This window comes from Ixodes scapularis, unplaced genomic scaffold (genome assembly GCF_016920785.2).
Source record: "Ixodes scapularis isolate PalLabHiFi unplaced genomic scaffold, ASM1692078v2 PGA_scaffold2__306_contigs__length_199485367, whole genome shotgun sequence".
In the NCBI taxonomy this organism is placed as follows: domain Eukaryota; kingdom Metazoa; phylum Arthropoda; class Arachnida; order Ixodida; family Ixodidae; genus Ixodes; species Ixodes scapularis.
Window position 1 is genome coordinate 153,687,196 of NW_024609857.1, and position 72,089 is coordinate 153,759,284.

The following is a 72,089-nucleotide window of genomic DNA, read 5'->3' on the forward strand; positions in this document are numbered from 1 at the left end:
ACCTCACTACTTGGAGATATCCACATGAGTGGTTACCTTCTGCAACCGTTTCGTCCAAGTTACATCCATATGTCGCATTGATCATTGTGAAGCAGGCAGCATCATTAGGCTGTCTGACGGAAGGAAGGTATAGAGCTGCTTATTGCCTGAAAAAAAAATATTCCCCTCGATATGAGTTCCAAAGTTGTACCCAAAACCTTTTTGCTGAATTAGCTTTCCCGGTTTCATGTTTTATTCCATGGTTTTCCCAGGACTTCAGTGGTCCGAGTCGGCCATCTGTGCCAGATGCCGCGGCCACGTGCACCTCACTATTAGGAGATATCCACATGAGTGGTTACCTTCTGCAACCGTTTCGTCCAAGTTACATGCATATGTCATATTGATCACTGTGAAGCAGACAGCATCATTATGCTTAGATTGTGAAAACCAGCTGAACTTACAGAAAAGGGTGAGGAGAGAAAGGAGAACCTGGCTGCACCTGGACATCTAGCAGCTCATTGTAGAGAATGCATGTGTGAGGCTAAGCTTGAAACGGTAAGCATCCTAGCTCACCACAAAGATCGGTTCGCCCGAGAACTACTTGAGGCCTTAGCCATAGATCAACAAAAAGACAACTGCGTTAGTTCACCATCCATTTCCCTACAAACAAGTGAAAAGAAGTTCCTGCGAGACGAAAATGCCCATGAAGATAGAGGAAGATCAAGAAAAAGGAAAAAAGAAGAAGACGTAAAAAGGACAGCCACCAGACCAGTAGAAGAAGAAGCCGAGGGTTAATAAATAGTTGGTAGTCCAGCTATCGGATGCCTTTTCTCCTTTCTCTCCTCACCCTTTTCTGTAAGTTCAGCTGGTTTTCACAATCTAAGTATGTACAACCAACTAGCTCAGCTCCTTCCCATTGCAAGTTATCATTAGGCTGTCTGACGGAAGGAAGGTAGAGCTGCTTATTGCCTGAAAAAAAATATTCCCCTCGATATGAGTCCCAAAGTTGTACCCAAAACCTTTTAGCTGAATTAGCTTTCCCGGTTTCATGTTTTATTCCAATGTTTTCCCAGGACTTCAGTGGTCCGAATCGGCCATCTGTGCCAGATGCCGCGGCCACATGCACCTCACTACTTGGAGATATCCACATGAGTGGTTCCCTTCTGCAGCCGTTTCGTCCAAGTTGCATGCATAGGTCACATTGATCATTGGGAAGCAGACAGCATCATTAGGCTGTTTGACGTAAGGAAGGTAGAGCTGCTTATTGTCTTAAAGAAATATTCCCCTCGATACAGACATGTACAAATTACCCAAAAAAGGTAGTTAAGTTAAGTTACTGAGTAGTGACGCCAAAAGTAAATTGAGTAGAGTAGAAATTACGCATTTGTAATAGTAATTGAGTAAACTACTAACTACTGTAAAAAGTAGTGAGTTTCTTTGAAGTTACTTTCGAAATTACTTTTTGTATTTTTGTGGTAGCCTGACACGCCTGACAAGAAAATCGTTTTCAACAAAGAGGACGTTTTCCCCGGCGTAGAAGGTCGGAAGGACGCGAAGGATGTGAACAATCACCGTCGCTCGTACAGTTGTAGCTTGAAGCGGGAAGGTGCTCCCATGAACGGATTATCCGTGTCTGCGTTTGTGGGTGGGGGAGTTCGGCTTTGGGCAAGGGAGTATGAGCTGACGACGAGGCGACCATGGTAACAGGCGCCAAGCTGCGAGGTCATTCCAGTGGCCCCTGTTCGTGGAACCCCGAATCGCTTGAGTCAGAGCTCACTAAAGGCAGACAACATGAAAACAACAACAACCTTCGGTGTGTCCCCGACTTTCACGGTTGCAGTTGGAGGCGCGGCGCTTGCGTGCATTACCGGTTTAGGTCAATACCCGACGAAGGCGTGTTAAGTATCTGTTCCTGCGTTCGTGCACGCGAGTGTTACGTTTTGGCTGCTTGTCGCCACCTTGGCCCAAGGACGCCTGTGGGAACGGAATGTGGGGGGGCCCTTTGCTCGTCACTTCAGCTGCCGGCGTCTTACTTATTTCTGCGCTCAAACTTTTTGTGGTGAGCAAAATTAGCACTAGATTTTGAAAGTAGTTAGTAATTTGAGTCGGGTGCAGGAGAGCTAGTGGACATCGATTTTTTTTCAGTACCCGAGACTACAGTACAAAAAGCAAATATTTTAGTCGAAGGAAAGGCACAGAGAGAGGGACGTTTTAAACTCAGCTACTCTCTTTGCTTCCGTGAATCCTCATACACCCGGAAATCCAAGGCCTACTACAGCCATCACTGAACTTCCACAAAGGGCCTTACACTTACAACAAAAGAAAAGGTCACCAGACATCGAACTCGCCCTTGTATTCCGAACATTGGTTACTTAAAAGAGACACAAAAATTAACCTTCATTCCTTCTCCCCTTGTCCCCCACCTTCAAACTGAACAAGGAATCCAACCTTCACGAAGAAGGACTTGTAAGTTTCAGTACTGACCTTCCAAAAGGCCTACCCTCTTCTTCACTTGCCGGTCTTGCGGACAGCAACATTGAGAAGCAACTGTTGTTAAGTTCGAATAAGGGACTTTGTTAGATTGAAACGTGTGATGTTGTTGTAAAACGCTCGTGCTATGTGGGGTAACAGGATATTTGGCTCGCCTAAATCGCCAAACACAAACATGAATATGGTTAAAAGCTAACATTTTTAAAGGTGAATATATCGACAAATGAAACGGTCGCGCAGTAGTCACCTAGCTTTGTTTGGAGATTTGTGTTTTTCCTTTGTCCCTCTTGTTTCCTTTCTCCAGGGATTAATTTCGTTGTCCTGCTTCCGCTTGTTTTGTTCTCCTGGTGCCCTTCCATCACTGCATTCAAATGCAAATGCTCCCACTGGATGGAATAGATAAAAAGAAAGTAAACCTTCCTCGATATAACTGAGTGTGGTAATTAACAAAATACAAATGTCACGTGAATGTAACGATAAGTTCTATTTTTTTAGCTGTAACGAGAACAGGTACCTTGTTCACATATGGAACTTGTAACAGGAAAGCGTTCCGAAAATCTGAAGGAACGAGGAGCGAGTTTTGGTCCTTCCTTTTTAGGAACGTGTGCAACACTGCCTCCAGCCCCTTTTCACTTCAGCAGAACGAGTGATAAAAAAAGTCGCATATTCTCCAGCAGTTCTTAGCTAAAGTGAAAATAGGTAGGAGGAGCTCTTTCTACAAATTAACACGTTACCGCCTATAGTGACTGCTTGATAGGTGCAGCCAATAGATCTGCTTCCTGATTGCGTGGAATCCCAACAGAGTTATATACCACATTCAAGTTGAAGAGCTTAATTTAATTTACCTCATACACGTTGCGTAAGAAGATTCTATGTAGGAAGTCGTAAAGAAAAGGCGAATAACACATTTTGTGAATTGGCAAAGAGGATAGCATTCCTTAGATTGTTTTCCAGTTTCTGTTCAACGGCTAGTAAGATGCCACAAAGCTTCGCGGAAAAATAGTTGCTACACTGTGAAGCTTCAAAGCTTTCATGATTAAACAGAATATATCGCACAGCCAACAAAGGACTGGTTGAGATAAAAAAATTCATAGTAGAAGAGTGACAGAGGGCTACGTACCAAACTCAGCTTAGTTCGAGACGGTGCCTACGTCATTTTGTTCCGTCTTCTTCCAATAGGGATTCTTCACATTCTCTAGCAATGAGCATAATCAGCTTTTACTAGCCAAATGGAAATGCCTGCTGCGTCATATTATTAACATCCGCCACCACCCCAACTCCCTCCAACCGATCTATGTCAATAAAGACACCAGTGATCGCTCTGGCGTCAGGAAGGAGGGTTCTTTTAAATCATCTATTGAATTTTTTAGTGGTAAATACCGATTGCATCTTAATTCTACACAGATACTTTCAAATAGTCTGAGGTCATCCTGATGTCATATGACATTTTGCGGGACTTCCTGTTTCCTTTACCAATTGGGGCAGATCTTTGGCTGGAGTATTTTCATGGTCTCCTCATCCACTTCACCCCAAAGAGGATCACGTTTTATACGAGAAAATGCTGGAGCGCTGAGCGAACACATCTTGTGGCATTCGCCTACAGTAAGCAGATGCGCGCTATTGGAGGACCTAAATGTTCTTCTTGTTACAGTATTTATTTTGGAACGCAGCATTAAACCATAACGCCTACAGAAGACTAATACTAAATAAGGATGATCGTTTGAAGTTTTTCCAGCAATGTTGGAAAGCAGAAAAACGCTGGAGGGTGACTCCCTCCAACGAAGTGGTAACCTGCAGTAAAACGCATATCAGGCACACGTTAGTAAATGTGAAACCGGTGAATATGATTGAAAACGTCACTGTTAAATTTAAAGCTCCTGGAGCCTAATTTTTCGAGTATAGTTTTTCATGCTGTGTACCTCACAGTATATTTGTTTTTTCAGACCATTAACCAAAACGAGTGGACGCCGTGCTTTCGTGCATTACAAGGTGGCCATCCTACGCAAGGGCAGAAGATACCACTCACCGCCAGACACATACAAAGCGGAGCAGCAAGTCTGGTGCAAATCCATATAAAAATGAGGTAGCTGTTCAAGACCACCGGTCGCGCATCAGACGGCAGCTCTACCTCTGGACATCCCTAGACAGTCAAGCCACGTAGTAAATGCAATGTGCAAGCATTTATTTAACACTCAGCCGAGTGATTTTTTTTTAATCTTTCTTTTTGCCTTAATGGCAGCACGTCCCGTTTGATTTGGCACAATTGTGGGAAACAATGTCATACTAATGTTCACACATCATAAATTCAGGCTTTTTGGGGGATTGACAGGGACAAGCCTGTTAGTTCACCTAAAGTCGGAGCATGTGGAGCGAAAGTTCGGACTGGAGAGCCTATATATACTTGGTTTAAGCTGCACCCATGCCTGATTATATCTAAATGAGAAGCATGCGGGAGTACTTTTGTGTACCTCTACTGTAAGGCACGGGAACAACGTAAAATCTAATGTATAAAGTATTGTTGCCACACCTCACGGTACACCGACCTTATGCTGCTTAAACATTAACGTTTCTTTGGTTTGTTTCGAGATTAGCCTTTTCTTGTATTTGGTTTTCTTTCCTATTGAAGGATGTAAGTTCGGAAGTTTGTTTAAAATGCGAGACAGGTATTTTCATGAGAAAACTCTTGATTGCATTCATTTTTTCCCGTATCAACTGAATTAAATCATTGCCCTTGGAAACAGCTTCCTGGGAATCGTGCATGTCTATTGTATATGCCATTTTCAGGTCGCTTTGTAAGGAACCTCCTGATCACTGTAATGTGTCATACCACTAATAATGCAGTCTAAATACAGTAAACTATTTCATAGTTTGTGTTTTGATGGCTTATTTTATTATATTCTGGTATTCTTCATATACAAGATAGAAACAAAAATTTCGACGTTTTGGCATTCTCTTGGTCACGGGCGAATGCGAGGTGGACGGTGTCTGTATACATTCCAGCCAGTCGTTCCATGTAAAATTGAGGCCGAGATGTACACAAAAACCCCACACCTTAATTAGTATATTTACTGGAACATAAAGGTAAAGCTAATGATCTAAATAAAAAAAATCTTTATTGACCTTTGAGCGATCTGGAACATCCTCCAAGAAATTGACTTTGCTAGAGACGAAGAATTTTTTTGTTCCTTTATTTTCTCTCGATTATTATGTCAAAATGTGATAAAAAAAAACCTTGCTGGCTTTTTGCTTAGTAACACTAGTCATTCCCGGAACTTATCCTTGATTTCAGCTCCTGCCTCAGAATTTTTCCGCTTTCAGATTTTGGTAGAGAATTCATAAAAACCACGCCGCCGTACAGGTGCTTGTGGGTCGATGTTTGACCTGCGAATAACACAGTAACACCACGACATCAAGGATTGTGAAATAACGTTCGGCTAAAATATGTGCCCCAGAAAACGGGTGCCCAGTAATAACAAATAGCTTTTCTTTATGTATATCGTTTGTTCATGAGTATTTTATTCTTACGTCTCATGTTATATAAACACAAAATCAACCCTTAAAAAAGAGCCCGTGCGCCTTCTATTCTAGAAGCTGACAAATCTTGAGTGAACTTTGCCGCCCTCCTAGGCACCATCGAAGTAAGAGACGATGTCTAACTCACGTTGAATGTAAAAAAACTCGAGGCCGATATATTACTTATTCTCATAGTTTATGATTGGGGAGGGAAAGGAAAGCTTGGCGGGATTGTTGTGTTAGCGTTCTGGTATATTCCCGCTGGCGCAGCTGACCAAGTAGGCAGCGCCCGTGGCATAACGGTTATCGCGCTTGTCTTCCACTCAAAGGGCTAGGTTTAGATTCCTGGCAGCGTCTACGCATTTTTGTTGACGCTGTGATGTTCTGGTAAATTCGAGAACCGTCTTGATGATTCGAGGTTAAATTGTTCTCCGCACCGAACCTTCTACGCCGAATATTCCAGAAGCCAACGCGTGTACAAAAAAAGGCTCCGGGTGGCGAGCCGGAGTCCGTTTCACCCCAGCGTTCGACTCTGCTGTCACGCCGACTTCGAGGCCCGCGACGCTCTGCTTTCTTCTGTTCCCTTTTTAATTTTGGGCACAAGTTCGCCCCATTAAACATTTAGTTTCTTCAGTTATTTGTGTCTACTGTTCTATTTGTTTTTGTTCTATTGCCAACCCGTTGTATAATGCCCCACGGGCCCTCAAGGAAAAATAAATGATGATTATCGCCTCATCAATCGTCATTCGTGACAATATTTTTTATTTATATGCACCTTGTGGGTTCGCGGTGTTTGGGTGTGATAAACACGCACATGTGATACAATAGCTTAAAGTTGTTAAAAGGAGACGGAAGCAAGTGCCGTGGAGTGGGACACACTTATTATTTCGCTAATTATTACATTATATTCGAATTTGACATCTATAAAGCGAAACCGTTTATAATTAAACACTTAACTTTCATATATATATATATACAACACGGGCACTTCACACCATCATACGTGGTCTCCGAAGAGGATATAAACAAATATGTGCAGATGAATGAACTGTACTTAATCCAATCCATCAAAGAATGTAAGTTTTCAGGAACCCGCAGAAAGCCAAAAAACGGCGGAGCCAGGATTTGAACTCTGGGCCTCCCAATGTCCGGTCGGGTGTGCTAACCTCTACACCACTCCACCTTGGCTTTCTGGCGTTTCCTATCTGTCTTATTAATGCACCAGAAACGAAATGTATCCAATCGGAGGTGTGCTGGAAAGACACGCCGCCGCGTGGAACGCGGTACGACGCTTAGTGTCACGTGGTACCTGCTCGTTTGTGCTCCAGAAATCCTCCCACTGTTTGTCTCGTCCCGTGTACATGTAGTATTCTTTGTTTATGAGCTTTAGAGACACGGTATCATCATCATCTGCGAGAATCAAGAGCCACGTTATTGAATATACAACACGGGCACTTCACACCATCGTACGTGGTCTCCGAGGAGGATATAAACAAATATGTGCAGATGAATGAACCGTACTTAATCCAATGAATCAAAGAATGCAAGTTTTCAGGAACCCGCCGAAAGCCAAAAAACGGCGTTCTCATTTATAGCTGCCAAGTTAATACTATGTTGTTTTAATTGTAGTCTAGCTTGAGTTTTTACATTTTTTCCGAAGATAAGGCATGTTTCCAATAAGTTTGTTTCTATGATAATCTGATCATATTTGTTAGCCTCCATGTCCAAGCAGCTCAAACTAACGCTTCCTTCCGGATAGAAATGCGTATTACTATAAACAAATATTTGTTGCGTGGATCGGCTACACGAAGAAAATCGAAAGCCTACCTGCTACGAGTTCTTTCAGTTCTTGTTCCAGACTGTCTAGGCATTCTTCCTGGGATCCCTTGACAACGACACAAGCGACGGGAGCCTCCCCGTACTTCGAACTGGGTATGCCGACCACAGCGGCTTCCAGAACCGCCTCGTGCGTGGTCAAGATTTCTTCCAACTCGGCAGGAGTTACAATGTTCCCCATACATTTTATCATCTGCTTGAGCCGATCTACGATGTAGATCTGTCCATTACTGTCATAGTACCCAAGATCCCCTGTGAGGAAGTGCATAGGTTGCAACAATTTTCTAAGTGCAATGAATGATTGTCGTGGCTAAAAGCAGTTACTTGAGAAACGTAATCACCAGTTTCAATGCAGGGACATTCTCAAATATAATTATATTCCTAGCTCCGTCCGACATTTGAATTGTTTCCGTCGTAGCGTTAGTCTTTTTTCTTTATAAATATGTTTCTCGTACTATATAATTTTCTTAATTAGAAATTGCTATTAATGGTTTTCAGATATTTCTTGATATATTGAACATCTACCTTTTCTACTGTGTAGGTCTGCATACCCTGTAACCATCCTGCCTTAACGTTTCAAGTTTTTCTTTTTTTAATTTTATATTGTTCAAAATCTTCGCATGCTTTATTTCACGTTTATTTTGCAAATTAAAAAGAAGGTTAAATTTATAGGTTTAAATGTCAAACAATTATTAGCCTTTGTTCTTAGATTGCTGCAGGAAAAAAATTGTTGAAAAGATGACAAAATTTTTTTTAAGGCACTTAATTCAAAATGATCTATCCTTCACCGTTACTTCACAGGTTATTTGGCAATTACAACTGGACATTCTACAATTGATTTTTGTCGAAATTTCTGAAATGACTGAAATGTTCCAGTCATCGGTCGCATGCATATCGAGTACGAACGAAATGATGCCGGGGAGCAAAAATAAAATAATCATGTCGTAACCTCGAAGTACGATCAAATTTGGTACGACGTTTTTCTTCATCGACAATTATCAAGAAATGGTTGGCTTGACGTTTAAAGTTCCAACGTATTCTGTTTCCTCGTACTGATGAGTTCGTTTCTATTTTCCTAACCATTTCTCACATGTCCCTCTTTGTCACCTTCAACGCCACATCTCTTCACTTTTATAATTATCCAATGTAAAACATTACTACAATAACACATTTATTTGCCGAAAATAATTGCCTAAAAAACTCCGCGTTCTAGATGGGTTCAATTCTATGTGAGGAAATGTGCTCCTTCCATTCACTTGCCCCTCTTGCACAGGAGCAGAAATGCATAGGGCTATGTACTTCCGGTAGTATATCAGTACACATAACTGGGGTACACTGCCCTACGTGTTTCTGCAACGAGGCAGGAGGTGCAGGTTAATCGAGAGAGCCTATTACGCACAAACTCCGCTCGTACTGCAGACATATGGTTCAATTATAATGCCGCCTTGTATATTAGTTGAGGAACAATAGACGAATACTACGTTTTGTACATACTCTGAGCGTATCGAAATAGCATGGTATCTTACACTCAAAAGGTTCAAAAATAGAAAAAAAGATATTTGTAAACGCACTACTCAACTAACATGGGATTATAGGAGGCGACTGATTCACAAATGCTAGACCACCATGCGCACTCGCACTTGGGACACATCACGGCCTAGGTTAGGCCCATTGGATAAATTTAGATTTGAGTATTACAAAGACCTTCCCCAATCTTACCCGTGCGAAGCCAGCCATCACTGCTCAGGACTTCTTGAGTGGCTTCCGGACGACCGTAGTAGCCCTTCATAAGGGTTTTGCTCTGAACCACAAGCTCGCCTTTTTGATAGGGGCCGAGAGGATCTCCGTTGAAGAGGTCGAGGATCTAGGTAGTGATTTTGATTATACTGAATATGCGTTCAGGCGACAACTCATTAGATGTATGAAACAAAATGAACAATGCAGGAGACCCAAATTTGCAAGCAAAGGAGGGACCTCCTGGGCATTACATACGCCAGGTGTTTCCAGTTTGATGTTTGACAAATCTTAGCAGTAACATGGATGCCTCTCTCCACAGATTTTGAAAGAAACAGGTCGTTTTTACCAGATGCGCTGGTAAGGACCAGCAAAATAACATGTCATAATTCGCAAGAAATGAATGTTGTATAATTTATGGTGACTGGAATGTTTAGGTCGTGAATGGTTCATGAGGTGGTTCATGTTTTATGATCATGAGCCACTTCAAACACGGATACGGAAAAGGAAATATACAAGCCAAGTTTTTTTTCTTTGCTTGTGAAGAGCAGATAAACAAGTAAATGTATCAAGTTTACTTGCAATTATAGTATAATGAGAGCACTAATAATACCACTCCACTCGAACCAAACTCATATTTCTCTTGCCATGTAGACGTGTGGCACCATCCGACACCACTCTGTCAGTGCAGATCGCGGTTCGTCGTGGAAGATGACCTTACAAGATAAACAAATAACCTAACGAGAGATCGCATGTCCTTCAGGCTTTTCACATACTTGGCCTTATATCAAAGGCGGAGGCACAGCCAGTTCCTTTATTTTGTGTCGCTGAGCGTTAAAAAAAAGTTTTGAATATGATGAATTTTTGTTTGGCCTCTTGATAAAAGCATGTTCACTCATTCATCACCACAGCACATCAGTGCTGTTAGTCAGCCCTGGAAATACTGCTTATCTTGTTGGCGCAGCGCGGTCTGCGCACAATGATAAAGATGCATCACTGAGAATGGGCTGCATCAATACTAGTTTAAGTTCAAGTGAGCTCTGCATCAACGCCATCTATACTACTGATAGAGTGCTGCGATGTTGCGTCAACCGACTTTAAGCCCTAACCAATAGTTCAACTCAATTAGAAGTGCCTCCGGTAATGAGACTTAAATCTACACTGAAATAACACAACAAAACTTATTTTAAAGGAGCTATATGGAACACGTGTTTCAGAAGATAAATCTTCAATGCTGGTGGGCAGAGCTCACAAGCATAACCGTTCTTCAGAGTAACAAAAACTCCTTCGCACGTAAAGTGTTGGAGGCCTTGGACATTGAAGAAAGCGCAGAAGATTGCGTACCTCATCGATTACGGTTCACAAAAAAGAGCGACACTGGACGCGGCACCGCGAGCCTCTATGGTACTGGCTGTTGCCTTTCTGCGATGTCGCGGCTTTCAAGAGCAAATAAAAATGATAATAATTATTATATCTCCGGATTGCCACACATCGTTGAGTATTAAGCAAAATGTGTTTGTCTCGTGTTTAATGTGCCGTAGGAAGAAAATGCCTAGGTTCGGGGGGAAAGAGGATAAAATGAAAGTCAGTTGTTAGTCGCCGTAGCGATTGTGCAGTCTTTTTCTCTCTGCTCTCGTGTTTCTTTTTTTTTTTTTTTGCTCAGCTGATCTGATTACCAAGGCTATGTTTGACCAGGCTAACGCGGTACTTGTTGAACCTCGCTGCACGAGAATTTGTTGAAGCGCCAACATGCACCTCTTGATGAGTCGCTGTGAGGAAAGAGGCCACGGGAATGACAAAAACAAAGTCGTTGTGTTGGTGTGACGATACAGTTGAATGTGCAGGTTTCTTGGGCATACGCCTTTTAGCCCCAACACTTCGTGTTCCATTAAGTTTGCGATTATCAGATAGTTTATCGGCACCTGTTTCCAGTGATGCAACCTCACACTCGTTAGGATCGCAGTCGCACTTTTCCGAGGTATCACTGAACAAAAGCTCTCATCCTGCAGGACGGGAAACAGCTGCCGAGAAACTAGTCGATAACCGCATACTTCATAAAACACAATGTGTTAGGGCTAAAAGACGTAAACCTAGGCGAACTTTACATTGAACGATATGGGCACATCAAAACTCCTATTGTGTTTTGCTCATTACGTAGGCAAAATTTTTTTCAAAGATACGTAGCAAGAGGTGCATGTTTGCCCTTGAACGGATTCTCGTACAAGAAGGTTCGTCGCGTACCGTGTTGGCTTGATTTAAAATAACGATCGGCAAAGCAAGGGTGCTATAAATCTGGAGTACTAGTCTGAGTGACCATTCTCCAGGTTGCAAATCGATGGACGCTGCGAGCTGGTAGCGCGTTCGGCGTACGTGGTTCTGCGTTCACTTGACTTTTCCGTTGCGGCGTTTTTGCTCACTCCCGGTCCCAGAAAAATCGTAATTGTTTCGTTATTCGCCTTGTCTGATATCTAGGGATTGGAAGAAAAGCGTACTTACTGCATCGCGCGTAAGTGTGGAGCAATCCACGACAACGTGAGCAATGATGGTGTGGAGACGATAGCAGACGACAGATACACAACCTAGCGAAACCGAAACGATACTACCTGTTGACAGTCTCTTGTTCCCAGAGTGCACCTGAACCGCTAGGGCCTCTGCTATTTTGCATACTGCCCATTTCGCCTGCTCTGTACTCTTACACAAGATGGCAACGCCCACAAGACTACCAAGAATGCAGAGTCGATATTCTCTTAACGTCGCTTACTTGGTGGCGCTAGGCCGAAAGATTCAATTACGGAAAGTAGAGAAAAGAACAAAGGAAGGGCGAGACATCTTTTGGTTATGCTTTGCTCGTCTCTGTTTGCATCTGAAAGAAAAGTAATCAAGTAAAGAACTTCTAGACTATCGCGTGTGTGGGAGGAGAGAGAATCCAGTTGCTTTGGTGGCAGCGATGCCCTACGCATTGCCGAACGTTCAGTGTCCACCCAAATGCAGCGCAAAAAGTCGGGATCAGATACCAAAGTTATATCTACCAGAATAAAATCTTGTGTGTACATACCATTAAAATATTTTCAATAGAAAAAAAAACAAAAAAAAACAGCCAACGCAGCCTGCGAATACATGGAATTGAGTATACTCTTATTCGGAGATCGGACCTTAATTTCTCATGGGAATTTTGAAGAAACAAACGCACAGTGTTTTAGCTTTTAAATTCGATAACGATAAGATCTTATTCTTACGAATCAGTTCTCGATCGTTAGTGCAAAAATCAGGCAAATGTTGGGCTTTCGGCTAAGGGTAATATTAGTCTTACGTTGTGAAAACCCAGTTTTGTTTTTGTCTCAGACGCCATACATACGTTTCTTTTTGCCTTGTTTTCATTATTGCGCATCTTCTGACTGTATTTTGGTGCATGGATATAAGGGTGTTCCTATTTGTCTCCAGAAAATAGGAGGATCCACTACTAAAGGCTGTTGGTGCATGGATATAAGGGTGTTCCTATTTGTCTCCGGAAACTAGGAGGATCGATTGCTAAAGGCTGTTTGCCTAACTGTGTCTTTAAAAAAAATGCGTGATAAAAAACGCTTAGGGTATAGTAGAGCGAGAAATTTCTTTTGATCATACATACTTGGACTTTGGTGCCAGCACAAGGAACGCCGACGTTATCCATGCGGATTTTTCCAGCAGGAGTGCAGCTTATAAGAGCAAAGGTTTCAGTCAAACCGTAGAAGTTTACGAACGAGTTCACACCAAAGAACTCGCAAATCTCTGTTCCTAACGATTCGCTGATCATCGTCCCTCCGACTATGATTTTCTTCAGGCTCACTGCTGGATAGTTGTTCGTTCTCGCTTCGTTGACAATCCCTCGTAGCATTTCAGAAGTGGCAAAAATCACGGATATCTGGGAATAAGGCGAGTGTTCAACTATATATTTATGTTGTCATGATGCAGTCCATGGAAATTTGTTTTTTCTTTGTTTGTGAATGCTGCCGGTTATTTTAGAATGACGTAGCGCAGATACGTCGCTCTGACGTAAGCAACGACTTAACGTTTTGCCCAGCAGAATGTGGTCAACGAAATTCGAGAGAAACGTAAAGATAGAAATAGAGAGACTTTGATGTAATATAGATATTATTGTGAAAAGTTATAAAAATTTTAGTTTCACTGTTGAAAAAGACAATTTTATATTCATTATCGTTGCGAACACTGGTGGGGCTAAAAGTGATCCACTGGAAGACCCGAAGCAATCAAGTTCCGCGGGCAAACAAAAAAATGTTAATTTTATTTTAATTGCTTTTGTGTAAGAACTAACTCTGACAGCTTTCGCTCATCTAAATAATTGCGCTATATTTGCTAACTTCTTTTCTCCCGCCTTCAGAGACAATACCGGTGTGAGTGCCTTGGATTTTCCAGTTTCCGCTTCCCCCCCCCCCCCTTCCCGGCAGTGTCAAATGTGCTTGACCTAGGTTTTCTTACTTGATGCGTAGAGAGAGTCTCCAAGAAATCTTTCCACGATAGGGAGTGCTCCGTAATTATCACCCTTACTCCCAGGCACACGCAGATGCTGTCGATCACAAACCCGGAGACGTGAGTGAAGGGATTCCAAGCAAGCATGATGTCATCATCAGCGAAAACCCCTGAAGCCCTGTAACATGGCACAATAACAGCCAACCAAAGGTTGAAAGACGTTCGTAGGTTTAATAATTTATAATATTAATAATAAATTGTTTATTGAGCAAATCTTGTACATAATTTTGACCGAAGGCCCGCATAAGCGAGCGAGCGCTCGTGTGCGAGACCGTGGCAACCCAACAGAGTGCTCAAAATAAATACAACAATGGTGACACAAACATTTTTGCCAAGAACAAGCTATACATTGTTAACACAGGCAAATTGGAAACCAAAAAAGGAACAGTATGTATACACCTAAACATGACGAGACCACCACTCCTTTGATTTCTGTTTTGCGTCTTTTAGAGACTACAAGTCAAACAATTCTTCCGGAAGTTTATTAAAGTAGAATGGAATATAATATTTTCTTAAACGCTTCACGTAATTTCTGTATACCATAAAAATAAAAAAAGTTTTCAGAATGTCTCACATGTTTTTATCTCTTGACACAATACTTGAAATCGTTGGTATATTGATACTTCATTAAAACAACGTATTCACTTAATTCCTCTACCTGCAATATTTGTAGAGAGGACAATTGTGCACCCCTATCAAGTGTTTCAAATTTCGAATGATAGGCAACCCTATCTGCAATTCTATATATTAGTCTATTTAATTTTTTTCTTCCGGTGGGCAAAACAGTTTTCATATTGTGAACAGTGATTCCGTAACGCAAGACGGAGACTCCCAGTGCTTCGTACACTCTTTTCCTATGTGAAATATTATAGAGATTTCTTAGTTTGTACATAAACGCCAATACCATTCGTAGGCGCTTTACTAAAATTTAGACGTCTGCACTTCATCTTAGGCACTCATCAAAAGTTATTCCTAATATCTTGTTTCGATCGCATATACGACCGGAGAGCAGTGTTGCCAACCTATTTTTCGAAAATACCCCGCGCCAGCATCCATAAAACCCTACACTACCCTGCGAATGTTTCTTATTACCCCACATTTTATCCTACGACGCAAATCTTTGTTCAAATAATACTGTTGCATGGGTTATAATGATTCAGGGTAATAGTAATACAGTACAAAGCGACAGGGCACGCATGCACGCGCATACCCGCGTTATTCTAGAACACCATGCTTGTATGTGCGCTGTGTATCATCAGCACAATAGTGATGTAGCGAGCGCACAGACATCCCCAACCAACACGTTTAGCTGGGCTACGTGGGACCAGCACTCGCGGCGACAGACAAGGCGGCTTATTACAAAAGGAAGCCAATCCGAGCGGTATATTAGCTTCTTTGGGTGTACCGCCCAGGTATTCGTCAAACTAAGGTACTATTGCGACCAACTAGGCCATTACACCAGGGGAGGATAGGAAACTGGCGGCTCTTCCGTATTCCGTATTCGTCGATTTCAAAGCTCCGTGGGAGCTTTGAAATGGGTCTCTGTACTCGTCGATCATCGGTGATCGACGCTCTATGGGCGTGGTAAGGAAATAGTTAATTGCAACGCGCCACAGCAGAAGAGCGCCCAGGACAAGTGGTAGTTCCAGGTCCAGCTATGGCTGTCTGCAGCATGGGTACCTTACGTCAGCGCGTCGAAAAGCCCAGTTGAACAGGTGGTCCAACCATTCTGGTGGGCTCGGGATGGTTCCGCCCGCAATGCTACGTGTTTCGCAGGTGTAAGAAGGACCGCCGGATGGACCAGAGCCATCAGAGAAAAATTGGCGGGAACCTGTCCACTGGGAAGATATCTCCTCTGGCTCCAATCTCCCTCTGCACAACTCCCACTCCTCGCGGCTCTCCCACTTGCTCCAGCTCTCCAATACTCTCCAACTCAGAGCCGTATATTGGGCTCTGCTCCGACTTAGAGTGCCTTCATACACACGCGCGGTTTTGCTTGAGTGGTGACATCTCAGCCATTTTTCGACCCAATTGTTTTTTTTAAATCCATTTTGAAGTGCGCGATAATTTGGTGTCACTCAGCTCGAGCGCGTAACTTTGGATAAGGCATAGACGCCATTTTACCGCTCAAGTCACGCACCGAGTGCGCCAGAGAGTCATGCGCTGGCACATTCAGGGCAACCGTGGATATCTTCATCCTGAACAGACAGACATGTAGGCACCCTACTCCAACTTAAAACCCCTCTACTCCAACTTGGTGTGTGGTGCTCTCTCTTAGCACGTCTTGTAACTTGTATACTTTTGTTTTGCATGATGTCGTGGTGTGAGTTGCAAAGCTATGCGAAACTTGCGCGGTATTTATTTTTTTACTGTGTTTTTGCTGGTTTTATTATGCTCGCCGTTGAAGAAGCAACGTCCGAAACTACCATACCTTTGGCAGGGAACTGGCCGGACGGCCCTACAACCCTACAGTGTACCAAAAATGCATAAAATAGCCTACAAGTAGGGTAATTACCCTACGGTTGGTAACACTGCCGCAGAGCAGTCGCAAGAATTACAGTCGGTAGAATGCAGATAGACAGGACGCATAAGGTTCACTCTATTTTTTATGTGTCCGGAAGCACATTTAGTAGGCCTCGGTTTTGTTCATAAATGTTTAATTCCAGGAAAACCAGTCTACTAACTTGTTTATATCACTTTGGAAAATGGAAACTTCATCTTCGTAATTTTTATGGGACAATAAAATTGCAGTGTCTTCCGCATATTGGTATAACTGAGAATTTAGAGACAATTTATCTAAGTCATTTATATAAATGTTAATATCAGAGTACCTAAGATAGACAGACCCCTGCGGTGCGCCGGGAGTAACGGACAAGGGTTCACTTATGCTTCCTCCTCTCCGTACAGGTTTCGTACGGTTATGGAAGTAATTTTCAAAAATAAAAGCTGAAGAAAAGGTCCACTGAAGCCCATATTTGTTAATTTATTTAATAACAACCGTGATCAATTGTATCGAACGCTTTTCTTAGGTCGGGAAGAAGAGCTAGGACTGCGTGATTATTCTTTATGTTCATTTAATGTAAACAATTAAGTTTCCATTACACTGTCCAATACAAATGACGGGAAGTGCCGGTTCTTAAGAAAACGGCCAATTCAAAACTGCAAAAAGGAGACAATAACAAAAGAAACAAAAAATGATATGCCTGGCTCTTCTAGGGTGCGTTGCGCATCGGCCAGCATCACGATTTTATCTACGACAAGGATAACTCGGTCAGTGCAGGCGATTCTTTGATCAAAAGAAACACATTCTTCACTAGCACAAACTTGTTATTTTGCGCGCCTAAATATCTATCCTCCTTCCGTTCATAGAGGGCCAATGTGTCTTCGTCTCTCATGTGGCTTCATCTTTTGTCAATTGAACGGTCCATTCTTGCACTTGGACCCTCAAATTTGACGTTTTAGGATATCAGAGGACGAAGGCACACTAATTCGCGGTTCCAGAGTGGCCGACTTCAGTGTGCAAGCCTTTCGTTTGTCGAACTACTAAAAGCTATATTTTAAAATTCCAGCGTGGAACTTATTTTTCTGTAGTAAAATTTATTGTACTAATATTCCCATTGTGAGTTTATATATGAGCGAAGTTATGTGCAAGTATTGAGTTAGGTAGGCTGAATTGGTAAAAGGCAGCGTGTGTGCTTTTTTACTCTATAGTTCAATGAACAATAGGAGTGAAACGTCGAATTTACCTGTTCAACCCTATTGAAAATAATACTTCAGTCATGATGTGCTAGGTGACGCTATCAACGCTTCAAGTCCCTTTAGTTCATTGAACCCCTCAGCCCTACAATGCCCTTCAGACCGTCAGACCTTCAAACACCTTCAGTCCGTCAAAACCTTCAGCATTTATGACCCCCTCATCTCTTCAACCATTTAGACAGCTAAATGACAGTGAAGCCTTGACGAAAAATACTGTTTAAAACGTTAATGAAAGGGTGATTCTATACTCACGACGTGGTGCACCTCGACCGGCAAGGGCGATACGCACGAAGCGGAGAGCTCATGCCAGTTAGGTCGCCCTTTTCAGAGGCGCAGTAGGGGACGGCGCGTGTATCACTGGGACGCGTGCTAACCCACCCGACCCCTCGTTTACGCCACCTGACCCGGAAACACTGGTCCGGATCGCCCCGCCTGTGGCTGAATCTCCGCTGTCTCCCATTGCACCTCCGTAAAGGGAGCCCCATACCGGGTAGTTCAGCGACGTTTTGTCGACATTTGTTCTTTACTGTGATAAATATAAAAAAAATCGTTAATTTTGCCAAAGGTTTTACAAGAAAAAGTATGCCCGCCCCCTTGCGAATTTGATCCTGGGTCAGCTGAGTGTGAAGCGGCCACTTTACCACAAGACCACGCTATAGCTTATGCAAACGGTCTTGAAATTCATTTTATACGTGACCCAAGAAATTCGGCGTCGTGCGTATAGCGACTTTCGGTCGAGGTGCACGACCTCGTGTGTATACCTTTGCGCTAATAAAAATTAATTCAGACATTGATTTTTAACATGCATGTTGCAACTTTAAAATACGATAAGAAGAAACGTTTGCTCAAACCGCGGCGAAGCAGCTGTAGTCAAAGCGATCAAACCACATAAAAACTCGTTTGCGGAGAAAAAACGGGGCTAGATGCTGGTGACAAATGCTGTATTTCGACTGACTATAAAAAAGGAAAGACCTTTACAAAGCTCTGTAACGCGAAACTAGAGCGCAGCTGTTGATAAGGAGGAAGGGACTGTACGGAGGGGAGGGTATTCCTTACCTCCTTCCCTCATCCTCTCCTATATTCTTCCTCTTCTTCCTATCTAGTCCTCCTCCAATTCCTCCCCTGCTCCTTTCCTCCTCACGCTAAATCTGTTCATGATGACTTGACAAAAAGTATGTGACGTCATCTTCGCCGCTAAATTTAGCGCGAAAACTGTTTGGTTTTTAGGTAGTGTGACGTCAATTTTCCATAATGCAACGCGCGCGGTTACGCCGACGCCGACGGCAACGCCGACGGCGTAGCTCAACCCGAAAATAGGAAGCTGCGCTCTAAAAAAGGTTTTCTACAAACGAATAGCAAAACGTCCCCCTCCGATTTTTTCCGCGTACCGTCTCTCCATCGTGAGCGAGAACTTAGCGAAGAAAAACAGTGTAAGGGGCGGAAACTAGGACCGTTTAAGAAGAGATGAGGGTCCTCCTTTCCAAAAAGGTTTTTCTCGTGCGCTCCGTCTCCCTGTACGCTGATGCCTCGCCAGGGCCACGACAGAAAGGGACGGGGCAGCAACTCCTAAATTTTCAAAACTCGTCGCGGCCGCCCCGAACATCTGCATCGTCTCCTACGCGGGCGACGGACCATCGGACCTCTTGCCCCGTTGGTTATCGGTGACTGCGAACTTTCTTTAATATGCCCATCGCACGGTTGCAGTTGTGAGCGTTTGACAGCGTTCGGCAGCGTTGCATTGTGAAACGGGTTTCCGCCCCCGGGTCGTCCCTGCTTCCTATGAGGCGTGACATCCAATTTAAGAAGCAGCTTGGTGCACGGCATGCGAGGCCCAGGTGTTTTTCCTGGTTGCTTGCGAACGCGGCGCGGTAGGGCGCGTAGGGGCTTTTAGCCTCTCCCCGCCGCTGATGCCGCCCTAAGAAAGAGCAGCCATGCATGGCATGAAATAAATACGTTTTTTTCAACTTAACTCACAAAATGACCAAGCGGCTTTCCTCACGCCTATATCGTGAAGGATCACGTGATTTGTCCCACAGACCCCCTTAAATGGTTTTGATGGGGTATGTGGTTTCACGGAAAGGATTCGGACAGACCCCAAGGCTTCTCAGAGAGCTCAGACAGGTGTCTTGCAACCTTTAGGAATTCTTAAAAAGTACGCCAGTTCCCTTACAAATCTTTGGCGGACCTTTCAAACCCATCAAACATTTTCGATCAGTACGTCAAAACATCTCAGTAACCCAAGTTTGCCTCATGAACCAATTTTCAATAGGGAACAGTGCACATATTTTTTACCATTTTTTTAATCTTACAAAATAAATAATGAGAGACGATCATGGGGCGTGATGTGTTAAGACAGCGCTAGGTGTACTGCTTATTTGACAATATGTCGATGACTATCATCATATCGTCGCTAAATTTTCCCGCCAAATTTAGCGGGCAAACTGAATAAGTGGATAGGTCACGCGACGTAAAGTTTTCCGTAAACTTAAGTAGGGAACTTGAATTCGTCTGTTCCGTAACTTCAGGCCGCGTGACATCAATTTTTCCGTAAACTTAAGTAGGGAACTTGAATTCGTCTGTTCCGTAACTTCAGGCCGCGTGACATCAATTTTTCCGAAAAACTTAGTGGGGAAACTGAATTGTTTCTTAGGTCACGTGACGTGAATGTTTTCTTTGAATGTATTGGGGAAACTGAATGGGTGCGTACCCCACTTTACGTAAATATTTTTGCAAAGTTTTTTGGGCAAACTGAATATGTTTACGCTCACGCCTCCGCGAAATCGGGGGCATGAGCCCGTGACAGCTATCGCAGTAAAGACACTTGTTCAACAAACAACGTACATTAAAGCACGGTAGCAGGAGACGTAAGCTTTGTGGGACATTTGCACGGCTTTTGGGAGGCCCGTGGTTCCTGACGTGTACAGCATCACGACGACCTCCTCCGTTGTGTCAGCAGGCACGTGGGGCTTCAGACTAGCCTCCGAGTAGTCTTGGAACTCGAGGACGTCAATGCAACCGGGTGCTCCTCCAACAGAAAACAGCTTCTGCGAAGTAAAAAAGCTACCAATCGGTTGCAGGTTGGGTTCGTGAGTGCGGGCTCAACGGTTGGGAACCAAGGTTGTACAGATCCCTTCAGGCAAACCAATGTGTCTGAAATTATTTAATAGTTTCGTTTTTATGGCGAATAATATGAGAAATATTTGCTACACATCGGTTACTAAGATTGTTTATTCGCCCATAGATAAAGCCTGAAACGTTTTGTGCTGATTCACACATGTCCTTGTTTGTACATCACACACCAAATAAAAAGAAACCATGGGGTTGGCGAGAAACCTTAACGAACGATGTCTGTCATGCCCGTCAAAAGGCTGAGAAATTTTTCAAGTGCAAGAAAAATTTGAGTTACTCGCAAATTATAAGGACGAATACATTGCCGCGTGCATGAGTGCAAGAGATAAGGCGGCCAGACGAACCTTGGCTCGAGTCAGTTACTTACTCGCAAACATTCTAGGTCGAATCTTCGAGATGGCGAGTTTAGTAGATAAGGGGCCGAGCGCGGCATTGCTGATTCATGCACTAATTCATTCTCGAGATAGATAGCTGTCACGTTGACGCACCGTCTCTCCCTGCTGCCGCCGTCGATGCTCGCTGCTGCTTTCTCGACGTGTGTCTTTCCATTTTGTTCCTGACGCAAGTTCGCTCATTAAAGCAATATTTTCAGTTCATTCTTCAGCATCTCGTCGCCTTCATCTGTGACATTTCTGGCAGAGGTGCGTTGTACCTCATTCCAAGCCAAATGACAAGACAATGACCCCGCCGCCTTCGAACGTTCCCTCCGTTGTCGTTATGCCTATCGCATATCGGACGCCTGCTTCCTTCCACGGTGACATCTACAAAAACATCGAGAACTGGATCAATCAGTACAAACGGGTGGCTCAGCACAATGGGTGGACACCTGAACAGAGTCTACAAGACGCCTACTTTCCTCTCCAGTGCACAGCGCGACACTGGTTCGAGAATCATCAAACTTTATATATGTCATGGAACTAGCTGAAAGGAGAACTTTGCGGATGTTTTCCAGTTAGCACCGACGGAAGGCAGCCGATGACTTCTTTCGAACGAGGATGCAAGCCCCGCACAAAAGCGCCACCAGCTTCTTTGAAGATGGCTGAGATCACGTGCCGACTCAGAGGCCACAGACGACAAGAAGTTGCAGGTATTCATGCGCGTGGTGGGAGACGACAACTTTGGGGGCATCGTCCGCAACCATCCGGAAACAGTCGAATCTTTGTTCACGCAAGCAACGAACCTGGAACGCGCCTTCCAAGCACGCGCCTCCTACTACAACCGATATCCGGCCGTCGTTGCCTCGAGGCTGCTTAGCAACGACATTGACGACAGTACCCGGGACATCCGTGAGGTTATCAGCGACGTCGTTCAGAGTCCGCCGGCAGCAACTCTCCGAGAGTTGCTACCTGCGGCAAGTCCTCCGGCCTCCCTCTCCATCGCCGAGGCTGTCTGCGAAGTTCATCGGACGCTCCAACCAGGGGTTTCCGTCACCATGTTGGCCTGAGAAGAGCCGGCGCTGAGCTACGCCGCCGTGGCCCGATGACCGCCCAATGCTGCCCGCCAACACCAGGCGCAATTTCGAAGGGACAATCCAACGTCGCAGTAAGCTTGGTGCCAGGGAGAACATGTCCATTAGGCCCGCCCAGATCGACCAAACCCCAACAAAAACCAACGTCATTGTAGTGGAGCGGGCGAACGGCCGACCGACGCCCGCTCTACTACAATTGCAGAGACGGCCATCATGTTTAGAGGCTGTGGGTATAATATACAGATATCGCCATATGATTCCCAGTTCGGCCATGATACTCGTTTACAACTCTATTTTCTACGCTCAATATAACTATTGCTTTTTGGTATGGGGAAATACGACCTTGACTAATATAAATCAAATGGATATTCTTCAGAAGAGTGATTCGTACGATATGTCATACTAGCTATGACAGTCATACGAAACCATTGTTTAAAATATTTAATATTGTGCAAATTACAAGTCACTATAGTTACAAATTAGCCCTTGCCTATAAAAAGTCGTTTTGTACCAACCGTTTACTTTTATCGATCTCGAATCTTCAGTTCAGGGAAACGCTCTACAACACTCGTTCTGAAGATGCGTGGGCAGTACCGCACTCCAGGACCAATTACGGCGATCAAATGCTGAGATATGCACTACCGCGCCTTTTAAATTGTTGCAGTGAATTGGATATACATATTTTAAGTGGAACTCGGAAGGACGTGCTTTCTGTATTTGTTAAGGATTTTCTTAAACACGTTCTGGAATAGTTAAAGTATGAATCGATTGTACGATTTACCTCACTTTTTTTTTTGGTGTAGGAATTGTGAATTTGTATGAGTTTGTGTACGTGTATATATTTTTTCTCTCTCTGCCGCGGTACGGAGGGGATTTAGCTCACTTATTTTCGTTTTATTGGTGTAGAGATTGTCAATTTGTATGCGTTTGTGTACGTGTACATATTTTTTTTCTGCTGCTGTAGGGAGGGGGGCAGAGGCTCGTCAAGCAACACTGAGTTGCTTTTCTCTCTGCCTCCCCTCTCCAAACGGAGAGAAAATAAAGACTTTGACTTTTGACTTGACTTTGACTAGAGACGATGCCCCTAGAGCAAGCTGGGCATGCTAGGGTTTGCGCCCAATCACCCTCGACCATGCCTTGGGGAGCGACGTCGGAAAATCGAGTACTACCTTCGCCGCTCGATATCTCCTGAGATGTCTCCCCGGCAAGCATAAATAGCTTGCCTTCAGCGCGATGCCCCAAGTCGCCTCTTTGTAGGGCCTGCCGTGAAAGCCTGTCTCCCCTGCTTTGCCGGGAAGCTACGCGCGGCGATACTGGGAGGTGGTAGGGCCAAAGGCTTATGACGCAAATATCCTCCTTAAACGTCGGAGGGCTCTTACACTAGCGACGCGACAGATTGGAGCGATCCTATTGTTACGGTGTCGAATAACCGTCGACTTTATTCTCGACGGCAACGACGCGACGGCAGTCGTCGACACCGGAGCAGACTTCCGTTTTGAGTGGGAAGTTCCTCCGCCGCCTTCTGAAAGTGATGACAGCGTGGAACGGAATGCAAATACGATCCGCAGGCGGACGTCTACTCGCACCAGTGGAAAGGTGCATTGCACGTATAGACATCCACGGGGAGAACTTTCCATAGAAATTCGCCGTTTTCAAAGACTGTGCAAGGGACGTCATACTTGCAATGGACTTCCTCTGTCAATACGGTGCCGTAATCGACCTAGGAAAGAACAGGTTGACACTGCGAGAAACTATTCCTACGTCGGAAGATCGCGATGAAACGCAAGCCGCGGAACGAGTGCTTGCCGACCATTTGAACTGGCCACCGCTGTCAAGTGTCTTTCTGCCGGTCGGGATCAAAATAGCTATGTGCGGTAAAGCTCTGTTGGACTGCAAAGTTCAACTACTCCTGGGAAGAGGAGAGATGCATCTCCAGGGCCGTAACGAAGATCAAGGACCGGTGCACCAAAGCTCTTGTGTTGAACTTCCGAAAAGGACCGTCGGACCTGACAAAGGGCACAGTCGTAGGCCACGTCGAGGGAATGCACGACTCAGACGTGATCGCCTCCAGCTCAGAAGAATCCCCTTCAAAGCTGTACACGCGTACGCCGCGTTTGGAACTTGAGATCGACGAGACCCTCCCAGCCAATGAACGACGACAACTGACTGATCTTCTCGTTGAAGACAGCGAATCTTTTGCCACGTCATCAAGGGAACGCCAAACGAAGATTACCACACCTCCCATTGTTAGGGATAAACAGGCCCTTCCTATCCACCAGTCACCATACCGTGTACCTGTGAAAGAACGAAAAATCATCCGAAACCATGCTCACGAGATGCTCGAGGACGACATCATTCAGCCTTTACTCAGTCCCTGGTCCTCCCCCGTCGTGCTGGTAAACAAGAAGGACGGAACGCTGAGACTCTGCGTGGAATATAGAAGGTTCAGTGCTGTGGCAAAAAGAGACGTATATCCGCTTTCATGCATCGACGATGCACTCGATAGACTACGCTGCGCCCGTTACTTCTGATCGATTGACCTGAAGAGTGTCTACTGGCAGATGGAAGTCGGCGCGCGTAATTGTTAGAAGACGGACTTCGTCACGATCGGTGGACACTTAGAGTGAAAGGCGATGCCTTTCGGATCATGCACGGCACCAGCCACTTTCCAGCATGCCATGGAGGGTGCTAAATGGTGTGCTGGAGGGTGTGAAATGGCAGAGTTGTCTCGTCTAAGTTGACGACATCGTGGTCTTCTTAAGCCCCTTCAAAAAGAATCTGCGATGACTCTGCGCCATGTTCCAAGCCATCAAGACCACAGGAGGGACGCTCAAGCCTTCGAATTGTCGTTCTGCTTACAGAGAACCGTAGCCCTTAGGCCACGTCGTAAGCAACGAAGGTGTCTGTTCCTACTCAGAGAAGATACGCATAGTGGCTGAATTTTCACAAACATGGCACAAGAAGGCGGTGAGAATATTTCTCGGACCGTGCGCCTAGAACATGTATTTTGAAGGAGATTTTCGCAAAGATCTCTGCGTCGGTCACCCACCTTACGAAAAACAATGTATATTTTCACTGGAAACAAGAGTAACAGCGTGTATTCGATGAGCTGATAGACTCCAGACGCCTTGGATATTCGGCCATTTTTACCAGCATGCCGAAAGTGAGGTCCACAGGGACCCCAGTAATATGAGACTTCGCGCGGTTCTGGTAGAAATAGAGAAAGGCACAGAACGAGGTATTGCCTATGACAGTCGGATGCTCCAGAGAGATATTACTCCACGACAAAGAAGAAATACACTGCGGTCGTCTAGGTGATAACCAAGTTTCGTCCCTACTTGTACGGAAGTTCGTTCGGAGTGGTTGCACACCAACATCCGATCTGCTGGCTTGCGAACATGAAGGATACGTCAGGATGCCTCGCCCGATGGAGCCGACGACTTCAAGAATTTGACATGTACGTGATGTACAAGTCCGGCCTCAAGCACAGGGACGCTACTATAGGTCACGGGACCCCGTCGACTCAACTCCCGCCGGCACCAAAGACGATGATGAGATTTTTTTTCGGTGCGGTCAACATCGATGATATGGTGGCACTCCAAATAGACGATCCTGAGCTGCGCGCACTGATTGAACATATGGAAGAAGGAGGAACTATGGTTTCACCTGTGTTCTCACGAGCCCTGGCAAGCTTTCACGTCAGACAAGGTGTGATTTACGAAGAGAACTGCAAGGACAAGAATTTAGCGTGGCTCCAGGTAATTCCAGCCGGTCTCCGGCAGGATATCTTCAAAGCTCCTACGACGACCCGATGACAGGGCATTCTGACTTCTGCGGGACACTGGCACGACCCGCAAAATACTACTGGCCCAACCTCCCAAAAGCACAAGCTCGTGCCATGAACTTCAACGACGCAAGGAACCACCAACGAAGCTCGCAAGACTGTTGCAATCGATTGCACCTCTACCGTCTCGTTCCAGCAGATCGAAATGAATCTACTCGGGCCATTCCCTAAGTCGACGCAGTGAAATCGGCGAATAGTCGTTGCGACGGATGACCTTATCTGACACGCCAAGACGAAAGCCCTCCTATTCGAAAAAGTTCCGGAAGTCGCCAAGTTCTTCATTCAGTACATCGTTTACCATCAGGGCGCCCCTCAAGTCCCGATTAAGAAGCCAATATCAGCATTTACGGTTCAGCTGACTCGGGAGGTTCTTCGACTCAGTCACAGAAGCCACCGTCGAAAGAAAGAGTACCACTCGCAGACAAAAGGGCTCACGGAATGACTCAGGCTCAACAAGACCCCCGCCCACAAATTTACATATATGTCGACGTGCAGCATAAGACGTGGGACGAAGTGTTGCTGAACGACATGTTTGCTTATAACTCGGCAGTTTAAGAAGCTACCGGAGTGACACCACTATAGCTGGTTCGTGAAAGAAAAGTGATGTCTATGCTCTACTTAATGCTCAATGCTCAATGCTCAATGCTCTACTCTAGCCCTGGTGATCAGTCAACGACCAGAGGAGACGCGCCAGCTAGCACGGCAGCGGATTTAAGGCCAACAACGTGTCAACGCCAGCCAGTACAACCTCCGCTGACGTGACGTTCATCATAACCGGGAAACAGGGTGCGGGTGTGGACCCCGATACAACTCCGCAGCCTCAGCAAGAGCCTCTTGAAGCGCTAATCGTGACCGTACGTTGTGCTCCGTCGTCTCGGAGATCTGAATTACGAGGTGCTTCCAGACGGAACAGAGTCGTCAGGAAGGCGCCGACCGCGACTCCAGGTACTTCACGACGTTCAATTCTAGCCATTCTACACTCCATGAGACTGTAGATTCTTTTCCTTCCCGATAACTATTCATCTTTACTGCTTCTTTTGAGTTGCCTTGTTTTGTGTCGTGTTGCACCGAGGCGATGCACTTTTATAGGTTCGAGTAAAGCCGCGTGCATGACACGAGGAAAAATGCTTCTTTTTGCATCTAGAAGTTTAGTGTTTCTTTGGCCACTATTGCAAGAGATAAGGATGCCAGAATGAACTTGCCTAGCCAGTTTCGCCCTAGCTAACACCCGAACATTCTAGGGCAAATAGCTGAGACGATGAGTTTAGTAGATTAATAGCCGAGCATGATATTACAGATTCATTCACTGATTCACTCTAATGAAAGCCAGCTGTTACGTCTGCACACAGTCGCTCGCTGCTGCCGCCGACAACGCTAGCTGCTGCTTTCTGTATCTATGTACGTTCGTTTTGTTTCTGACACCAGCTCGCCGATTAAACCTTTATTTTTAGTGTATTATTCATTGTCTGTCGTCTTCACCCGTGACATTATAAACATGTTTATTTTGATCAACGGTAGTTCAGAAAAATAAAGACCATAGGTACGCACGCGTGTAGCACTTATTCTGATCGGCAGTTTATATGACGTCACGACGAGCAGTGCACACGTGAGTAATAAAAGAAAGCTCCAAAGCAATTATTATCGTTTTTTTATTTAGTTTCTATTGATTCACCTCGTACATTAGAATCGCTCAATTTCTGTTCAACTAGATTAATAGTACTAAGCGAATTTTAGTCATGCGTACACCAGGGCGCAATGCATGTTTGTGAAGTATTAAGGTAGTAAGGCTACAAAATAATAAATGCATTAGAGATAAAAGGTCAAAAACAACCGAGCAAAAAATAACATAACAGCCTCTCGCACCTTCTAACATTTTGCATAAATAATTAATATATTTTGTTCAATTCTTGATACGTTACTTGAACGTTGTCACTCTACATTAACTTATTCAGTGCCTAGTGCAATTGGAAGGGTGCCAAGACCTGCACGTTGATAACACCGATCCCAGCTATGCGCTGGCGAAAACAGCCTCGACCAGTTTATTTCCAGTACGTCTCCTTGGTCTGTCAGCGGGCGAAAATCAATCTGATAATAAAAATAATGCTTATCATTCGTATTTCATCCATTCCTGGCCCTGGTGAATGTCGTCTTGCAATGATTTTTGTACAACCGAGAGCCTAAACACTTTGAAACAACGTATTTGGACTTAAACTAACAGAAACATGGCTGCGTGTTGCCTTCGTTTCCTCTAAAAACTGCACGGTAACCGATCGAACCCGAGCTTTGAGCAACCCCGGCGGGTCAAATAATGTGAGAGCATACACATAGTAACGCTGGACGTGGATACTTTTATGAAGGTTAAGGTGCCACACCTTTACTCTGGTAGGAGATCAAGCAACATTGCTCAGATTAGACGCATCCACAACCAAGACTTTGCGTGCACTCGAAAAAAAATCTGAGAGGGCAGCGCTTCAATATGGTAAGTAATGTGGACGCTGTCGTTTGTGTCGCTGCCAAGAAGTTGCCAACAGATCACTATATTTGGCTCTGCCTGCCAACGAGGAGAGGCGCGCCCCCTTTAGGTGTCGCACGCTTCTAATTGATCATTGAATATTCAAAGCAATTGGACAGCCTTGTTAGATTAAAAGTCACCTGGTTGTCACTGAAATTCGTAGTGCGAAGGATCAAGCTCGACTACAGGGGTCCTCAAACAAACGAAATTATAGTCTCGTCGCTGGAATTCACTGCAGTTCACAGCACCCGCGTTAAGGTGCACAAAGTTTCTGTTCCCAATATCATAATTCCAATAATATATACGTAAAATTTTGACCACACTCACCTTAATGGTTGACGGCATGGTAATTTTCAGAAGATTTGGAGCTGTATTTTTGTCTGTGAGGATGTAATCACATTCGCTGTCTCGAATTGTGTATATTAACTCCCCTAAAAAAAGAGGGACATTTAAAAAGTGTGGCTTGCATTAGTTGTTAGTTTACAATTACGACAGTCATTCATGTCGTTTTCGTGACTTCTTGACACTTACTTGCAACGTAGGAGGTCTTTGCCATTACAAGTGTCCCTCCAGCGAATACAACCGCCAATCCTGCGGCTATATTATCGATTGTGTTTCGGACATGGGTGCATACCCTTGAGCCAGGCTTCAAGCCATGTTGCTGAAACCCAACAGCGTACCTTCGTATTCTCGTCAAGAGATCATTGGCGGTAAGGGTCTGCTGAGATTCAACCTGGAATCAATGATTCGGTATATACCAGCTTTGGCAAAATGCAAAGGCCGCAGCATAGGTTCGGCCTCAAACCTTTCATGTCTACATCGGTCTACTTAAAGCGTCAGGTAATCTTATTTATATTACACAAATCTCGCACAACTAACTTTCACTTTGCCACGATTTTGCCTTCGAGCTTGATACTCTTTTCCTGGCTCGCCTAACCTCCGAGTGAATTCCTAATTTATGTTGCGCTTTCTACTTCAGTAGTATAGACATTTTGCGGCAGCTGTGCATGGGCGCCACCATAACCGACCTTCAATTTTTGTTTTCTCCTATCATGTTTGCTTCACTTCATCATGACCAGAGCAGGGACGGTTATGTCCATTTCTAGATTCTACCTTGTCCTTCTCCCAAGCATTGGCTTTTGTGGAATCTCGTCAACGCTCGCTTCACAGACTCAACATCTGTGTAAAGCAAAAGAAGGTGAGCAATGACGGCTGTAATCTGGCGCGTGTCTAAAGCGTAAATACTATACCTCTCCTTTACTCAACTGTCGTTTTCAGACATGGAGGTAGGAGGCTTCTGGAGGCGACATGACGCCACCAGAGGTGTAGCCGGGGGAGACTTCTGGTCTGGAGGGACACGCCCCCAACGGTATGAGCCGGTATGTCACGTCCTCTTCTTCCTACCTCCATGTTTCCAGACAGTGTTTGCCCGTTGAGATGACGGCACGAACTATCAGCGAAAACTGAAGGGACGCTATTCATGGGTCGTCGGATGCAGTGTATGCATGCCTGTAGCGTAATGATTAGCCCTGTTTTATCGCACTCAATACTTTTTTTTATTTATTTATATAGGTGTCTTCAGGGCCCAGAGGACATTACAGAGGGGTGTGGTTAAAAATAACAGAATAAGCAAGAACACACACACACAAGAACAAAGCCAACAATGCACCACTGCTGGAAATAAAACAGAAATATCTGAGCCAAATATGCTTTAACAGAATAAATCATTCGATGAAACTTTACATAAACTATGTTAGCTAAAATGCTTGGAGGCGGCTCGAATGTGAGTACGTTCGAGGAATGAAGGAGCCAATGTATGCTGAGGATTCTCAGTGAGGTAGGCCTATTTTGAATTGATGATCAGAGCGCTGTAAAATAGACGACGGTTGGAGAAAAGGTAGGTCAACCGGTGAAGCGTTAGAATGAAAGCATTTGCAAAAAGACAAGGCTGTAATATCCTTTGGCATAATGGAATAAGAGGCAGTCATATCTAAGTTTTCATTGGTGAGACATTACACTTCGTTTCACATTCAGTCCAGACACAGCCGAAGCTACGCTCTGGAGGGACCAATCAGACAGCCTCAATAGCGGGCCATTATGGTGTTCGTCAAGCTTTTGCATGTTTAGCTCATCGCTGATTCAATTATAAACGGAAAAGGATCAGTGACTTGCGTGTTTGCCGCTGCTTGATTGGTTCAACTACCTTGTAGCGTCAGCTGCGCCATGACTTAAGCTGAAACGAAGCATAGCCGTGAGATCATAGAACGGAGCTTGGAACGTAACAAGTAAAAGGGCTTCCCCCCAGGTGAACACAAAGGACGGCATCAAATCAACTCCGGTGACATTCAACAAACCCCGCATTAATCAGTACTTGGCCATTTGCCTAAAAGTGAAGTGCACGTAACCTTTTGTTCTAATTGATCTTTTCCAACTGTCATGTTTCTTATTCACAATTGTAGCCACACCTATTTGACAATGACCATTCGCTATATTTGAAAACGAGGCAGATCCTTACAAGTTCCTTTTTTAAGTAACCTGAAAGTCCCGGTGTTTACAGTGTTTAAAAAAATTCTCGAATTATTCTTAATTCGAGATACCTACAATGTGTTTCTAGTTGTACACCCGTGAGCGATATGAAGGTGAACAGCCCTCTTCATGTTTTTGACGCTCCTGCAAGTTATGGAACAATCTCTGTTTCAGAAGAGGGCTAGAACGCAAAGTTTAGACCCCCAAGCCACGCACCATTTGAGCCATTGAGAGTTAATATAGCCTTAGGGAGCCGTAAAACAGGCAAGAAACCAGGTAAGGTGTTTACCTTCATATTGCCGGTGGGTGTAATACGTACACAAGAAACGCATCCGATCCATACTTACAGCAATTACCTTGGTCGACCACTTCATCAAGCATTCCTGGAGCATTTGGGAAGCATGACAGGCTCCGACGTCAAAGTCAGGAAATGGCGAGTGAATCACTCGTTCTCGAATACCGGCTGCCATCCTAGGTTGTCGATTTCGGTGCCGTAAAAGAGTGCGGTGAACAGCGTAAGGGCGCTTTAATCTAATTGAGACGGAATCGTATTTTAAGTTTTTCGCTGCGACATTACTGCGACCTGTCCCTGAGCACGACGTTCGGACACCGATAGAACAGCGATAATGTGTTTAAAGAAGCTTGAGTTGATACACGCATTTAAAGGCGAGAACGCTGGATGTACAGTACCCAAAACTGCAACACGTGATGCACAGCGCAGCAACAAGATCACACCTGCGATGACTGTGGTTGTTTTTGACCTAGAAAGCGTGGCTCACCTCAGACCACCTGTCTCGTTTGTCATCTCTCCGAAAACGCTTCTTTTTTTTCTGCGGGCCCGTATCTACTTTAAACTACATGCACTGTATCTGTTCGTTAATAATGACGCACGTTTTGATGATTCCCACTGGAATAGAAATTAATGTACGAGTACTTACGGGCGCATGCACGTGGGCGCAAAGAGAAAACGAAAGTGGGGTTTAATGAGCACTAAGGTTTATGGGCACATTGATACTTTAGACCCATGTTGCTGTAAAAAAAACTATCTCAAATCTATAGTCTAAACCATGCTTTTCGCGCAAGGATCGTCAAATTATGAGGCACTGAAGAAATGCAGCCTTTTGTAAGTCCTTATTTCGAACTCTTTTTGTTCGCATTCCGCCCATTGAAAACCATGCGGGAAGGGACTTAAAACGCACCTGGTATCGCTGCACCACAGCGTTCTTCCGCAACATAAAGTTCTTCCTCGCCGACACCATGGCAACGAACGCCGAATGAATGAAGCACGCACGGTACCACCGCGTGAAGCCGGCAACAGCTGACGCCATTTTACGAACGCCGTCTGCTAGCCAAAGCCGAACGCGGTGTCTCAGCTGAACCGCCTCCGCCGGTGCGTCGATGGCAAAGACAAGGAAGCTGAGACACGCCGACGGCGATTGAGCAAGCAACAGCACCGCGGGACGACTACAACGGCGGCATTTATTGGGACCAAAGGCGCGAAATAAGCAAGAACAATTTTTATTTGAATCATAACACTCGATTTCCAAGTTGGGGACAACATACCTTTGCTGGGTCTTTCCTGCGAACGTTTTACAGAGAGACGGGGTGCCGCATTCAAAACACAGCTCCGTTTGCAAAATATAGGGGCCCTAAAAAGGACCGTTTAGACCGCTACCAGAACCTATAACTGACGTAACGAACACTTGACAAGCGGCTGGCGCATAAGTCGTTTTTATGCGCGCAGGCGGGCGACGGGCTCAGCGCAGCGGATCACTCGAAGTCACCGGGGCCGTCAGAATCCTCGTTTTCCGCACTATAGGGAAGGTCCCTGTCTGCGTGGAAGCTGTAGATTTTGGCGGCCGCGGCGACGAACGACCGGAATCATCAGTTTTTCCGCGCGCCTTCTCTCCTCCAAAGCTTGAACTTTGCAAAGTGACGAGTAAAATGGTGGCTCTCGCGCCGTCCAGATGGAAGAGATTTTTTGACGTGGGCCTAGGTGCCCTCCACCGTATTGGTGTGCGCACCAGTGTTCGAGTCGACAAAGTGCAGCTTGTGGCTGACGGTTTGGTGCGTGAGGCGAACGTCATCTGCAAGCCTGCGATAGCCAGCCCAACAGTCAGTGATTACTCTTGTTCCAGGGCGGACCCACTCGGGTATTAGCCCTTACAGGGTTTTAGCGTCATGAGTGTCCACGGGAACAATAAAGCAGCACCGGCTGCAGCACTCCACACCACCGAAAACCTACTGACCAGGCCTTAAATACCCGCGATTGTACTTTCGCCGCCCGAACATACTCTCGTCTAGTTCTACAGTCACGCCTTCACCACCAATCATCTCTGAATGCGTAAAGACGGCATTTACCACGACCTCCCGGCAAAAACTTGCCCAATTAGTTATTGTCTTACTTGCGACGTCAGTCTCCCGCTGAATGACGGCGCACGGTAGGTTCTGGCACCAGAGTTAGATGATTTTCATGAGTTGGGGAAGCGTCAGGTGCTATCCCTCGAAAAATGAACCCCTCCGTACCGAGACCTCGCCCCGGCACTGAAACTTGACCGGCTTCCTCTTGGGCACCTCAAGAGTTATCCACACACAGCACCCCCACGAGCAGCCAACCGCAGATTTAGCGCGGACTTGCAGCGTCATCGCAGCTTCGCACTCAGGGCACGCACGAGAACCCAGAAGCAGGCCCATGTCCTGAAGCAAGCAAATTGATTGCTTCAAGAGGGTCTTGCAAGGCGTTATGACGGCGGCACAACTTAAACGCCATGGCACTGCGATGCTCGCCTCTGGAAGAATAGAGCGCCAAGGGGGAACTGCGCGCTTCTTTGAATTTATTATTTGTATTTGATCCGCCATTTTAAACCTCCTGACATCATTCTAACAAACTCATTCGTTAATCGGTCGAACCGTACCTTCGCGTGACAAAACAAACGCCAATCGTATGACCGGAACGGTTGCCATGGTCGGCATCGTTACAAAGAAGAGAACAGTCGGACCCAACAACAAAATGAAGTAACAAAGGGAATAAAAAATGCTATAAACAGCCCCGCGGACTTCGAGCGAAATTCTGGTTTTTGTTGTTGTGAATTATCGACCTTTTAAGCAATTCCTGCTCAAACAACAATCACAAAAATGATACTATTGTAAAAGATTTCTGCAGCTCAGCCAGGTTGAAGGGTGGATCGCATTCGTAGTACCAAAAATTATGACGTTGACGAGCAATCTTAAAAGTGATATGACAGGTTCTTGGGGTATGTCAGGTGCTTCTTTAGGTTGACCTCGAATTACGCTCAAAAACTGTGTAACCATGGAGTTCGTCGAACATAAGCGATCGCCAGGGAGCTGAAAGGTCACTGTTGCAATGATTCCTTGAGTACTGCAAATGGTCTATTCGATATTATCAGTCTTGCGTTGCTGTTCCAAAGAACTGCCCGAAGAAAGTTATACTTCCGTAGGTGGCTGCGTAGATATGTATGCAGATGCATGCGATATATGTAGTCGTGTTCAGCTTGATGATGATGCTCGATAGATTAGTTATCACAATTCGCTGCTCCAGCGTTGTCTTCACTGGACTTTCCTTGTGGATCAAGTACCGCAAAACCTCCAGTACGGTCAGCCCTGAAGTCAGGCACTTTGCATGTAAAGAACTGCACAATTCTTTCTTCAGCAGCCTAGTCGTTCTAAAAGCAATTCGAGATAGTAAACATTGACGATAAACAGATGAGTAAACGTAGATTAAGAAAATGCACAAAAAGTGAAAGCCGTTTACAAATCCCTGTAACGCCGAATTGGAGCGCAGCTCTTGAGGAGGAGGAGTGAAGGGTACTGAGGGGAGGGTAGACCCCTCCCCCTTCTCCTCCTCCTCCCCTCATTCTTTAATATGCTCCGGGGGGGGGTGTCACGTGACTTCGGGGAGGGGGTCACGTGACCTCGGGGAGGCGTGACCTGGGGGTGACCTCAAGGCCACGTGACCCCAAAGGTGACCCCCACGTGACCTTGGGGGTCACGTGACCTGGAGGGGTCACGTGACCTCGGGGGTCACGTGACCTCAGAGGGGTCACGTGACCTGGGGGTCACGTGGGGTCACGTGACCTTGAGATGACCTCGGGGGTCACGTGACCTTGGGGAGGCGACCACGTGACCTCGGGGGTCACGTGACCTCGGAGGGGTCACGTGACTTGGGGGTCACGTGACCTTCAAAGGGTCACGTGGGGTCATCTTGGGGTCACGTGACCTTGAGATGACCTTGGAAGGGGTCACGTGACCTCGAGGGTCACGTGACCTTCAGGGGGTCACGTGGAGCACGTGACCTTGAGATGACCTTGGGAGGGGTCACGTGACCTTGGGGGTCACGTGACCTTGGGGTCACGTGACCTTGGGATGACCTTGGTTACGCCGACGCCGACGGCGACGGCGACGCCAACGGCGACGCCGACGGCGACGCCGCTCAAGCCGGGAAGCGTATTTCCAAAACCTGGCCATTCCAGATCTGCCGCGGAGCGGCGTGCTCTGATTGGCCAGATTACTGCCGCACAAAATATTGACGGCGACGCACATACGGCGCCGGTCGCCGGCAGGAGCGTCTGCTACACTCCGGCTCCGGCGGATACTTTGGTGCCGTGGTCCGTGGTGACTTAGTGGACGCGTTGTTTCATCTGCCAGTGCATATCCATTGAGTTATTCCGCATATCACGCGCATAAAAGTCGGTAGCAGAAGTTTCGAGCATGCCGATGTCCACAGTTCGACTGCTCCAACCTCGGCGATTCTCTACCCAAGCTCGAATGAAGTAGGCCTCGCTGCTCTGTTCAGTAATTGAAACCGTGTAGACGTGCAGTGCTTGCAGCGCTAATGCGCAGTGCTTTTCAACCGTATTTCAAGAATCGAGAAGTAGAGCCCTGCACAGGTGTGTGGATTGTTTCTACGGTTTCCGTGTGGCTCTTGTCAAAGTAAGCCTTGTCGCCTTCCTACGCGCCCGCGTAGCGCCCGCAATCCTGTCAATCGTACTGCTCACTTAATTCGCTGTTTTTCTTGCTCTGAAACGCTATGCAGATTTTATATCCACTTCAATGCTTCACAGCTGAATGAACACTTGTTTGTCGCTGAACAAGATTGCCATGAACGGATTTACTTCCGCGGTTTTACGCCCCGCAAGTGTTTACTTTTTCTGCCGTATTTTCACGTTTTATTGCGCAGACTGCTTTGATTTGTACCAGTTTTAGGCTATTTGGCGCATACCAAGTTTTGTGAAATTAAAAGGACGCGAATTGGTTTCAAGCTGTTTGTTTCTTACGCCTATCACGACTTCACGTCGTGTTATTTTGATCAGCACTGGAGGTGAGCTCGGACTGCTCCAATAAGTCTTTTTAACCCCAAAGAGCAGAGAATAAAAACCCATACAGAACTCGGTTTCAATAGATAGGGGCCTTTTCCTGGTGCCTTTTTGTTCACTGTTCCCTTCTCTGCACTTGATACATAAGTATGCCACCTGCCCTTTCAGCCTGTGGAGGTCCATAGGAATTAGAACGGAAGCATTAAAGCCATCTTCAGAATTACTTGTGCATTAAATCCTGTTACCCACGGGACATTCTTGTGTGAATCCAAAGTCCATGCTATTGAGAGCTTCTCCATGCTAGTGATAGGCTCCAGCTACAATCTAGTTTTGTCATCTTTATTTCGGTCCCATCAATTTCCAGCTGCTGATGTCATCACTGTGTAATGCTGAAGTTCTAAAGGTCCCATAAATTACAGGCAGATCCAGACAATCCAGGACACTGAGCACAACGAATGCAATGCTGCTGGTTCTCACGACCAGCGACTTATACGCACACACCCCTAACATGCCCCAGGCCGAGTCCCTAATAACTGCGTCCCACTAGAGCAACAGCGACAGACGACAATGAGCGACATACAACACCGACAAACAGCCCATTTGTCCGAGTCCGCTGTCCCACCTGGCGGACACGACACAGAAAAAGGGGACAAGGAAACTTGTTTCCTAGTGGGACTGGAGTTGTCAACAAAACACTTTAAAATACAGAGACAGAGCATCGCGACGCGGTTTTCGCATTTCTCTCTTTGGCCGTAAAACACACCGACAAACACGGTGAAAGTGGAGACGATTACTCTATTTCTTGTTTAAAGCTTCTGCTTGTCTTCATTTGCCATTGGCGACTTTATGAAAACAGTCGTGACAATCGACACCCAACTTTTTCCAAACTAGAATTTCTCAATCGTTCCTCTCTTGGGTCGTTCGAAGCATTCCAGATGGGCACCACGGAATTTCAAGTCGATTTGAGGACGTTTTTAATTTCATATCCGAATGACCGAGGGCAGGCGTTTTATGGGGGACAATACAGGGGTAGTTTTATGGGGGACAATCACAGAACAGATGACAAGTCTCTCGTTTTGCCGGAATGGCTTGCCGCAGAACTGGTGGAACGTCGTGTCCTACTTCGTGGTGAGCGGTCTTACTTTGGTCAGTCCTCGCACATGGGTGTACCCATCCTGATGCAGGGGCGTAGACTTCGGCATCTTGAAGCACCAACCCGCGCGCCAAGTTTTCGCGAGCAAAACCAGCCGCAGCAAATTCCCTTTTGCAACACGACATCTAGCAAGCAAGCCGTGCCCGCGACTACTACAAGCAATCCAGGAATCGGAACTGCGGGAGCAAGAACGATCAGTGGCCGCCAAGGACTGAGTCACGGGAGGAATGGGAGGAAGGGTAGGAGAAGGGTGGGGAAGACAGCAAGAGAAGGCACAAGCGGGCGAGAAAATTAAGTTTGTCCCTGACCGATGTTCCTCGGAGGGCCTGCTTGCTGTGGCGTTTGTCGCGGGTGTTGGTCATTACAGTGGAACAGTATCAGCAACACAAAACTTTGTGGTGTTGCAGGACAAAAATCGGTATTTGTCGCTGTAGTGCCTAGGTGGCCAGGCTAACCCGGCCTAAGAGCCACAAACAAAACTACGAAACTTTCAAGAGCCGCGAGGGGGGGGGACTTTTGTCTACAGCAATTAACGAAGCTCGAACTACTTTCAATCTATCCGAGTCAAAAGCAGTAGAACTGTACGTAAGGTAGCAGTAGCACAAGACTATCAAACTGTAACCTGTCTTTCGACTTAAAACGCGTTCCATTTATTTTTTTGGGGAAGTGCTCGTGTGATCGGGAGGGAGGCGGGCGAGGGGAAGGAGGGGGGGAGGGAACCGCGAGCTGCACTTTAACACGCGAAGTCGCGAGCCGCAGCTTGACCACCCCTGCTCTAATGGGACGACGCTATAAGAATTTTCTACTCAAAGTATGCAAATCTACGCTATATATCCCTCGGGAGGCCTTTCCCAGAATTAGCAACACCTTCCCAGATTGACAATCATGGATGAACCCCTGGTCTCAATCCTGGCAGTGTTACAGCAGGGGAAGGTGAGCACTGAAGATGCCTGTTCTGCTGCGACTCACTAGCAAGTCAGTCGCGGGAGATTCAAGGAACTCCAAGTTGGGACGCTGCAACCAAAGCAACATTTTCCCCCCTCTGCTTGGTCCCTTTGCTGGAACTTCTAGAACGAGCCACACCGGGATCAAGACAATCTGCACCAGTACATGGCAGCTCCTATGACCCATCTTGTAACGCCTTCATCTCAACCGCCATTCTCCAGCAGTTCTTTTAGGCACAGTTTTCAGAAGGTAATCAAAAGAGCATGCACAAGCTACGTCAGAGGTCCAGGCGCAGTTCAAGGTCTTGCATCCGAGAAATATTTCTCGACAGTCACCACATATGTTGATGAACACCAGTGTTGCAGGCAATCATCTGCCAAGAAACCACACTTCATCATGCAGACGCTTGCTTCCCAGAGGTTGATTGCGCAGAACCGGATGGTGCAGCTTGATCCTGCCCATCAACCAGGCCTTTGGCACGTTCCCTCTGTGTAGCATTGCAGATGCTTGAAGTAGACTGTAGACTGCCTGCCTGATGGGGAAAGGAAGACCAGGCAATCAATTCAAGCCACTCTTGAACCAATGTGCAGAAAAGGAAATTCAAACATGGAGATATGAAACATGCTGTAGTCAAGACAGATTGTAGGTCGCTATGCTTGTTCTGGGTGTGTCTTGATCAATCCATTAAGTGGGAGTCGGAGACTCGCCTTTTTAAAGGGCCCCTGAAAAAGAAAAAAAAAGTGTATTTCTTAACAATCTATAGTCGGTGACAGGTCAAGAACGAAGTGGATACTCCTCCCACCTCTTTCCACTTTAGCAGTGCGAACTCTGGAGAGGAGGCGACCTCCTCTCCATTGTTTACTCCGCTGAAGTGGAAAGGGGTGGGAGGAGCTTCCACTTCGTTCTTGACCTGTCACCGACTATAATTGGGACACGCGTGTCAAAAAAAAAATTTTACGCGAGGAAAAATATTTTTTAGAGCAATATTGACGGCGCAAGACGCGATTTAGTCGGCAGTCACGTCCCTTACGGCTTGTTTTCTCTCTCGGCATTTCAGGCGCATGGAGCAGAGGTCGATCGCCTTCGCCTTCACGACCAAGATGTAATTTTGGAATGACCCATGACGTCATGGACTTCGCGCACAATTTCAATTAAATCTCTCGCAAGCAATATTGCTCTAAAAAACTTTTTTTTTTCGTAAACCTTTTTTTTAGCACATGTGTCCCACTAGACTGTTTAAAAAAAAACTTTTTTTGCTCTTCAGGGTCCTTTAAGTTAGCCACAAAGTTACTTCCCAACCAGCAAGTTATCCCTTAAAGTCCTGGTGCATGCTACCTTAGGAAGAAAGTTGAAGATGGGAAATTTGCATCAGAATGAGCAAGAATGCCTTCCAAGGCGAAAAGCATTGACGTGCACGCTCCGCCAAAGCTACATTTCACCAAAATGTGATGAATTTATGCCTACATTGCACCATAAGGGAGTTTTCGTTTATAACTACCGAAACTAATAGTTCAGGCGTCGCAGTACTGCCAGATTGTTCCTGAAACATTGTGCAAATCGTTCAGAACTTCCGGTTATCGCTTAGAATAACGTGTGGTTTGATTTGATTTACACACCGAACATGACTCAGTATTCGGATGTTTCGTGATCTCTCTCATTGTACGTGGTATGTTCGGGCAGTCTAATTATCTCCATTGAGTGCGCTTCTCACACATGCACTGGTGCACTGCCGAGAAGCTACACCCGTAGCTTCTCGGGAGTAGGCATTGCAATTCTGCATATGTCGCTTTGCCGCAGCGCAGCCTTGTCTTAAAGGGGCACTAAAGTGCTTTTTGAGATCCTCGTTTTATTGTTATAACTCAATCTACAAGCACTAACCATCCTAAAAAAAAAAATTACATTAATCTGCGGTCGATTTGCATACTAAAACAATTGATCAAAATTCTCGACACTTAGCGTCAGCGCAGAATGACAGATGGCGCTACCGAACCTTGGTGAATATGGTCAAACAACGGACGGCACGTGGCGGCCACTCACGAGTGATTGAGTCCACCGTGGACGGGGTGCCGACCAGTCGTGCACGTCCACGCGGGAACCCATCGCTCGCAAGTGGCTGACATGCGCTGCCCGTCGCTCGACCATATTCAGCAAGGTTCGGTAGCACCATCTGTCATTCTGCGACAATGGTAAGCGTCTGGAACCATCATTTTCTTAAGATACGAATCGACCGCGGATGAATGTAACTTCTGGTTTTTTAGGATGATCAGTGCTCGTACATTGAGGTATGACCATAGAACGAGACTCTCAAAACACGCTTTAGTGCCCCATTAAAGGGATACCGAACCGAAATTCGGATTTCGCAAAATAAGGACGCATGAGAGTTGAACAAGACGCTGGCAACTCCAAAACATGACTCGTACATCAGTATCTCCAACAGATGGCCGCACTTTTGGAAAAAAAAAAAAAGGGCGCAATCAAACGAGGTTTTTGACGTCATTGTCCTCCGGCAGAATTTCAGAATGAGGGGAAGGGGCATCGCTTCACTCCTCCTTGCTTCGGTTCACTAGCTCGAAGGGACGTAGCGAGAAGGAAAGGGAATGGGAATCGTGACGTGACTTGTCTCGTCGGCTGTGTTCACTCGCACACTTCTTTTCCAAAAATACAGAGATCCGATCCGTTAGAGGCATCGCTGCATGAGTGTTGTTTCGGGGTTTTGCAGCGTCCCGCCTATCTGTCCACCCTTGTTTTGTGAGCTCGAAATTTCTGTTCACTATCCCTTTAAGGGTAAAAGCACTATTCCAGGGTGAAAGGTGGACAACAAAGCATGAATTAAAAAAATAAATATATATGTGAAAGGAAAGAGAACTTGGTGAATGCTGATGTGATATTTACCTTACACTAAACTTTGCTAAATAAAAATCCGGTTAGTCTATATCAGGGGTGGCCAAACTGCGGCTCATCACGGGTCCAAGTGTGGCTCGCTGGTTTTGGGTAAGCATGCCGCCCTACCCCTCCTGTGTTCCAAAGCCGAACAGACTTTTAGAATTAAAAAAAAAAAGCTCACAGACTTGGCAGCCTTGTATTACACAACGTAGATACAGCTGGACTGGTCTTTAACACATTAATGCGTCTGGTGACACTGTTTCCTTTAGCGTCCTAGAGAAAATTTCGAACCGTATACGCATAACAGACGTCGGGGGCAGTGGCTGGCTAGCAAACCAGCCGAAGCTTTCATTTTTGCTGAGCGGTTAAAGTAACATTCTGCTGCTTGCTGTTATTTGTTGTAGTCAACAATTATACTTGTTCCTTTTTAAAAACACTGTTCCCTCCATATAGCTTTTTTTTTTTTTTTTAAGTAGCCTTTTTTCCTTTACTTTCCTGTGGCTCTTTGAACCTTTGTCGTTTTGTCTGCGGCTCTAACCCCATGTCACTTTGGCCACCCCTGGCCTATATGATAGACAATGACACCTTGAAAATATTACACACAATTCCTTTATGTGGTTAGCATACTAATTTAATGATGCTTGCTTATCCAAAAGTGCTCATCAGTGAGTAAATAATAATCGTCCCCAGAGCCCGACCTGTATTTCTGAGGGTGTGCTGTGTAGTACGTCATTTATATATGTCAAGACTGACTCCAAAACCGTTGCTTTCCAGACTTAGGCTTCAATTTGTTAGGTGGGAATCAATCCAGTTAGTTATTGCTGGTTCCATCTTAAATGTTTTCATTCTGGCCACAGGTCTCCAATGTAGCACTCAATAAGAGGCCTCATATAAGCCTAAAAACCATATAAACCTGCTCTCTGTCATTTAGTGCTAATGCAATGAGCTGTTTCCTATGCTCTGTTCACCACCAAGTTGACAGTGCGATGGGAGCAACACATTCACTGGACCTATCGACCGCCTTCCACTCGTCTCCGGACCCTGCTCCGGACGCATGGATGTAGGCGGGGGAATGTGATCAGATGGCAAATGATGGGCGTACAACTGGTCCAGCAAGCACGTAGCTTCCAATGCACCGTCAGCTTAGGGGTGAGCGGAGTATACCAGTTCTGCGACTGTACATAGGCCAGGTCAGGAAATGAGATACATTTAATTCTCTCATGAGCTACAAACAACGGAACTAAATAGCCATAAAACCTTTATCCACGACGACACATACGTAGCACCCGAAACGAAGGTGTGGGATGGCGATAGGTGATACCATTAAATGACAAAGCAGTACAACATCATGCTTGTGTTTAATATCTGTTAAAGTGGCTGGTGGTTCTGCAATAACCCGCACATTAAATTGAGAAAACTAATTCGCAACTAGCAATATGGTTTTGTAGAAATCAAATATTGTTTGGAATTTTTGTGTGACGCTTGATGTCCCCAGTATTTAGGTTCATCAAAATTGAGTGCTGAAAAAACATTGATTCAAGGCTTTTACAGTACCTCTTTCCTCATTCCATTTCATTGAATGGCAGTGACAGCACCATAGGAATTGAACAAAGAGTGAAATATGCCACCTTGTTGACAAACCTACCTGCTGAAGGTGGCCACGAGATTCCCTTGTCACCACTTGGTCACTTGAATACGCCGTTAACTATTGTATCTAGATGTACTGTGGCAGCAATGTTGTAGCTGTGATGCTCGTCGGGCCAGGTCTCCTTTCAGATGTGCATATTCCCGTCGAAAAGTAGCCCATCGCCATGGCAGCTGGTATGACAAGAGTATAAATACATTAGCCAAAAAATTGAACAGTCAAACAAGCTAGTCTACATGCCACAAAATTCTACACATGGAGACCAAAAAAAAAAAAAAAAGCAATGCAACATTGTCTTTACAGGGCTTTGCATTTCAACTCTCTTCCCTAGCCCTGCGTTGACCAAGACGTGATGTGTGCATAGTTGCAAGTTCAGACAAAATGGGACAATCTACCTACGTCAATCTCTATAGTTTGCATTGCAAAAGCAAACCATGTTTTTTATGTCAGCAGTGACAAGGTATAACACACGCATTACAACCATAATCTGATTTTCTTTTTCTTTTTTTAGAAAATAACAATTCTGTAAAGCAATCCCACGTTACAGCCTGTACCATGTCTAAGTGAGGTGACTTAAATTCTGGTTGCTCTCCTGAATATCTATAATAAAGCACTATACACCTAGCTGTGCTAGAGCATTTCTTTTTCAGAGGCTACCCAGCAGAACAAAGCAAGTAAGGGACAGAACTTCCTTCAGTTGTCTAAGACCGGAGAATGAACCTCTCGCAGGCGTGAATGTGCACGAAAAACACCATTAAGAAATGCATAACAATGAGTGTGGGCCGGATGTAGGTAATACGACAGATGTATAATTTATGGCGCCATTGAGCGTATGTACAGTCAGCACGGAATGAAACCCGAACGCCGCAACGCGTGGCCATTGTCACAGGCTGCTCCACCTGGAGGGCCCCTGAGGACTAATGAAAATGCACCGGGGTGCCAGGGTGCGTGTCCTACTAAGCTGTGCTCGACCCTCGACCACCGGCGAAACGCGGAAGTCCCAGGTACGTCACGTGAGGGTCGGGCACATCTTAGTAGGACGTGCACCCTCGCTCCAAGGCACATTTTCATTAGTTCTCAGGGGCCCTCCAGTGGAGCAGCCTGTGACGATGGTTTCATTCTACACTGACTATACAATGTCTAGACATGCGAATTTGCTGTCCAGGCAAACGTGTTCCCCACTGCTTTATTCTGACCGACGATTGCTACTCAATAACGTCACTGCAGTGTGGTGGTTTCAGACGGTGCTGTGTCATTAGCTATTTTCAGACGTTGGATACTTAGCAGCAGACGGAAAAACTACTGTTGCAACTTCTACATTAATTCAGCCCAGCTAGCTGACTAATAAAATCATAACTATACTCGGCGACAACGTTTCTTGGCAATGCAGTGGAAGGTACGTCCCGCGTCCCCTCTCCCATTTTGAGTGTACGCAGGCTCTCCTCCTCTCCTCGGAAACGGGGGAGGAGGAGAGCCTGCGTAAACTCATAATGGGAGAGGGGATGCGGGACGTACCTTCCACTGCATTGCCAAGAATAGTTGCCGCGGAGTATAGGGATGTCGCAAACCTGCTGAGATTGCAGGAGTTAAGGTTTGAACTTGAAATGTTTGCAAATTTCAAACCCTGCTGTGTTTCGAATTAGAAAAGTTTGATAATGTAAAGTTTCTGAAAGTTCAAGTTTGAAGATTTCAACTCTCTTTACAGATTGAGTATGAAAAGTTTGAAAATTTCGAATTTCTAAATTTGCTATTAATCTTCGAAGAATTCAAATTTAGGTTTTTGAATCTCAAGGTACAAGATCAAATACCACAATTTAAAATAAAGTGTTTAAGGGCTCATCTGGAAAAAACTTGAAAGTGCTACAAAGTTGACTAAAAACGCTGCACATTTTATTTTGGGCCATAAACACTACTTTCTTCTCGGTACCGGGTTCTTAGGATACTTCTCGTTATTTACTATGATTTATGAAACAAGCCTTGAGTTGGTTGGACGGTTCAGCGACAAGACTTGAGGCGGTCTGGTATGCATCAGGAATTGCTACCTCTTTGCAAACTGGAAGCAATGCGATTGAATACCCCTAAATGAGATGCTGGCATGAGACAATAAAATATACAAGTTGATGCGTGCAGACAAAGTCGCCAAGGCAAGACATCTTGCTTCACGAAAGTTTGTAGTTGCTCTGGGCGTTTATTTCCAGTGGAATGGCCCATGGGGCAGAGAAAACACTGCACGCAGGTACAGCACCCGACAGAGCTCAAGGTCAAGAAGCATGCAACCAGACAAGCTCGTAGGTCCCCCGGCCCCCCAAGATACACCTGATCAGGTAATGACCGGTCGTGCATCAGGCTCACTACACTGCTGGTTTCTTGGGCATTTCAGTGGCTCCAAGGCAAGGCACCAGCCTACAGACCCCAGGTGGCAGGTTTTAATCCCGGCCCAGGGGCCCGTAATTTGACAAAGGCTTATTGCGGAGAAGGTCTTGTAATCAAGCTTTCTGTTGCACGTCTGATCCCCAGGTAGTCCAAATTAATCCTCAGTCATCTGCTGAGGTGTTCCAAATGCTTCTCGTCGGTTTGGCTTGTAAAACACCCAGATTTGAGTTTGCATAGCTGGTTCTTCGCGCTTTTTTTCTTAGAAAAATAAGAAACGGAGATATTAGTTGCTTTAATATGCAAGCGGATACTGACGATAATGGATCAAGTGCCGATCCAGTGTTGCCTCTCACAAGTCGGTGTCACTTTCAGTGCGCGCCTTTCCCCAACCAGCCACTAACACGAGGAGATCGGGCAACTTGCATTCGAAAACAGCCAGGGTTATGAACAATGCCCCAGAAAAGTGCCTTTGTTGGATTTCCAACCTGCAGACAAGAAACCTGCAGGTTACTTTGGGGCAACCTACACAGTTTTACACGGTAGAGGCTCTGTGCAAAAGCAGGAGAAAAAACTTTCAGGTACGACGCCGGCCGCCACCCCAATGCGAGCCGTTGGTGGCACCGATTTGGGTAAAGTTTCTTCACACTTTGTCAAACTTCTGTATGTTTCACATACCCAATTTTTCCCCTTCAACTGGAAACCTCAAAGATTATTTTTCGGTTTCCAGTTCAAGTTTTTTCCAGAATAAAAAATTTATAATGTTTCGGTTTGACTTCGGTTTGTACACAAATTGGAGTTTTTTCTTATGTTTGGTTTTCTTTTCAGTTCAATGCCCTGGAGGATTAATGAAATCCACTGTCTACGATATAGATGACCTCTTTCGTCTTTATACCTTGAAAAATGTACAGACCGCCAACGCAGCATCAGTTTGTACCGTCGACTCTGTCACTTAATCGTCACTTCAGTGTCGTGTCGTGCAAGCAACCGAAAAAGGGGTCGGCTTTCAAGGCACAATGTTATGTAAGGAAAGTAATGGTGACCAGTTCCAGTCCCGACCCAACTATCCACCTCGTGCAGAGCTTGTGAGCTCCGGTTGGAATGGCCGGGGGGGGGGGGGGGGGGGCCATTGCAAACAGCTGATTTCACTCTCCTTGAGCACATAAGTTATTCAAGGTTATTGCGTTCCGTAGCTTCATTGTACTGTATACCTCGCGAGCGCATGAGGCACCGCCATAACCGGGGACATGTAAGCAAACTTGGACGGGTGAAATCCGGGCGGTCTTGATATCACGAAAGCTCGCCTGCACCGTCAAAAAGTAAGGAACAATATGTTAGAAACAATCTTTCTCTGAATTCAGCACATCTACGAACCTCCAACGAAGTTGGCCCTGCGAACAGGAGAGTTCACAATTGGTTTTCAAGGCATTCCGTTACGGGGTTCTGTCAGTAACTGATATTTTCTGTTTTCTTTTTTTTTCATAGTTTTAAAGTGGCAAGATGTGAATGAGTATAGCGCACACCTTAAGAACGAAAAGCTTAATCCGTCATTCTTTACTTAAGTACTGGGTATAGCTTGATTACGTTAAGCTGGGGTCATATTGCTTATACATCATACAAAAGACAGTCTGCATACAGATTTGAGGGCAAGTTACCGCGAGATCCATGCTTCGAATGCAGCCTGGCAATGGGTTCAAGGAGAAACTTAGCATGCAACATTCGAACCACACATATTGCGGTGACTTGCGTGTGCAGACTGTCTTTTGTATGATGTATGAGCAGTGTGACCCCGGCCAGCTGTCTGGGTAAAAGCAGAATGTCCCGCTATCACATTGAGGACCCGGCCAGCTGACACGGGGGATTCGCGTCATAGGCTTCTGAAACACGAGCTCTTGAAAGCAGGGCAAAAGGGGCAGGGTGCTTCACATTGGGTGCTTTCGTGCACCACCCGCAAAAGGCTGCTGAAACCTTATAAAAATTTTAATTTGAACCATTTTTGCTGCTATTTGCACAACCTACAGCTGCACAGTGATGAGGCATAACAATTATGAAGCCAAGCCGTGAGAATAACGGAGGTAGTCAAGCCAAACCAATCCTGTCTGGGGGACTGAGTGGACGAGAGAGCCCCCAAAAATGGTGCTTTTCCCTTTCCTCCTCTCTCCGAGTTCACACATGCGCCCAGGTATACATGGCTTGCATTGACCTCACATCAGCCGCCATTGCTCCATACCATGCGCCTGTTTCTGTACCTTCTGCAGCATACATTTGACACCATAAAATTTGTCTTCTGGGCAAGGCTTGCCGAAAGAAACAAATTGAATGGTGCGAAATGTATGCTGCACAAGGTACGGTGCAGCAATGGCAGCTGGTATGGTGCCATATGACGCCCCGTGCAAGGCATGGTTCCCGGACATTTCATCGAACACCGTTTCATCGAACGCCGTTTTGTCAAACGCTATTTCATCGAAAAAATGGACGTTTCATCGAACGCCGTTTCATCGAATCGCTGACGGGAGTTTCATTGAATGTCTTTTAAATAAAAAGTGTGAAAGATGTTCTTTTATGCACGGATCGAGTGCATTTTCGTCTCAGTCACCCATTTCATCGTCAGGGTTTTTAATGTCCACACTTGTAGCTGTTACAATTTATTTTATGGCAAGTAACCCATGAGGATATTTGTACCGATCTTTATGTTTGTTTTGAACATTGTGCTTATCTATTCACCCTTTCTGTATTACCCGATGGGCCTTGAGGGTATTGTAACAAATAAATAAAAAGTCGCACTCCCGGTAAGAGCACACTCCAACTCATGGAGGCCAGAAGGCGACTTAGGTTTTGCGCAGGCGCAACAACTTTAGCCATGTGAGCCTCCTAGCCTCTCATGTCTTTGTATTGATACTTTTTTACTGCCCGAAGCTTGCAGTTGCTAAAGCTGAGGTACTATTTATAAAACTACAATGAAACATTGTTTTTTTTTTTTTAGTTTTAAGACTCAGTCGAGTCAAAAGTAAGTACGTCACATCAAATTTTATTTGAAAACTTTCGGGGGTTCATGTGTTCGTGCGACAGCCATTCACCGTTTCAAATGATGAGCAATTGCTCTCTAAAAGTTCCCCACAGCCATGGTCTGTCGGTTCTCATAAAAAAGGCGGACCTTCTCATCCCTTGCCGCTATGGCCATCTTCTGGCGAGGAGGCTTTTGGGAACCCAGCATCGCCTCCAGCTTGTCTTCTGTCAGTTGATGTTCTGTGGCGATGCAAGTCAAAAACTTCCAGAACCTGAGATGGGCACCTCCGACCAGCTTCAGGAAGCGAGACTGTCACCATGGCGGTGGATAAGACGGCGTTCTATGAAACGGCTTCGATGAAACAGCGTTCAGTGAAACGGTGTTCGATGAAACGGCGTTCAATGAAACGGCGTTCAATGAAACGGCATTCTATGAAACGGCTTCGATGAAACGGCGTTCGACAAAACGGCGTTCAATGAAATGTCCAGTCCCAGCAAGGCATGCATACAAAGTCTGCAGACACAGATATGAGACCTGCAAACGTGGGTTAGGCACTGATAACAAAACTGACACCTGGATAAGCATGTTTTCAAGTAATTTGGTCTGAGATACTAGTGTCATCGTACATGCCACCTGATTAATTATGTATATTCTTCTATCCTGGAAAATTTAATACGATCCATGTACTGGCTCGAGCGTACACGGTGGCCGGCTAGCAGTCACACATGCGTAAGGGTTGCAACCTTTCTGCCTAGCCTTGCGCGTTGTCGTGTACGCACCAATCTCTTGTGCAAAGAAATTAGAATTAAAATGTGTCACTGCCTCGAAATCTGCCTTCAGCAACATGAAATCAAACGGGGCTATACCGATCGTTTTCTGCCCGTTAGAAACTCCGCAACAAATTCTGAAGTTTAACCATATCAAGGCTGGCAGCCTGCTATTTGGGTATTTGTTTTTGATCGGCATGCGAAATGCGCACCACGATTGTTTCTGTACTCATTATATGGCTAAAATCAGACTTGATGCTCGTGCCCAAAGGTTACATCAAAATGTTTCACATATATCGGAGCATAGCGTCACTTAATAAGCAATAGGAGCAAACTTGCCAAGGGACGCAGTCCGCAGGCGACGTAGGTTCATGTAGCCCTCCTTGGTGTAGCCCACGGTGGAAGAAACGAAATGCTTCTTCCATCGTGGTGTAGCCAGACACCATAGCCAGACAGACGATGGGCGCAGCCATGACAGTTATTCTATTGCTTGAATTTTATGATGCAGAAAGTTTCGCACATCAACTTTGGTTGTCTATTATGTTCGTTATAAGTAAACCAAAACAAAACATTTAACTACAATTGTTATTTATTATTTATTGTAATATATTTAATGGTTTAATACGTTAACGTAATGTTAACGAACCTAACGATTACGAACGAACAGAAACGAAATCGACAACAAGCAAAATGGCTGCGACCAGTTGAGGCTGCAGAAGCTGCAGTGGTCAAGTTAACGGCATTCTACGTTACTGGATTTAGTTGTAAGCTCGTACACCACTATAATTCGACACGAAATTTCTGAAAAGTCGACATGCTATAAATAAAACTGTAGCGTACCCTTCTATTTAATTAAAGCTGAAAATACATTTGGGAGTGAAGTGATTTGAATCTGAGCAGTCGCCCGCTGCAACACAACGGTATGTATTCACGATTCATGAAGATTTCTTGTGCATGTATCAGAAGATATTCCTTAAAGCATGGATCACAGGGCATTTCCGTCACCTTAAAGGAGGGGTGCAACGATATTCAATTGGAATGTTTTTCCCTCTACACGAGCTTACTGGCACACCTGGGACTCAAGGATACTCACACGCAACGCCATTGGCCAAGAAACTCCTTTGTTGCGGTGTAAATTCAAGGACAAAAGCGATCATTTTCATTCAATCTCTCCTTTGCAAAATTTGATGACGTAACTCGGGGATCGCAGTACACCCAAGTGACGATATTTGAATGCGGTTCATAGATTGGACCCGAGCATTGCATGGGCACTCGACTTGGGCTCGTGACAATTGCTAGCTCGAGAAGCATTCGGGTTGTGACCCGTGTCCAATCGCTGCAACGACGACAACAGCCGAGCCATAACAATGTCTGGAACTCAGCGCGTGTCCTGCGCTTTGCCAACCCCAGCGCGTGGCTATGATCAACACTGGCGGCATATAATCGGCTCCAGATCACGTGGCCGCTTGTACTGGCTGCGAGTTGAGGGGGTGAACGCTGCTCGTTTTTCTTAAATTTTTTTCTGGGACTTCTAATGCGTGGGGTGAAAAACGAACGCATGTTTCATAGGTCAGTAACGTTAGGGATCCGTGTTAAGCGGTATTTGCGCAAAGCACAAAAATTGTTGCATAGCACCTTTAAGCGGCCTTACAAAAAAGGAAATAATGGAAGCTACACAGGGGAACGAAACGTTCGGATCGAATAGAATTGTTCGACGGTGCTGAAAGACAAAATTGAACGTGTTGTAATATGCGGAGTGTAGAAGCTTAGCACACGAACGACGTTGTATTTATCAACTCTACTAAAGACTTGTGTTGGTATGGAGACCTTTTGCGCGATGTAACGTTGCAAGCACGGTTGTGCTTCTTATTTTCTTACATTTGGCACCTAATTCCCTGAAATTAGTACACCTGACGGGCCAGTGACAAAGAGTTTATATTCTACAATTCAAAAGACGATAACATTGAAGATGACATAAATATCGTTTCTTTTAAGTCATTGATTATGTTATCGTATTTCGAATCGTAAAGCTCCGAGGTATTTATGTTTTTCCGGAGTTTACAGAAACACGACAAAGAAGGTCCCAACATTAAAAAGAATGTTCGTGACTCGTAATCTCGAGACTGTCGCTCAGGGCTTCCCTCACTCTGTTTTCTGCAGTCACATGGAATGATAACACTAAACTCTTCCTAAAAGAAAAAAAAAAAGGATTAAGGTTTTGAGGAGTAATGAGCTGTTGGGCACCAGGGCATTAAACGGAAAAGAAAACCAAACATCAGAAAAAAACTTATTCGTGTGCAAACCGGAATCACACCGAAACATAATAATTTTTTTCATTCTGGAATGAAACCGAAAAATAATCTTTGAGGTTTCCACTTCAAGGGGAAAAATTGTTCAAAGTGAAACATACAGAATTTTGACGAATTTCGAACTTTTGAACAGAAATTTGACGAAGTGTGAAGAAACTTTAATCGTATAAGATCTTAAATATTATTAACACAAATATGTGGTGGTGCTACCAACGACTCGCTTGTAGTGGCGGCTGGCCTCGTACCTGAAAGTCGTACCGTGTAAAACTGCATAGGTTGCCCCAAAGTAAACTTTAGGTCCCTTGTCTGCAGGTTTGAAATCCGATGAAGGCACATTACTGGTGCGTTATTCATAAGCTTGCTTAGGAGAAGAGCGTGTTGGTTCATGTCATGGATGAAGAAAGAATAAAACAATTAAAACAGGGACAACACAACCACATCTTTCAACAAGCAACAGACGAGTAAACTTTCCACGGCGAGCAGCCGACTATACCCAGGAGGGGAAGTGGGGAGAAGGGGAGATAAAAAAACGCGAAGTGAAAATCAGAGAGGTGGGTTTATCTCGGATTTTAGAAATTCAACCTCAGTTTTTGTCGGCAGGAGGGAAGGGTTTGACACATTGTTTTTTTGCTGTGTTCATTATGATCTCCCTGCTGCTGTAAAAACGTGTCAAACCCTTCCCTCCTGCTGATGAAAACTGAGGTTGAATTTCTAAAATTCGAGATAAACCCACCTCTCTGATCTGCACTTAGCGTTTTTTATCTCCCCTTCTCCCCCCTTTCCCTCCTGGGTATAGTCGGCTGCTCGCTGTGGAAAGCTTACTCGTCTGTTGCTAGTTGAAAGATGAGGTTGTGTTGTCCCTGTTTTAATTGTTTTATTCTTTCTTCATCCATGGTTGTTCATAACCCTGGCCGTTTTTGAATGCAAGTTGCCCAATCTCCTCGTGTTGTGGCTAGTTGGGGAAAGGCGCGCACTGAAAGTGACACCGATTCGTGAGAGGCAACACTGGATAGGCACTTGATCCATTATCGTCATTATCCAGTTGTATTTTAAAAGCGACTAATATCTCCACTTGTTTTCATATTTTTCTAAGAGGGAAAGCACGAAGAACCAGCTATGCAAAATCAAATCTGAGGGTTTTACAAGCCAAGCAGACGACGGGCATTCAGAACACCTCAGCAGACGACTGAGGATTAATTTGGAACACCTAGGGATCATTTGACGTGCAACAGAAAGCTTGATTGCACGACCTTCTCGGCAATAAGCCTTTGTCAAATTGCGGGCACCTGGGCCGGGATTAAAACCTGCCACCTGGGGTCTGTAGGCCGGTGCCTTGCCTTGGAGCCACTGAAATGCCAAAGAAACCGGCAGTGTAGTGAGCCTGATGCACGACCGGTCATTACCTGATCAGGTGCATCTTGGGGGGCGGGGGACCTGCAAGCTTGTCTGGTTGCATGCTTCTTGACCTTGAGCTCTGTCGGGTGCTGTACCTGCGTGCAGTGTTTTCTCTGCCCCACGGGCCATCCCACTGGAAATAAACGCCCAGAGCAACTACAATCTTTCGTGTAGCAAGATGTTACGCGGCAACTATTCTTGGCAATGCAGTGGAAGGTACGTCCTGCATCCCCTCTCCCATTTTCAGTCTACGCAGGCTCTCCTCCTCCCCCATTTCCGAGGAGAGGAGGAGAGCCTGCGTACACTCAAAATGGGAGAGGGGACGCGGGACGTACCTTCCACTGCATTGCCAAGAAAAGTTGTCGCGGAGTGTAGTTATGATTTTATTAGTCAGCTAGCTGGGCTGAATTAATGTAGAAGTTGCGACAGTAGTTTTTCCGTCTGCTGCTAAGTATCCAACGTCTGAAAATAGCTAATGACACAGCACCGTCTGAAACCACCACACTGCAGTGACGTTATTGAGTAGCAATCGTCGCTCAGAATAAAGTAGTGGGGAACACGTTTGCCTGGACAGCAAATTCGCATGTCTAGACATTGTATAGTCAGCGTAGAATGAAACCATCGTCACAGGCTGCTCCACTGGAGGGCCCCTGAGAACTAATGAAAATGTGCCTTGGAGCGAGGGTGCACGTCCTACTAAGATATGCCCGACCCTCACTTGACGTACCTGGGACTTCCGCGTTTCGCCGGTGGTCGAGGGCCGAGCACAGCTTAGTAGGACACGCACCCTGGCACCCCGGTGCATTTTCATTAGTCCTCAGGGGCCCTCCAGGTGGAGCAGCCTGTGACAATGGCCACGCGTTGCGGCGTTCGGGTTTCATTCCGTGCTGACTGTACATACGCTCAATGGCGCCATAAATTATACATCTGTCGTATTACCTACATCCGGCCCACACTCATTGTTATGCATTTCTTAATGGTGTTTTTCGTGCACATTCACGCCTGCGAGAGGTTCATTCTCCGGTCTTAGACAACTGAAGGAAGTTCTGTCCCTTACTTGCTTTGTGCTGCTGGGTAGCCTCTGAAAAAGAAATGCTCTAGCACAGCTAGGTGTATAGTGCTTTATTATAGATATTCAGGAGAGCAACCAGAATTTAAGTCACCTCACTTAGACATGGTACAGGCTGTAACGTGGGATTGCTTTACAGAATTGTTATTTTCTAAAAAAAGAAAAAGAAAATCAGATTATGGTTGTAATGCGTGTGTTATACCTTGTCACTGCTGACATAAAAAACATGGTTTGCTTTTGCAATGCAAACTATAGAGATTGACGTAGGTAGATTGTCCCATTTTGTCTGAACTTGCAACTATGCACACATCACGTCTTGGTCAACGCAGGGCTAGGGAAGAGAGTTGAAATGCAAAGCCCTGTAAAGACAATGTTGCATTGCTTTCTTTTTTTTTTTAGTCTCCATGTGTAGAGTTTTGTGGCATGTAGACTAGCTTGTTTGACTGTTCAATTTTTTGGCTAATGTATTTATACTCTTGTCATACCAGCTGCCATGGCGATGGGCTACTTTTCGACGGGAATATGCACATCTGAAAGGAGACCTGGCCCGACGAGCATCACAGCTACAACATTGCTGCCACAGTACATCTAGATACAATAGTTAACGGCGTATTCAAGTGACCAAGTGGTGACAAGGGAATCTCGTGGCCACCTTCAGCAGGTAGGTTTGTCAACAAGGTGGCAGATTTCACTCTTTGTTCAATTCCTATGGTGCTGTCACTGCCATTCAATGAAATGGAATGAGGAAAGAGGTACTGTAAAAGCCTTGAATCAATGTTTTTTCAGCACTCAATTTTGATGAACCTAAATACTGGGGACATCAAGCGTCACACAAAAATTCCAAACAATATTTGATTTCTACAAAACCATATTGCTAGTTGCGAATTAGTTTTCTCAATTTAATGTGCGGGTTATTGCAGAACCACCAGACACTTTAACAGATATTAAACACAAGCATGATGTTGTACTGCTTTGTCATTTAATGGTATCACCTATCGCCATCCCACACCTTCGCTTCGGGTGCTACGTATGTGTCGTCGTGGATAAAGGTTTTATGGCTATTTAGTTCCGTTGTTTGTAGCTCATGAGAGAATTAAATGTATCTCATTTCCTGACCTGGCCTATGTACAGTCGCAGAACTGGTATACTCCGCTCACCCCTAAGCTGACGGTGCATTGGAAGCTACGTGCTTGCTGGACCAGTTGTACGCCCATCATTTGCCATCTGGTCACATTCCCCCGCCTACATCCATGCGTCCGGAGCAGGGTCCGGAGACGAGTGGAAGGCGGTCGATAGGTCCAGTGAATGTGTTGCTCCCATCGCACTGTCAACTTGGTGGTGAACAGAGCATAGGAAACAGCTCATTGCATTAGCACTAAATGACAGAGAGCAGGTTTATATGGTTTTTAGGCTTATATGAGGCCTCTTATTGAGTGCTACATTGGAGACCTGTGGCCAGAATAAAAACATTTAAGATGGAACCAGCAATAACTAACTGGATTGATTCCCACCTAACAAATTGAAGCCTAAGTCTGGAAAGCAACGGTAATGTTGCAAACCCTCTGCCAGCTCACAGTTCTGTTTTGGAGTCAGTCTTGACATATATAAATGACATACTACACAGCACACCCTCAGAAATACAGGTCGGGCTCTGGGGACGATTATTATTTACTCACTGATGAGCACTTTTGGATAAGCAAGCATCATTAAATTAGTATGCTAACCACATAAAGGAATTGTGTGTAATATTTTCAAGGTGTCATTGTCTATCATATAGGCCAGGGGTGGCCAAAGTGACATGGGGTTAGAGCCGCAGACGAAACGACAAAGGTTCAAAGAGCCACAGGAAAGTAAAGGAAAAAAGGCTACTTAAAAAAAAAAAGCTATATGGAGGGAACAGTGTTTTTAAAAAGGAACAAGTATAATTGTTGACTACAACAAATAACAGCAAGCAGCAGAATGTTACTTTAACCGCTCAGCAAAAATGAAAGCTTCGGCTGGTTTGCTAGCCAGCCACTGCCCCCGACGTCTGTTATGCGTATACGGTTCGAAATTTTCTCTAGGACGATAAAGGAAACAGTGTCACCGGACGCATTAATGTGTTAAAGACCAGTCCAGCTGTATCTACGTTGTGTAATACAAGGCTGCCAAGTCTGTGAGCTTTTTTTTTTTTTTTAATTCTAAAAGTCTGTTCGGCTTTGGAACACAGGAGGGGTAGGGCGGCATGCTTACCCAAAACCAGCGAGCCACACTTGGACCCGTGATGAGTTGCATGCGGCTCACAAGCCGCAGTTTGGCCACCCCTGATATAGACTAACCGGATTTTTATTTAGCAAAGTTTAGTGTAAGGTAAATATCACATCAGCATTCACCAAGTTCTCTTTCCTTTCACATATATATTTATTTTTCTAATTCATGCTTTGTTGTCCACCTTTCACCCTGGAATAGTGCTTTTACCCTTAAAGGGATAGTGAACAGAAATTTCGAGCTCACAAAACAAGGGTGGACAGATAGGCGGGACGCTGCAAAACCCCGAAACAACACTCATGCAGCGATGCCTCTAACGGATCGGATCTTTGTATTTTTGGAAAAGAAGTGTGCGAGTGAACACAGCCGACGAGACAAGTCACGTCACGATTCCCATTCCCTTTCCTTCTCGCTACGTCCCTTCGAGCTAGTGAACTGAAGCAAGGAGGAGAGAAGCGATGCCGCTTCCCCTCATTCTGAAATTCTGCCGGAGGACAATGACGTCAAAAACCTCGTTTGATTGCGCCCTTTTTTTTTTCCAAAAGTGCGGCCATCTGTTGGAGATACTGATGTACGAGTCATGTTTTGGAGTTGCCAGCGTCTTGTTCAACTCTCATGCGTCCTTATTTTGCGAAATCCGAATTTCGGTTCGGTATCCCTTTAATGGGGCACTAAAGCGTGTTTTAAGAGTCTCGTTCTATGGTCATACCTCAATGTACGAGCACTGATCATCCTAAAAAACCAGAAGTTACATTCATCCGCGGTCGATTCGTATCTTAAGAAAGTGATGGTTCCAGACACTTACCATTGTCGCAGAATGACAGATGGTGCTACCGAACCTTGCTGAATATGGTCGAGCGACGGGCAGCGCATGTCAGCCACTTGCGAGCGATGGGTTCCCGCGTGGACGTGCACGACTGGTCGGCACCCCGTCCACGGTGGACTCAATCACTCGCGAGTGGCCGCCACGTGCCGTCCGTTGTTTGACCATATTCACCAAGGTTCGGTAGCGCCATCTGTCATTCTGCGCTGACGCTAAGTGTCGAGAATTTTGATCAATTGTTTTAGTATGCAAATCGACCGCAGATTAATGTAATTTTTTTTTTTTTTAGGATGGTTAGTGTTTGTAGATTGAGTTATAACAATAAAACGAGGATCTCAAAAAGCACTTTAGTGCCCCTTTAAGACAAGGCTGCGCTGCGGCAAAGCGACATATGCAGAATTGCAATGCCTACTCCCGAGAAGCTACGGGTGTAGCTTCTCGGCAGTGCACCAGTGCATGGTGTGAGAAGCGCACTCAATGGAGATAATTAGACTGCCCGAACATACCACGTACAATGAGAGAGATCACGAAACATCCGAATACTGAGTCATGTTCGGTGTGTAAATCAAATCAAACCACACGTTATTCTAAGCGATAACCGGAAGTTCTGAACGATTTGCACAATGTTACAGGAACAATCTGGCAGTACTGCGACGCCTGAACTATTAGTTTCGGTAGTTATAAACAAAAACTCCCTTATGGTGCAATGTAGGCATAAATTCATTACATTTTGGTGAAATGTAGTTTTGGCGGATTGTGCACGTCAATGCTTTTCGCCTTGGAAGGCATTCTTGCTCATTCTGATGCAAATTTCCCATCTTCAACTTTCTTCCTAAGGTAGCATGCACCAGGACTTTAAGGGATAACTTGCTGGTTGGGAAGTAACTTTGTGGCTAACTTAAAGGACCCTGAAGAGCAAAAAAAGTTTTTTTTTTAAACAGTCTAGTGGGACACTTGTGCTAAAAAAAAGGTTTACGAAAAAAAAAGTTTTTTAGAGCAATATTGCTTGCGAGAGATTTAATTGAAATTGTGCGCGAAGTCCATGACGTCATGGGTCATTCCAAAATTACATCTTGGTCGTGAAGGCGAAGGCGATCGACCTCTGCTCCATGCGCCTGAAATGCCGAGAGAGAAAACAAGCCGTAAGGGACGTGACTGCCGACTAAATCGCGTCTTGCGCCGTCAATATTGCTCTAAAAAATATTTTTCCTCGCGTAAAATTTTTTTTTTTGACACGCGTGTCCCAATTATAGTCGGTGACAGGTCAAGAACGAAGTGGAAGCTCCTCCCACCCCTTTCCACTTCAGCGGAGTAAACAATGGAGAGGAGGTCGCCTCCTCTCCAGAGTTCGCACTGCTAAAGTGGAAAGAGGTGGGAGGAGTATCCACTTCGTTCTTGACCTGTCACCGACTATAGATTGTTAAGAAATACACTTTTTTTTTCTTTTTCAGGGGCCCTTTAAAAGGGCGAGTCTCCGACTCCCACTTAATGGATTGATCAAGACACACCCAGAACAAGCATAGCGACCTACAATCTGTCTTGACTACAGCATGTTTCATATCTCCATGTTTGAATTTCCTTTTCTGCACATTGGTTCAAGAGTGGCTTGAATTGATTGCTTGGTCTTCCTTTCCCCATCAGGCAGGCAGTCTACAGTCTACTTCAAGCATCTGCAATGCTACACAGAGGGAACGTGCCAAAGGCCTGGTTGATGGGCAGGATCAAGCTGCACCATCCGGTTCTGCGCAATCAACCTCTGGGAAGCAAGCGTCTGCATGATCAAGTGTGGTTTCTTGGCAGATGATTGCCTGCAACACTGGTGTTCATCAACATATGTGGTGACTGTCGAGAAATATTTCTCGGATGCAAGACCTTGAACTGCGCCTGGACCTCTGACGTAGCTTGTGCATGCCCTTTTGATTACCTTCTGAAAACTGTGCCTAAAAGAACTGCTGGAGAATGGCGGTTGAGATGAAGGCGTTACAAGATGGGTCATAGGAGCTGCCATGTACTGGTGCAGATTGTCTTGATCCCGGTGTGGCTCGTTCTAGAAGTTCCAGCAAAGGAACCAAGCAGAGGGGGGAAAATGTTGCTTTGGTTGCAGCGTCCCAACTTGGAGTTCCTTGAATATCCCGCGACTGACTTGCTAGTGAGTCGCAGCAGAACAGGCATCTTCAGTGCTCACCTTCCCCTGCTGTAACACTGCCAGGATTGAGACCAGGGGTTCATCCATGATTGTCAATCTGGGAAGGTGTTGCTAATTCTGGGAAAGGCCTCCCGAGGGATATATAGCGTAGATTTGCATACTTTGAGTAGAAAATTCTTATAGCGTCGTCCCATTAGAGCAGGGGTGGCCAAGCTGCGGCTCGCGACTTCGCGTGTTAAAGTGTAGCTCGCGGTTCCCTCCCCCCCCTCCTTCCCCTCGCCTGCCTCCCTCCCGATCACACGAGCACTTCCCCAAAAAAATAAATGGAACGCGTTTTAAGTCGAAAGACAGGTTACAGTTTGATAGTCTTGTGCTACTGCTACCTTACGTACAGTTCTACTGCTTTTGACTCGGATAGATTGAAAGTAGTTCGAGCTTCGTTAATTGCTGTAGACAAAAGTCCCCCCCCCCCTCGCGGCTCTTGAAAGTTTCGTAGTTTTGTTTGTGGCTCTTAGGCCGGGTTAGCCTGGCCACCTAGGCACTACAGCGACAAATACCGATTTTTGTCCTGCAACACCACAAAGTTTTGTGTAATGACCTGTAATGACCAACACCCGCGACAAACGCCGCAGCAAGCAGGCCCTCCGAGGAACATCGGTCAGGGACAAACTTAATTTTCTCGCCCGCTTGTGCCTTCTCTTGCTGTCTTCCCCACCCTTCTCCTACCCTTCCTCCCATTCCTCCCGTGACTCAGTCCTTGGCGGCCACTGATCGTTCCTGCTCCCGCAGTTCCGATTCCTGGATTGCTTGTAGTAGTCGCGGGCACGGCTTGCTTGCTAGATGTCGTGTTGCAAAAGGGAATTTGCTGCGGCTGGTTTTGCTCGCGAAAACTTGGCGCGCGGGTTGGTGCTTCAAGATGCCGAAGTCTACGCCCCTGCATCAGGATTAGTACACCCATGTGCGAGGACTGACCAAAGTAAGACCGCTCACCACGAAGTAGGACACGACGTTCCACCAGTTCTGCGGCAAGCCATTCCGGCAAAACGAGAGACTTGTCATCTGTTCTGTGATTGTCCCCCATAAAACTACCCCTGTATTGTCCCCCATAAAACGCCTGCCCTCGGTCATTCGGATATGAAATTAAAAACGTCCTCAAATCGACTTGAAATTCCGTGGTGCCCATCTGGAATGCTTCGAACGACCCAAGAGAGGAATGATTGAGAAATTCTAGTTTGGAAAAAGTTGGGTGTCGATTGTCACGACTGTTTTCATAAAGTCGCCAATGGCAAATGAAGACAAGCAGAAGCTTTAAACAAGAAATAAAGTAATCGTCTCCACTTTCACCGTGTTTGTCGGTGTGTTTTACGGCCAAAGAGAGAAATGCGAAAACCGCGTCGCGATGCTCTGTCTCTGTATTTTAAAGTGTTTTGTTGACAACTCCAGTCCCACTAGGAAACAAGTTTCCTTGTCCCCTTTTTCTGTGTCGTGTCCGCCAGGTGGGACAGCGGACTCGGACAAATGGGCTGTTTGTCGGTGTTGTATGTCGCTCATTGTCGTCTGTCGCTGTTGCTCTAGTGGGACGCAGTTATTAGGGACTCGGCCTGGGGCATGTTTGGGGTGTGTGCGTATAAGTCGCTGGTCGTGAGAACCAGCAGCATTGCAATCGTTGTGCTCAGTGTCCTGGATTGTCTGGATCTGCCTGTAATTTATGGGACCTTTAGAACTTCAGCATTACACAGTGATGACATCAGCAGCTGGAAATTGATGGGACCGAAATAAAGATGACAAAACTAGATTGTAGCTGGAGTCTATCACTAGCATGGAGAAGCTCTCAATAGCATGGACTTTGGATTCACACAAGAATGTCCCGTGGGTAACAGGATTTAATGCACAAGTAATTCTGAAGATGGCTTTAATGCTTCCGTTCTAATTCCTATGGACCTCCACAGGCTGAAAGGGCAGGTGGCATACTTATGTATCAAGTGCAGAGAAGGGAACAGTGAACAAAAAAGCCACCAGGAAAAGGCCCCTATCTATTGAAACCGAGTTCTGTATGGGTTTTTATTCTCTGCTCCTTGGGGTTAAAAAGACTTATTGGAGCAGTCCGAGCTCACCTCCAGTGCTGATCAAAATAACACGACGTGAAGTCGTGATAGGCGTAAGAAACAAACAGCTTGAAACCAATTCGCGTCCTTTTAATTTCACAAAACTTGGTATGCGCCAAATAGCCTAAAACTGGTACAAATCAAAGCAGTCTGCGCAATAAAACGTGAAAATACGGCAGAAAAAGTAAACACTTGCGGGGCGTAAAACCGCGGAAGTAAATCCGTTCATGGCAATCTTGTTCAGCGACAAACAGGTGTTCATTCAGCTGTGAAGCATTGAAGTGGATATAAAATCTGCATAGCGTTTCAGAGCAAGAAAAACAGCGAATTAAGTGAGCAGTACGATTGACAGGATTGCGGGCGCTACGCGGGCGCGTAGGAAGGCGACAAGGCTTACTTTGACAAGAGCCACACGGAAACCGTAGAAACAATCCACACACCTGTGCAGGGCTCTACTTCTCGATTCTTGAAATACGGTTGAAAAGCACTGCGCATTAGCGCTGCAAGCACTGCACGTCTACACGGTTTCAATTACTGAACAGAGCAGCGAGGCCTACTTCATTCGAGCTTGGGTAGAGAATCGCCGAGGTTGGAGCAGTCGAACTGTGGACATCGGCATGCTCGAAACTTCTGCTACCGACTTTTATGCGCGTGATATGCGGAATAACTCAATGGATATGCACTGGCAGATGAAACAACGCGTCCACTAAGTCACCACGGACCACGGCACCAAAGTATCCGCCGGAGCCGGAGTGTAGCAGACGCTCCTGCCGGCGACCGGCGCCGTATGTGCGTCGCCGTCAATATTTTGTGCGGCAGTAATCTGGCCAATCAGAGCACGCCGCTCCGCGGCAGATCTGGAATGGCCAGGTTTTGGAAATACGCAGCCGGGAACGGGCCCCTAAGAGCTGCGCTCTAAAAAAAGTGAAAGCCGTTTACAACTCCCTGTAACGCCGAATTGGAGCGCAGCTCTTGAGGAGGAGGAGGGAAGGGTACTGGGGGGTGGGTCAAGTGACCTCGGGGGGCGGGGGGTCACGTGACCTTGGGGGTCACGTGACCTTGTGGGAGTCACGTGACCTTGGGGCGTCACGTGACGTCGGGGGGGTCACGTGACCTGGGGCCACGTGACGATACCGATGACGTCATCAGTAGCGTCACTGATGACGCCATCAGTGATGATGACGATGCGGATGCCGGTGACGTCATCAGTGACGTCACTGATGACGTCACCGGCATCCGCATCGTCATCGTCATCATCACTGATGACGATGCGGATGCCGGGGACGTCATCAGTGATGATGACGATGACGATGCGGATGCCGCTGACGTCATCAGTGGCTATGACGTCACGGGGGGTCACGTGACCTCGGGGGGTATCCCCAGGTCACGTGACCCCAGGGGGGGTCACTTGACCTGGGTAACCATCGTGACCCTCGTGAGGGTAACCCTAGTAACCCTTGTGAGGGCAACTCTCGTGACCCTCGTGAGGGTAACTCTCGTGACCCTCCTGAGGGTAACTCTCGTGACCCTCGTGAGGGTAACTCTCATAACCCTCGTGACCCTCGTGAGGGTAACCCTCGTGAAGGTTACCCTCACGAGGGTTACTAACTCTCGTAACCCTCGTGAGGGTTACGAGGGTAAGTAACCCTCGTGAGGGTAACTCTCATAACTCTCGTGACCCTCGTGAGGGTAACCCTCGTGAAGGTTACCCTCACGAGGGTTACTGATCCTCGTAACCCTCAAAAGGGTTACCTTCACGAGGGTTACCCTCACGAGGGTTACTAACCCTCGTAAACCTCGTGAGGGTTACAAGGGTAAGTAACCCTCGTGAGGGTTACAAGGGTAAGTAACCCTCGTGAGGGTAACCCTCGTGAAGGTAACCCTTTTGAGGGTAACTAACCCTCGTAACCCTCGTGAGGGTAACAAGGGTAAGTAACCCTCGTGGCCCTCGTGATCCTCGTGAGGGTAACCCTCATGAGATTAACCCTCGTAACCCTCACGAGGGTTACGAGGGTTGCGGTTACGCCGACGCCGACGGCGACGGCGACGGCGACGCCGACGCCGCTCAAGCCGGGAACGGGCCCCTAAGAGCTGCGCTCTAAAAAGTGAAAGCCGCTTACAACTCCCTGTAACGCCGAATTAGAGCGCAGCTCTTGAGGAGGAGGAGGGAAGGGCACTGGGGGGGGGGGGGGTTAAACTAACCAGGGGGGTCGCGTGACCCCCAATGCCGATGATGTCATCACTGACGTCACTGATGACGTCATTAGTGACGACGACGATGCGGGTACCGATGACGTCATTAGTGACGTCACTGATGACTTCACCAGTGATGATGACGATGCGAATGTCGGTGACGTCATCAGTGACGTCGCTGATGACGTCATCAGTGATGATGACGATGACGATGCGGATGTCAGTAACGTCATCAGTGATGATGACGATGACGATGCGGACACCGGTGACGTCATAAGTGATGATGACGATGACGATGCGGATGCCGGTGACGTCATCAGTGATGATGACGATGACGATGTGGATGCCGGTGACGACATCAGTGACGTCACTGATGACGTCATCAGTGATGATGACGATGACGATGCGGATGTCGGTAACGTCATCAGTGATGATGACGATGACGATGCGGATGCCGGTGACGTCATCAGTGATGATGACGATGACGATGTGGATGCCGGTGACGTCATCAGTGATGATGACGATGACGATGTGGATGCCGGTGACGTCATCAGTGACGATGACGTAAGCGGGGGTCACGCGACATCGGCGGGGGTCACGTGACCTCGGGGGGTCACGTGACCTTGAGGGGGGTCACGTGACCTCGAGGAGGGGTCACGTGACCACAGGGGAGTCACGTGACATCGGGGGTTCCGTGACCTGGGGGTCACGTGACCCCCTGAGGCCACGTGACCCCGGTGCATCATGGGAAATGTCCCATAATGCACCGCGCCAGCCCCCCACCGGGGTCACGTGACCTCGGGGGGTCACGTGTCCCCCCACGAGGTCACGTGACCCCGGTGGGGGGCTCGCGCGGTGCATTATGGGACACTTCCCATGATGCACCGCGCGGTTACGCCGACGGCGACGCCGACGGCGACGGCGACGCCGCTCAAGCCGGAAACGGGCCCCTAAGAGCTGCACTCTAAAAAGTGAAAGCTGCTTCCAACTCCCTGTAACGCCGAATTAGAGTGCAGCTCTTGAGGAGGAGGAGGGAAGGGCACTGGGGGGGGGGGGGGGGCTGAACTAACCAAGGGGGGGTCACGTGACCTTGGGGGTCACGTGACCCCCAATGCCGATGATGTCATCACTGAGGTCACTGAAGACGTCATCATTGACGATCACGATGCGGGTACCGATGACGTCATTAGTGACGTCACTGATGACTTCACAGGTGATGATGACGATGACGATGCGAATGTCGGTGACGTCATCAGTGACGTCGCTGATGACGTCATCAGTGATGATGACGATGACGATGCGGATGTCGGTAACGTCATCAGTGATGATGACGATGACGATGCGGATGCCGGTGACGTCATCAGTCATTATGACGATGACGATGCGGATGCCGGTGACATCATCAGTGACGTCACTGATAACGTCATCAGTGATGATGACGATGACGATGCGGATGTCGGTAACGTCATCAGTGATGATGACGATGACGATGCGGATGCCGGTGACGTCATCAGTGATGACGTCACCGGCATCCGCATCCGGGAGGTTACGTCGTTTTGCTGGTCTGCGAACTTGTTGTCCATGCTGTGGTCTGGTAGAGCTTCAGGCGGTCGGTTGATTTGTTGGGGGTGACAACAGCGGTGACGGTGGGCTAGGAGACCCTGGGTGCTTGGCCAGTAGAACTTCGTCGTCGCCGTGGTCGTCTACATCGCGTTGTCGAAAAAATAATATTCGCGCTTGCTTGAGCTGCTGCTTGTTTCTTATTCGGCTGTATTTCGACAGAATGGCATAGGACCTTGGTGCACCTTTAAAGAATACCTTCACTCTAATGATCCATCCAGTCGGGAATGCAACTCTGACGATGTTTCCTGGCAGGTGATCCTGCAGTCAATGCTCACTTTTCTGTTGCTTGTGCTTTCTCGCTTGCAGCCCCTGGCGCCTGTGCGAAGTCTGGAACGCATGATTGCAAGCTTCGGTCCATAAGAAGGGCACACGGATTACTGTCGTCTTCCAGTGGAGTGGTTCTACAATTAAGAACATCCAGCCTGAAGACTTCTCCAATTTTGGTTGTTTTCTTGAGAATGCGCTTGGCTATTTGGGTGCCATTTTCGGCTAGTCTCTTAGAACGTGGGAAACGAAGACTCGATGGGGAATGCTGGAAGTCACAGAGGAAAAAAAATCAACGTTTCAAACTCTATTGAAAGAAATCGGAGTATAGAATTTGAGAAAACCTCGATGGGAAGACAATGTCTTGCAAATGTCGAACTAAGTTTGCGCTGTAATGTCCATAAAGGGTCGATGTCGATTAAGTTTCAGTGTGATTCATAAATAATCAAATATTGGTCGGTTGCGTATGAAAAGAGGTCTTCCCCAACACGGGTCCACGGGTGGCAAAGAGTTTTGCGCATTAGTAGTGGCTTACTCGGTTGAGAGCAAGCATGTAGCTAACAGATGCTACATTTACCGATCATAGATTCTATTTCTGAATTCCTATTTCCAGGCCAAGAAACAAGGCTACGAGCTTTAGCTTCACATATAAAAATGCCTTGATGACCATCACGTATGCGCGTTAACATTGCTGACCACATGGATTTAGAACATAATTAAGTATTTGGGCATTTTTAAACACAATGCCTTTGAAAACAGACAACTCTGACATCATGTCTCAAGAAACGCTGTCAAGTGTTTTGTTAGAAATTGCAGTAACCGCATCCTGCATTACCGGTACTTGTGAATTGGCTTCTTGAGGCCTCTTAACAATTGCTATAGACACCCTGTCGGAAGGTACCTTGGTGACGTGAATCTCTACTTCGTGCGGAGCATCCTCAACGCCTCTGGCGGTTGAGGCTCTGGGCAGCGTGTTGGCCAAGATCAGTTTTTTTCATGTGACAAACCGAAAGTTGAAATCATAATTTAGCAGGGAAAAAAAAACGTTGACGTCTGGGTGGCACGTCCCCTACCTCATTGCTGGCAATTTGAATAAGCGGCTTGTGATCAGTTTCGGCTGTGAACTTGATGCCGTAGGCCAAGGCACGATATTTGTCGCGGCCAAAGGTTAGAGCAATGGTCTCCTTTTGAATTTTTGAATATCGAGACTCAGCATCCATCAGTACTCGAGAAGGATAATTTAGAAAAAAGGGCTTCCCTACGAGGCAGTGACCTGAAACTTAGAACGCCTTTAGAGACCGCTTTTTTTACTGAGATCGATATCTTAGGGATTGATTTAACCAGGAATATTGCTGTTTTCGGCATTTTGTTATTTCAACTTTGGTTTAAATCGGCCAATTATTCCTTCCGCTCCATTTTACCTTTTCATTTTGGACACTACATCGAAGACAGGTGAGCTCCTAGATATTCAGATTAATCTCAGTTAGGTAAGGTCTACAGAGAGTGCACAACTGGAGTGCTATTAACGTGCTTTTTTTTAAATGTAAAAGCAAAACTTTAAAAATAACATTATGTTACACCATGAAATGTAATATTTAATTATCGAAAGTAAAACTGAATACTTATTAGATATAGCACCATGTAAATACTTGGGCATTCTGAAATTCATATGAAAGATATTACATCAAATACTCTTGCCTTATTTGAGCGCAGCAGTTGATCGATCTAAAAAAAAAATATAACTATGACTAGCGTGACATACCACATAAACACTGAGCCCTTATAAATACACATCCCAGATGTTGCATCAAACGTTCTTATTTGAGCAAAGTAATATGTTATTCTCGAGCAAATTGAGGTGTGCCTAGCAGAGCATCATGTAAAAACTGGTCTATTATAGCATATATAGCACAGATGTCGCCCCGAACATTCTTTTTATTTACCCAGAGGAATTCCTCATTTTCGGAATAATTAAGTGGTAACTAACGGTGCACCATGAAAACACGGGGTCCCTACGAAATATACATTATAAATGTTGCGTCCAGTATTATTTTTATTTGAGCAAAGCAATATTTTACTTTTGAAAACAAACTGACTTTTGACTAGAATAAACACTGGGTCATTCTGAAAACAAATATATCACCGGTGGTGCGTCAAAAATAATTCCCTTATTTAAGCACATTATAAAGCACACCGTCTCTAGATTGCATTTTGTCACGCATATCAAATAATGTACATGAACGCATACTATATTCAAGACAACGTTAAAGGCAGTAAGACAAATATTTATGCAATAGCGAGAAATATGAAGATAAAGTTTCTTACTTAGGTACTTGAGAGAAGATAAATGGTAGTTGCTGTTGCAACCCACGACTAGACCGCGTGCCTATTGGGTTCTCAACAAAAAAGTAGATAAAATCTGCACGCACACGACAAGGTGCTCTTTACTAATGAATATAAACTAGCTGTGGCTACTCGAAAAACTAAAGAGATGACTAGCTTTTTTCATGGCTGTTGCCCAATCAATATATTGCCGCGGATAAAGGCGATGAGACGTTGAATACTGAATTGAAAATAAGGTTTAGTTGCGAATGTGTGCTAGAAACAAGAAACAAAAGAACGCGCGTTGAGAATGCAGCAGCGAGCGTCGACGGCGGCAGCAGGAGGCGACGATGCGTTGGCGCGACAGCTTGTTATCGTGAGAGGAAATAAGTGCTCGAATCGGCAATACCGCGCTCGGGTCCTTATCTACTACGCCCCATCATCTCGAAATTTTGACCTAGAATATTCGGCAGTTAGCTAGCGCGAGACTAAAGTTCCTTGATGTTTGATTTTCTAAGTGGCAACAACCAATACAAAAGACAAAGCTCATTTCGCTGGAACAAAATCGCGTCATGCAGTTTAGTCTTCTGCTATGCACCGCCATTCGTTTCTTAAAACCTGCACAGTTACGCGGTCGGCGCCTCGAAAAATGCCGCTACTTGTATGAAGCTTTTAAGTAAGAACTTTTGACGAAACTGACCATTCAAGGCTATGCTGACTTTCTTATCCACGTTCGGGGTCAAAATAAAAGCGAAACTTCTAGATGCACGGAGAAGCGTTTTTTCTCAGCCATGCAGGCGACATAACTCCATTCTTTAAATATACATCGCCCTGATGCAACCTTAAGAAAAATAGAAGAAAGATAGAACAGCAATCCGTAAACTGCGGGGTCGTTTGCACCTTAAATAGATCTCAGACTTATCGAGTGCAGAATGGCTTGAGTTGAACGACGTGAACAACCTTGGGTCGTGGTCAGCTTTGTTATGGTGCTTATATTGTCACGAGTGACAAGTGATAAGACAATTTTAACGGAAGAAACTAAACGTTTAATGTGGCGAACTTGTGCCCAAAAATAACAAAAAGGAAACTGAAGGTAACAACAGAGCGTCGCGGGTGTCAAAGTCGGTGTGAAAGCAGAGTCGAACGCTGGGGCGAAACTGACTGCAAAGCGCCCCGCGGAGCCCCTTTTGTACGCGCGTTGGCTTCTGGAACAATCGGCCTAGAGCGTTCGGCAACGGGAACATTCGGAGCTCGATCAGTCGAGAATCTTCTCGAACTCATGAGAACGCAATGTTGAATGAATATATAAAAGATCATACCACTGACTGGAACTGAACCTAGACTTTCCGCGCGACAGTCAAGCGCGGTAACCACTCGGCCACGCACGCGGTCGCTTGCCGACCCGCGTGGCAATATTCTCTGGGGTACCCCTTCGCAGTTGAGCTTTCCAAGGCGACAAAGTACCTTGTACGGCCCGAAGTACCGTTTCAACAGTTTCTCGCTGAGGCTGTGGCGACTAATGGGTGTCCACATTGAGACCTTGTCTCCGGGCTGGAAGTGAACGTCCCGACGACGAAGGATGTAGCGGCCAGCGTCGACACGTTACTGAACTTGAATCCGGAGCCGGGCGATCTGGATAAAAATTCCGAAATTCGGCCAGTTGAGCAACCACCTGGGTGTCGTCGCTCCCATTGTCCGCTGGCTCCTGGGGCAGCATCGCATCAAGCATGGTCGTTACCTTCCGACCATGCACCATCTGGAAAGGTGTAACGCCAGTTGGCTCTTGAACCGCAGTGCTGGAGGCAAACGCGACGTACGGTAAAAATTCATTTCATGTTCTGTGCTCCACGTCGACGTAGTACATCGAGACCCTGTCGGGAATAGTTTTGTTTAGCCGCTCCGTCGGCCTGTTGATCTGCGGGTGGTACGCAGTGGCTCGACGGTGGGTTGCGTGGCTGAGTTGAAGAATTTTCTGCGTCAGTTGCGCCAAAAACGACAACCCTCAATCTGTGATCCGCACTTCGAGGATACCATGCCGGAGGACAATCGATTCAACAAAAAAAGTGAAAGCCGTTTTCAACTCCCTGTAACGCCGAATTAGAGCGCAGCTCTTGAGGAGGAGGAGGGAAGGGTACTGCGGGAGGGGGCTCAACTGACCGGAGGGAGGTCACGTGACCTTGGGGGTCACGTGACGATGACAATGCCGATCAAGTCATCAGTGACGTCACTGATGACGTCATCAGTGACGATGACGATGCGGATACCGATGATGTCATTAGCGACGTAATTGATGACGTCACCAGTGATGATGACGATGACGATTCGGATGTCGGTGACGTCATCAGTGATGATGACGATGACGATGCGGATGCCGGTGACGTCATCAGTGACGATGACGTCATCAGTGATGATCACGATGACGATGCGGATGCGGGTGACGTCATCAGTGACGATGACGTCATCGGGGGGTCACGTGACCTTGGGGGTCACGTGACCTCCGGGGGTCACTTGACATTGGAGGGTCATGTGACCTTGCAGGGTCATGTGACCTTGCAGGGTCATGTGACCTTGGGAGGTCACATGACCTGGGGGATCACGTGATTTTGGCGGGTCACGTGACCTTGGGGTGACCTTGGGGGTCACGTGACCTTGGGGTGACCTTGGTTACGCCGACGGCGACGGCGACGGCGACGCCGCTCAAGCCGGAAACGGGCACCTAAGAGCTGCGCTCTAAAAACTTGTCAACTTTACCAGCAGTCCACGACAGAAGCGCTTTCGTTTCCGCGCACCGTGTGAGATAATCAGTTGTGACAATTATCAAGCGGTTTCCAACCGTGGATGTTCGAGAGGGACCAAGTAAATCCAATCCAATCTGCTGGAAGGTCGCATTTGAGGCAGCGATCGGTTTAAAGAGTCCTCCTGGCTGCGTCGGTGGTTCCTTGTGTCTTTAACAACCATGCCACGATCGGACGTATAGATGGACGGTCTTTGAGAGTTTGGGCCAGTAGTACTTTTCGCGAATCCTTGCAAGCGCTCTGCTGTACCCCGGGTGTCTAGCCATAGGGTCGTCATGACAGGCTTAGAACATTTGCTCTTGAAAACTTGTGGGGATAACTTGCACTCACTTTAAGTTGTTGCCACCGATGTTTTTTTTTTTTTTTTTTGTAGAATATATCATGACAAACGGTAAATGTTCTCAGGAATCGTTCAAATTCTTGTGGAATTACATTTTATTCTTCCTCCAGGTGCTCAAGGAGCGCGCGCAGCTCGGGATAGTTTCTTTGTAGTGCTGCAATGTCTCTGACGTTCATTGCGCCAAGAAAAACCTCGTCGACGCCGTCGTCGTCATCATTGCTTTGGGACGCCAACTAGACAGGTTACCTCGATAAACAGTTGAGGTCAACGTGCTCCCGGCCGGACTTGTAGACAACAGTTATGTAAATTCTTGCAGTTAGAGACTCTACCGCGCGTGGCATCCTGGTGGGTCCTTTAGGTTCGCGAGCCAGCAGAGCGAGTGGTTGCCTGTTACCATACAAGAAGGGTCTGCCATAGAACTACGGGTGAAACTTTGTTAGCGTCCAGACAGCTGCGAGGCATTCCCTCCGTCGTAGAATGATTGCTTTCCGCCCTTCACAGCGTCCGACTTGCGAATGCGATTACTCGCACTTTACCCTCTATTTCTGGACGATTACCGCACCCAGTCCTGCGTTACTGGCGTCCGAGTGAATTTCCGTCTCAGCAGTCTGGGCGAAGTGGCCGAGGATCGGAGGGGTTTGGACTCGTCGTTTGAGCTCGTCAAAAATGTGCTGCTGCTCCTCTTTCTCCCACTTAGATTTCACGGCATCTTCCGTGACGCCTGTCAGCGGAGCCGAAACATAGAACACACAACATTTTATAAGCAAGGTACTTTCTGAAAAGCATCAACAAAGTTTCCAGGAACTCAATACTTGGATAGATTTTAGACAACATGACATCAACCTGTCTTCAAACGTTGGCTCAGTCATAAATACAGGAGGCGGATTTTTTCGGTCGCGCACCAGTCACCTAGCTGTGTTTGGAGATTTGTTTGTCCTCTGTCCCCCTTGTTCCCCTTCTCCAGGGATTATTTTCATCATTCTTGTCCAGCTCGCTTGCACCTTTGCAATTAATTGCATTCTAATTATAACCTTACAATTGCAA

The 72,089-nt window shown here is 46.1% G+C and overlaps 2 protein-coding genes across 2 annotated transcripts; both read right to left on the minus strand.

The window, feature by feature from the left end:
* Positions 1-5,725: 5,725 nt before the first annotated feature.
* On the minus strand, positions 5,726-13,560 carry LOC115309809 (luciferin 4-monooxygenase-like). The gene is made up of 4 exons (XM_042291591.1): positions 13,178-13,560; positions 9,538-9,682; positions 7,810-8,070; positions 5,726-5,850 (listed from the first exon to the last, which is right to left on the minus strand). The coding sequence occupies exons 1-4, from the start codon at positions 13,421-13,423 to the stop codon at positions 5,726-5,728; spliced, it is 777 nt and encodes a 258-aa protein (XP_042147525.1). The 5' UTR covers positions 13,424-13,560.
* LOC120840785 (4-coumarate--CoA ligase 2) lies at positions 13,482-31,155 on the minus strand. The gene is made up of 5 exons (XM_042291592.1): positions 29,317-31,155; positions 29,113-29,216; positions 20,674-20,876; positions 14,026-14,194; positions 13,482-13,535 (listed from the first exon to the last, which is right to left on the minus strand). The coding sequence occupies exons 1-5, from the start codon at positions 29,339-29,341 to the stop codon at positions 13,482-13,484; spliced, it is 555 nt and encodes a 184-aa protein (XP_042147526.1). The 5' UTR covers positions 29,342-31,155.
* Positions 31,156-72,089: the final 40,934 nt, after the last annotated feature.

Excerpts from the sequence above, each read along its gene's own strand:
- LOC120840785 (XM_042291592.1), bottom strand. The coding sequence starts at position 29,341 with ATGGCAAAGACCTCCTACGTTGCAA. Across the intron at positions 29,217-29,316 it reads AAAGACCTCCTACGTTGCAA|GGGAGTTAATATACACAATT; the intron begins GTAAGTGTCAAG and ends CTCTTTTTTTAG. Across the intron at positions 20,877-29,112 it reads CCATGCCGTCAACCATTAAG|AAGCTGTTTTCTGTTGGAGG; the intron begins GTGAGTGTGGTC and ends TTTACTTCGCAG.
- LOC115309809 (XM_042291591.1), bottom strand. The coding sequence starts at position 13,423 with ATGCTACGAGGGATTGTCAACGAAGCGAGAACGAACAACTATCCAGCA. Across the intron at positions 9,683-13,177 it reads GTGCTGGCACCAAAGTCCAA|ATCCTCGACCTCTTCAACGG; the intron begins GTATGTATGATC and ends ATCACTACCTAG. Across the intron at positions 8,071-9,537 it reads TGATGGCTGGCTTCGCACGG|GGGATCTTGGGTACTATGAC; the intron begins GTAAGATTGGGG and ends ACTTCCTCACAG.